General features: G+C 41.7%; 1 protein-coding gene across 2 annotated transcripts; it reads right to left on the minus strand.

Moving 5' to 3' along the window:
• Positions 1-11,834: 11,834 nt before the first annotated feature.
• On the minus strand, positions 11,835-54,431 carry LOC308074869 (retinol dehydrogenase 14-like). Of its 2 annotated transcripts, XR_013932136.1 has the most exons (5): positions 54,060-54,431; positions 49,844-50,029; positions 49,108-49,221; positions 46,295-48,145; positions 11,835-11,894 (listed from the first exon to the last, which is right to left on the minus strand). XR_013932136.1 is itself a non-coding variant. In XM_080414369.1 (4 exons), exons 1-4 carry the CDS (start codon positions 54,351-54,353, stop codon positions 47,828-47,830), a joined length of 912 nt encoding a protein of 303 aa, XP_080270495.1. In that variant the 5' UTR covers positions 54,354-54,431; the 3' UTR covers positions 46,204-47,827. The 2 variants fall into 2 exon arrangements, 1 of the variants encoding a protein (XP_080270495.1); XM_080414369.1 differs by lacking the exon at positions 11,835-11,894 and having other exon boundaries at positions 46,204-48,145.
• Positions 54,432-72,089: the final 17,658 nt, after the last annotated feature.

A 72,089-nucleotide genomic window follows, 5' to 3' on the forward strand; every position in this document is an offset into this window, starting at 1 on the left:
TATAGCCTCACGCATCTATCTTTGCCCCCGTTTCCTTTGAAACAAACGGAAAACGGAGCAACTTTTTGTGTTTTACGACATAGTGTAGAGCGGGGTCCTGGCGATGATAAATTAAGCCCCTGCATAAGACAACCCAAAGCCACCAGGAACTCACTCTGCGGACCACTTCATAATCCAGTTAAGCGCTTCTGACACCGCAGTCGGCATCCAACAGCAACAATGACCTCAAAGTGTGGATGTTTGTCTTGGTGGCCACTCCCGTGTTTTCCCTCGCTCGTCCAGTCGTGGAAAGCTCGACCAAGCGCATCAGAATGCGACATAAATCTGAATTGAAATACGGCTAAAAAGAACCGCAGAAGAAAAATAACAAGAAGTCCAATCAGCTTTGTTTTCTAAGAAGCGTGGCCGCGTTGTGGAGGTGCTGCGTTGTTGGATTCACAAGGTTTTCTGGGATAGTTCAGTTTTCCCTGTTTACATCGGAGAGGGTTCTGACAGATCCATGAAGATTTTCTTTAGTTTTTAGTTTTTTTTTGTTTACATTTCTGGGCAGTGGGTCTGTAGCATTTTGTCTTCATTCAGACAGACGTTATAGAAATCTGCAGTGGTGGAAAAGGTACTCAAATGTTTTACTTAAGTAAAAGCATCAATACTGCAATATAGAAATACAAATAAAAGTCTGGAATTCAAGATTTACTTAAGTAAAAGTACAAAAGTATTGGTATCAAAATGTTCTTAAAGTACCAAAAGTAAAAGTACTCATTATGCACAATATCCCATTTCACATGTTTCAAAATCTATAAAAATCCTTTGAAAATAGCAGATGTGTAAGCTCACAACGTGTCGCAAGGCGACGCGTTGTGAGTTTGTAGATCGGCTATTTTCAAATAGCCATGGCTGAAGTGGTTAATGTGTGTTTCACATAGTAACTAAAGTTTTCAAATAATGATAGTGGAGTAAAAGTACAATATTTGCCTCTCAGGACAAACAACACCATCAGCTTTGGATACATTAGTGCAGGGGTCTTCAACAGGGGGTCCGGGACCCCTAGAGGGTCCTCAGAGTTACTACAGGGGGTCCGTGATATGATATATTTTTTTTACATTAACCACTTGAACCCTAGCATCCCTTTTCTGAGGAGAACTTTAGCCAAACATAGCAGATCTACAAGCTCACAACGCCTCGCAGCGCGAGGCGTTGTGGATCTGCTATTATTGGCAAAAAGGTATATGTGTAGAGGGGGAAAAGAGCAGACCAAGTAAACAAAAAAAGATTAATCTGAAACAAGATGTTATACGATATAGAGGGGGTCCCTGCTTAATCTCTCTCTCAGCTAGGGGGTCCTTGGCCTGAACACGTTGAAGACCCCTGCATTAGTGTTTTTTTTTGCGCGGTCATGTCTTCCCGTGTGGTGAAATGATTGCGATAGACGTGGTAACGGTGATGAGGTAGTGCATGGGACACGATGACAGGGGTTTGGTTTAGGAGCTGGTTTCAATGTCAGTGCCTTCCTGCCAAGGCTGGAGCTAAAACACAGTACTGGTGCACTGCAGTTATTCCTGACCGCTCACACACTGTTTGATACTGCAAATGAATGTGTTGCACTGATGGAAGAAGTACTCTGATTTATTTTTTACTTAAGTAAAAGTAGGAATACCACAATGTAGAGATACCCTGTTGTTAGAAGTAAAAGACCTGCATTAGACAAAAGTATTAGCACAAACATAATACTTGAAAATGGACGATCTCCAAGCTCACTGTGCTTGTAGATTGGCTATTTTTGAATAGCCAAAGTATAAACTACCAGGGCTTGTATAAACTAGGGCTTCTATAAACTAGGGCTTAAGTGGTTTATGTATGATTAATGTAATCTACAAACTAACTTGAGCTGTCAAATATTTGTAGTGGAGTAAAACCTACAATATTTGCCTCTGAGATGTATTGGAGTGGAAGTATAAGGCAGGGGTCTTCAACAGGGGGTCAGGGACCCCTAGGGGGTCCTCAGAGCTACTATAGGAGGTCCGCCAAATCTTTGTGTGACGGGATTTAGTTTTTACATTAGTTTTACATTAACCACTTGAACCCTAGAATTCCTTTTCTGAGGGGAACATTAGCCGAAAATAGCAGATCTACAAGCTCTCAACGCCTCGCAGTGCGAGGCGTTGAGAGCTTGTAGATCGGCTATTTTTGGCAAAGAGGCTATAGGTGTAGAGGAGAAAAAGAGCAGACTAAGTCAAATCTGTAATCTGAAACACAATTTTATACAATATAGAGTAGGGGGTCCCTGCTTCATCTCTTTCTCAGCTAGGGGGTCCTTGGCCTGAAAACGTTGAAGACCCCTGGTATACAGTATTGAAAAAGTCAAGTAAACGTACCTCAAAATTTGTACTTAAGTATAAGTACTGGAGTAAATGTACTTAGTTACCTTCCACCACTGAAGTGTTGGTACAGGAGGAACTGCATTTCAAAATACTCTGAGAGAAACTCCAGTCTCCAGTGACTCACCACTCTGACCTCTGCTCTGAGGTCACTGCTCCACATATCGAGCCACAAATGTCTAAATGAATCTCTCACGTCTCCATCCATGGTTTAGTGGTTAAGACAACCATATCCACTAATATAATAATATGATGTATTTAAATAGTGCCTTTTCTTTCTTTCTTTTTTTACAGAGAAGAGTAAAATATTAGATTAAAAAAAGGGAATCCTGTGGATCTCAGGATCCATTATGGGAACAGTGTTGCTCCAATGTGGATATGTGACTTTATGTGCCCAACCTGTGACATCAGATAATCTATGACAACAGTCATCTATGACAGTGGTACTCAACCTGTGGGTCGGGACAAAATGCAAAACAATACAATACATATCATGTTGGGGGTCCTTGACATGAAACAGTTTGAGAACCACTGCTATAATATAGCATACAGTACGTGTACAACTGGTAGCTCTCTGCCTGGTACTATACTGTACTGGGCCAACACCTTTGTTCCATTACACAATATAAACGTTATTACTTTATAAATCGTAGCTATCAACCAGCCATCAAAATCTCATTCTACTTCTTACAGATTGGCAGCCAAAAGTAAACCATTGTGTTTTTTAGCTGAGGAAACTAAATGACACTGAAAGTCATCAGTGTAGGTCTATTGAGTGAGTCTATTGATTACTTTTTTCGCTTAATTGAATAATAAACAAATTGATTTAGCTACTTAAAGAGGTATTTCACCCAAAAAAATAAAAATCTATGGATTAGTCACCCCATGGAGACTTGAATTCATGGATATTTGTTTGTTTTTGTCGCATTCCTAAGACAATCATTTGATGACCGGTACACAGCGGTTCCGGTAGGAGACACAAACCAGACTCTTTGTGTCTCCTACTGGAACCACTGCCGGTCATCAAATAATTGTCTTAGGAATGCGACAAAAACAAACAAATATCCATGAATTCAAGTCTCCATGGGGTGACTAATCCATAGAAAAAAAGCCATTGTATCCCTTTAAGTGCTATTTTATACTTTGTCACACAACGGTGATCTATATTAAGATCGGCTATTTTCATAATTTATTTATACAATTTTTGGAAACCTTTCTCCTATAATGACATGCCCAAAATAGGGATTGATTATTCATTGATTATTTCATTAAATGATCAAATATAAATATTTGTTTTAGTAATGGATTACATGGATTAGTTTGATGAACCGTTCCACCTCTGTATCTGTGTAATGGCCTGAACACAGTCAGTTAGTTATCTTGTCCTGACTGTTATTTACAGACTAGGTGGGAGATGAGATGGGGAGATGTCTGAAACGTTGACTTTGATATTAAACATGAAGTTCTTTTTGGCAGAAGTGTGCGTGTTCCATAAAATAATTGCAGTCTGTGTAGTGCCAGCTTTTTGGTTAACTTGATATAATTGCATCCGCGAGGTCTGTGTGTGTGAGTGTGTGTGTGTGTGGGTCTGTCTGTCTGTCTGTCTGTCTGTCTGTCTGTCTGTCTGTCTGTCTGTCTGTCTGTCTGTCTGTCTGTCTCTCTCACACACACACACACACACACCCCCCATTTTGGACCCCCAAAATGATATGTATTTGGCCGCGGACCCCCATCTCATCTCCACGATTAAAAAAAAAAACTAGCAGATCTACAAGCTCATAGCGCGGCACTCGGTGCCGCGCTATGAGCTTGTAGATCTGCTAGTTTTTAATTGCCAAAGAAATCTTAAAATGACACGGATGCGTTCCCGGTCTTAATGGATAAACACCAGTCACAACCGTTTATGCTGAGTGGCCAAGCAGGGAGTCATTGGGTCCCATTTGTATACTGTAGTCAGCGTTGCCAGATTATGCGAGAGAAATAAGCAACCAGGTCTATGAAAACAAGCCCAAAAGAAGCCACATGAGCACTCTAACCCTATACACATCTAGTTGAGAGCTTATAGATCTGCTATTTTCAAAGACAAAATATTGAAATCTTGACATGTTGGGATATTTTCAAATCCAAAAAATCTTGTATGGGGGTCTCTGGCACAGAATATTTTCAGAAGGTTGAGGTTGCAGACAAATACATATTAATTTGGGGGGTCGTTGACTTGATAATGGTTGAGAACCACTGGTTTAAACAAGACCAAATAAGTAACTACACTTTAGAAACAAGTCAAAAAAAAAACCCAACCACCAATTTTTACAAGCAACTTTACAGAAAAACAAGCCCAAAGTCGCGTATACTAAGCAGACCTGGCAACACTGACTGTAGTCTTTGGTATGACCCGGGCCCGGGTGAATCGAACCCTGCAACCTTCCCCAATCTCAGGGCGTAGCGGACACTCTCTAACCACAAGGCCACTGAGCCCTATAGTCTTGACAGCAGAGGGAACGTTGGTTCTAAAATGTTGATTATCCTGGTGACAGCAGGCTCCTTAGAGAATAACGTGGCTAAAAACATGTGGTAATAGAGGAGGTAAGCACTTCAAAAAGACACAAAGATCAGCTCTCATCATCCTGTTCTCACAGCATCCTGTACGCTTCTCATCCTGAGCAACATGTTGTCTCCGTCATATGAAAACCTTATATGTCTAAAACCGTTACTGAAAGGCATAGTTCACCCAAAAAACTACTTTTTTTCTATCGATAGTCATACAATAATTTGATGACCGGCGGACCGGTCATCAAATTATTGGCTTAGGAATGTGACCCAAAAAAAAAATCATTAATTCAAAGTGTCCATGGGGTGAAAATATTATTTTTGGGTGAACTATCCCTATAAGAAAGAATGTGTGTTCCCATGGATCCCATCTAGATATTTAGTCACAAGCTCTCGTTAATACTTTTCATTGGTTTTAATATTTATAAAACCCACAGACACACTTAATCACAAAGAAATAGCATCTTGTGAGCTTGTAGATCTGCTATTTTTCGCTAGTTTTGGGGCGACACTGTTGCAAAACAAAGTAGAGATCTAAGTTGAAACATGGAGATACAAGGTCTGGCCCCTGACAGTGATGATGACATGTGAGAGTTACATCATCAGTACAGTAGAGATCCCATCCTGTAGATCATCATCATACTGTCCCTTTGAACACGCCCACAAGCATCAGTCCTCACCGTGGACACGCCCACAAGCATCAGTCCTCACCGTGGACACGCCCACAAGCATCAGTCCTCACCGTGGACACGCCCACAAGCATCAGTCCTCACCGTGGACACGCCCACAAGCATCAGTCCTCACCGCGGACGAGACACTTTCCCTCAACCACGCAGGATGTTTTTCAATGACTCTCGTGTGAATATTTGTGTTTCTCTCACCATAACCCCATTGGCCCTTTCAACAACTAGAGGTTTGGGGCCACTACGCGGCCCTCACACCTATGTCACAACGCCAGTACGACCGATATGTCTGAGTATATGTCATGTATACTGTCATGTGTCATGTGTCAGGAGCTTTGTCAGAGTAAGTCTATACGTCCCATATGACCATATATGTGCATAGCAGTCGGATCTGTGGCTCTGGACAACCGGATCTCCATATTATGCCTTTATATGGGCATATCGTGGTTTCTTTATGGTTATGTCTGAGCCATGGTGACATCCCTATACATGGGCTTTTCAGGTTTGTTTACGGCTATGTTTGAGTCATAGTGACATCCCTATACATACTGTATATGGGCGTTTCGGGTTTGTTTATGGTTATGTCTGAGTCAGAGTGGCGTGGCCGTGGTCCTGCCTCTATATGGGCGTATGAGATTTGTTTATGGTTATGTCTGAGTCAGAGTGACATCCCTATTTAAGGGCGTTTTGGGTTTGTTTATGGTTATGTCTGAGTCAGAGTGATGTCAGAGGTCCGCCTGCATGCCGGCCGGCCGGTCCTCCCAGGAGCCAATAATAATAATAGGACATGGAAAATGGCTTGCTTCCGTCTCCGTCCGTCCGTCCGTCCGTCCGTCCATGCCTGCCTGTCTTTAGCTATTTACCTATCCATCCATCCTTCCTTCCTTCCCTCTCATGTATCTAGGCTGTGTTTTTGAGTCTCTCCCTCTCCCTCTCCCCCTCTCTCTCTCTCTCTCTCTCTCTCACTCTCCCCCCCCCTCTCTCTCTCTCTCTCTCTCACTCTCTCTCTCTCTCTCCTCTCTCTCTCTCTCTCTTCTCCTCTCTTCTCTCTTCTCTCCTCTCTCCCTCTCTCTCTCTCTCTCTCCCCCTCTCTCTCTCTCCTCCCCTCTCTCTCTCTCCCCCTCTCTCTCTCTCTCTCCTCTCTCTCTCTCTCTCTCTCTTCTCTCTCTCTCTCCATCTCTCTCTCTCTCTCTCTCACTCTCTCACTCTCTCCCCCTCTCTCCCCTCTCCCCCTCTCTCTCTCTCCCCCCTCTCTCTCTCTCTCTCCTCTCCCTCTCCCTCTCCCTCTCCCTCTCTCTCTCACTCTCTCACTCTCTCTCCCCCTCTCTCCATCTCCCCCTCTCTCTCTCTCTCCCCCTCTCTCTCTCTGTCTCTGTCGTGTGAATGTTCCTCTTCTCACAGTTTTAAAACCCTGGCCTTTTCAACAACATGATAGAAAGCTGGCTTCTTCTTCTTCCCGGAGCCCTGGCTGTGCCGTATCAAGTTGCCAGATCTCACATGAAAAAAAAGCGAGCTCACAAATCCTTTAGCAGTGATGTAAGGGAGTTCATGAGAGCTCCACCCTTTTCTCAGAGATGTTTCAGTGGTGCAACAAGTACTCACATTTTATTTATTTTCTACTTAAGTAACAGTAGCAATGCCACAAGGTAGAAATAGTTCAGTTACAAGTAAAAGGCCTGTATTAAAAATGCTACTTGAGTAAAACACATTTCTTTTCAAAACATTTTTTCCCCACAAATAGCTCACAAATATAGTAGCTCAGTCACAACGTCTTGTGGTCATGCGACGCATTGTGAGCTTGTAGATCTGCTATTTTCGAATAGCCAAAGTGGCTTGATTGGTTAATGCATGTGTTGTAATAATAATCAAAATCTACAAAAGTAAGTTTGAATACTTGAGTACTTCTAAAAGCACAACTACTACAGCACTTTAACTCAAGTATACAAATGTAACTAAGTAACTTGTCACTTGTAGCACAGTAATCACTTGACCATGAGTAATCTATTGACTCAAGTACTGGGTTTTGAGTACTTGTGTCCACCAGTCAGTGGGCCTGGTATGTCTCACACACATTCCTGGGTGGCGTTTATAGTCGCTAGGAAGACATTCAGCTTTGTTGTGGGATCGTTTTAATGCAGTAATTATCTGTATTCCAGGAGGAGGGAGAAGGTCTTTTAGAAAATGAACATTTTGTCATCACAATCATCTGTGATTCAAGACTGTTTTCACTTTGTGCCTGTTGGCTGACGGGATGCTTCACCAAGGACGTTTCCCAGGGTGGGTGGGTGTGCGTGTGTGCGTGTGTGCGTGTGTGTGTGTGTGTGTGTGTGTGTGTGTGTGTGTGTGTGTGTGTGTGTGTGTGTGTGTGTGTGTGTGCGTTTGTGTGCGTTTGTGTGCGTGTGAGCATAGGGTGTGTGTGTGTGTGCGAGCGTGTGTGTGGGTGGAGTGGGGGGTTTGCATGCATGTGTGTGTGTGTGTGTGTAGGGTGTGGGTACAGACCTTTGGTTCTTGTGCTGAAAGAGAACAGATTTGTACCAGACTGATCCACATTAGCCACTTGAACCATAGTGTTCCTGTTCTGGGGAAAACATTTATTGGAAATAGCCGATCCATGCGATGTGAGAGTGTCGGACTAGTAGCCAACACCCAACTGGGGTCCTCCTGAATCGCGGACCTCCACACCCTCCTGTCCAGCATCAGTGCATCTACAGCAGCGGTGGGGAACTTTGATGATGTAGAGGGCCACTATATTTCCACACTCACTCCAGAGGGCCAACATTGCATATAATGTCTCTCCGTATTTTAACTTTTTTCGCCATTCTGTCACACAAACGTAGCAAAAATAGCCGATCTAGAAGCTGCGACGCGTTTTGAGCTTGTAGATCTGCTATTTTAGCTACTTTTTAATTGGAATCCAGATTTTCTTTTGTTGCAATTTTTTTTATTGAAAAGTAACATTTTTATTTAATCTCAAATACATTTAGTTATAGGCTACTTATGTTAACTTTATGAACTTAAATACAAATACATTTGACTTAAGAAAGACAATAGAATTGTAATAATAGTCATTAAGCTACTAATATAGACTGAAGTAATTAAAGCGGCTCATGTTTGCATGTTTGGAACTGTAACAGATTAAATCAATAATATATCAGTATTCAGAATATTAACCTGCGGGCCGCATTAAGTGAAGGTGGGGGCCGCATGTGGCCCCCGGGCCGCCAGTTGCCCATGTATGATCCACAGTATGTACGGTATGTACATACCGAGGTAGCCTCTTTCCTTTCCTGGCTGTGCCCTGGGTTGGCTCCCACTGTGTCAGTTTGCTTGCCACTAGTTCCGGGTGCCCATGACGCAGTGCCCTGCCAGCCTCATCCTTCTCTCTCTGACCTTGTCTGTGACCCGTGGTAGGTCCACGTTTCTGATGTGGTCCACCCATGTGACACCAAATGCCATTCATTCGTAGCATTCTTGTGTAGACTCTATACAGGGCCCTTTCCTGCTGTGCTGTGAGGGTCCATGTCTCGGCCCCATACAGCAGCACTGACTCCACTGTGAGGGTCCATGTCTCAGCCCCATACAGCAGTACTGACTCCACTGTGAGGGTCCATGTCTCAGCTCCATACAGCAGTACTGTCTCCACTGTGAGGGTCCATGTCTCAGCTCCATACAGCAGTACTGTCTCCACTGTGAGGGTCCATGTCTCGGCTCCATACAGCAGTACTGACTCCACTGTGAGGGTCCATGTCTCAGCTCCATACAGCAGTACTGTCTCCACTGTGAGGGTCCATGTCTCGGCTCCATACAGCAGTACTGACTCCACTGTGAGGGCCCATGTCTCAGCTCCATACAGCAGTACTTACTCCACTGTGAGGGCCCATGTCTCAGCTCCATACAGCAGTACTGACTTCACTGTGAGGGCCCATGTCTCAGCTCCATACAGCAGTACTGACTCCACTGTGAGGGCCCATGTCTCAGCTCCATACAGCAGTACTTACTCCACTGTGAGGGTCCATGTCTCAGCTCCATACAGCAGTACTTACTCCACTGTGAGGGTCCATGTCTCAGCTCCATACAGCAGTACTGACTCTGACTGAGCATTCCAGGCTTAGTGCCCCTCGGACCTTCAGGTCGTGTTCTGTTGAAGCAGTCCAGGCCCCGAGATATTTGAAGTCCTCAACTACCTCGAGCACCGTCCCATCCGCAGTGTGGCAATGTTTTTTTTCCTAGCCGATCTATAAGCTCTACAAACGTGTCGCAACACCTTGAGCTTGAACTTGTAGATCAGCTATCTATCTGATCTGCAAACCAAATAAAACAGATCTTTTTAAATGATTTTTTAAAATCAAATAAATCAGGAGACCACAAGGGGAGGTAAATGTCTTCCATCTCTTTTGCACACATAGTGTTGTATTTTTTATGTAATCTTGTGTTCATTTTTGTTGTTTGCTGATGAATTGAATACGTAGGACCACATTTTTTAACACCTTTTTTGTGTTATCCTTTAAGCCTTAATGTGTTATTGTACCACATGCTGTTTTACATTTCTAACTGATAAAATATTCAAACAATCAATCAATTAATTGCACTGGCTGAATGCAGTACTTTTCCATGTGTACAGCTGTAAGTGTTGAAACGTGCAGCTTGTGGTTATAACTCAATATTTATTAATGACCCCGATCATGTAATAGCAGCTCCACTACTCCACCTCATGCTGCATTCAATAGGGAACATATTTGCTCGACATGAATGAAAAAAAAAAATGCTTATCTGATATGTAAACAAGATAAAAGAGTTTGAATCGTTTTGTTTGCATTGGAAAGTTCCAGATCGCAGGGCTCTTTTCTAAAGGCCTGGTTAATCAGTAACGGGATCAGTGCGAGGTAGCAGTGGTCTGGGGCTTTCTGAATAGGAGACACGTTTTAGAAGCTTTTGTCTCGTTTGTAACAAGTTCAACACTCGAGGTGTTGCTTTTGTTTCACCGCGGGTCAATGATTAGCAACGCGCAGCGCACTGCGCTTGTTTAGCTTAAGTAAATGTAGCAATACTGCAGTGTGGAAATACTCTGTGACAAGTAAAAGTCCCGTATTCCAAAAATATTACTTAAGTCAACGTACAAAAGTGTTAGCATCAAAATATACTTTATAACCTAAAGTAAAAGTTGTCATAATGCAAACATTTGTAACGGTCAAATGTCTCAACAAATTTCTTACTTTTTCTGAAAAAAACTATCATTGCTATATCAGTGGTGCTCAAACCTTTTCTTGTCAAGGACCCCCAAAATTATGTTTTTGGCTGCCGATCCCCATCAAAATATGTTGTTCCAGGGACCCCCAGAAGCAAAGATTTGAGTTAAAAAAATTGTTTAAATTTTTTTTATGTATTCACAGATTTGCAAAAATGTTCACGATTTTTCAAAAATAACAGATCTACAAGCTCGTAGCGCAGCTTGTATATCTGCTATTTTGAATAGCCCAAAGTATAAAATAATGAATAAAATTACACATGCGTTCCCGGTTTGACTGGGTTAACAAATGACCATAACTCGCTGACCATTGCTCTGATCAGCGCAATATAAGACAATATTTGATAGCAATAGAAAAATGGCAATGCTATCAGATAAAGTTAAAGCACTTCAGTACAATACTTGAGTAAATGTACTTAGTTACTTTCCACCACTGATGCGTATCAAATGAACAGGTGACATGAGGCACATTGTGATGGGGTGGGGCGCCCCCTTCAGGAAGCACCATGTACCAGCAGGACAGACAGAACACCTGTGTTGTAGGCCACTGGTTCCCAAACAGTGGGCCTACAACACAGGTTTTACAGTGTTATGGGTCGTGAGTGACTTTTCATTGATCAGCTTGTAGATCAGCTATTTTTGGGGAAGAGGTTTGGTGTAAAGGGAAAAAAAGAGTAGACAGAGTACAGAGTCAAAGGTCAGGAGGGTTTAAGTAGTTGAAGGTCTGAGAATACACATTACATTAAGCCAACATATTCATAGAAAAGATCATGTGTAAACAAACAACGAAAAAACAGTGTTCACACTAAGTGTTGATTTTGACAGTACATTTCTATTCAATTTTAGTCGACTAAATCTACAGTTGATTTAGTCGACTTAATGTATTTTGGCGGTGCCTTGATGACGTCGTAATGGCTGATTTTACACTTGGTTGCATGCTGAAAATAGACTTGTAGATCTGCTATGTTCAGAGCGCAACACCCGAGCGCAACCAAGCATAAAATGACTTGTCATTTAGTTCTACTGCATCTCTTCTCCACTAGTCTCTCCCTAACATTTTAGTCTAGTTTTTATTTGTTGACGAAATTGTGAATATATTTAGTCTTAGTTTTAGTCGTCATAGCTTAGTTTTGATTTAGTTTTTGTTTAGTTTCCGACAGTGAAAAAAGGTAGTCGACGAACATTTTTCGTCATAGTTTTATTCGACGAAATCAACACAACACTGATGATAGTGCTGTCAAACAAGTCTATGAAGCTATCTAAACAATCTAGAAAAAGGTTTTATCTGCAACACAGTTTTATACCTATGCAGTGGGGGAAGTCCCTGCATGCGTCATCTCTCTCTCAGCTAAGGAGTCTTTGGCTTAAAAAAACGTGGAAGACCCCTTGCTTTAGCCAATGAATGACATGGCAATCAAATACAGCCACTACATTGTCCGCATCTCAGCGAAGTGAAAACAGGGCTGTTTTTCGGTCTTCTTAACTTGGTAATCATTGTTTGTTCTCAAGAGGACTTAATAGGTAAACATCCATCCCAATTGAGGGCCCCTAATTACATAAGTAAACACAGATTAAAGTCATTGCAGCTGCTGCAGATTAGACAGTTTATGAGCGCTGAGCGAGTGGGCCGGCTTGTGAAAAATAAACACCAGACGTGAGCTTATCTCTACCTTCACTAGCACCTTCTCCAATGAGCTACTATAGCCCTGCCGTTTCTACAGGCATCCACCTTCACTAGCACCTTCTGCAATGAGCTACAGTACTATAGCCCTGCCGTTTCTACAGGCATCCACCTTCACTAGCACCTTCTGCAATGAGCTACTATAGCCCTGCCGTTTCTACAGGCATCCATCACATCCAGTGGTACTCACATGTTTTACTTAAGTAGAAGTATCAATACCACAATGACAATGTAGAAACTCTGTTACTCTTAAGTGAAAGGCCTGTGTTCAAAATGTTACTCGAGTAAAAGTACAAAAGTATTGGCATCAAAATATACTTACTACCAAAGTAAAAGTACTAAAATGTTTGAAAATAGCAGATCTACAAGCTCACAACGCGTTGCGATGCGACGCGTTGTGAGCTTGTAGATCGGCTATTTTCAAATAGCTATAAAATAAGGCTAAACTGGTTAATGTGTGTTTTATACGGTAAGCATTTATATCTGCAAAGTAACTAGTAACTAAAGTTTTCAAACAATTGTAGTGGAGTAAAAAGTACAAATTAGCCTCTGAGATGTAGTGGAGTAGAAGTGAAAGTACTGACATTTTGAAATACTCCATTAAAGTAAAAAATACCTCAAAATTGTACTTAACTTCAGTACTTGAGTAAATGTACCTAGTTACTTTACACCACTGCTTATCTGTTACCTTCCACTAGCACCTTCTTCTCCAATAAGCTACCAGCCCTGCCGTTTCCACAGGCAGGCATCCATCACATCACATGCTTGTCATTGGTAGTTGCTTTATATTATAGTTGCTAGTCGGGTGGAAACCTTGTATGTCCGTAAACCGTAACATTTTAATAATTTTTTTAAAAACGTTTTAAAATAGTGAAAATAGCGGATCTACAAGCTCACTACGCATCACAATGTGACAGGTTTTGAACTTGTAGATCACTCTTCTTGTGATGAAGTAGTACATTAATTTATCAAAACAAATTATGGAGATACAAGGTTTCTGCACCTGGCTGCAACGATTATGGAAAATAACAAAAGAAGAGAAATGTTTGCGGAAAGTTTTGGGATCTGGCATTGTAGAATTCCATGTTACTGTTACAGATCAAAAAGTAATCACCTGTTTGAAGTTGTTTTAATGCAGGGGTATGTTAAGTGCCCGATAGCAAACAAAAGCTGTCACCAGAAGTCTTTAGAACAGCCTCCATTGCACCATAACACTGGAAAAGCCCTGGGTACACTACTTAGCTCTGTTGACCCAACACATTGGGTCAAAGGTCTCTCTCTCTCTACAAAGACCTCAAACTTTACTTCAGTTACTTAAGTACAAGTAGCAATATCACAATGTAGAAATACTCTGTTACGAGTAAAAAAATATATATATTGGCATTCAAATATATTTAAAGTACCACAAGTACTACTCACTGTGCAGTACGTCCCATTCCACAAGAAGTCTCTGAAATGTGTCAAACTCTTTTGAAAATTGACAAGTTCACATGGCGCTGTGATGCAATGCGTTGTGAGCTTGTAGATCGGCTATGAAAAAGTATAATAGGGCTTAATTGGTTAATCTATGTTTTGTAATAATAACATCTACAAAGTGGCGGCAGTGGCTCAGGGGTAGAGTGGCCGGGTGGAGTTGAACTGGAAACCGCTAGGTTCCCGGTTCGATCCCGGGCTCCCCCCAGACTTAGTGTCGAAGTGTCCTTGAGCAAAGACGCCGAAACCATAATTGCTCCCGATGAGCAGGTTGGTGCCTTGCATGGTTTTCCGCCTCCATCGGTGTGTGAATGTGTGTGTGTGTGAGTGGGTTAATGTAATGCACAATCTATGTAAAGCGCTTTGCATAAAAGCGCTATATAAATGCACCATTTACCATTTATTTGACCACTAAAGGTGTCAGATAATTGTAGCGGAGTAAAAAAGTACAAATTATTTGCAGAACAGAAGTATATAAAGTATTGAAAAACAGACATACTCAAGTAAACCTCAAAATTGTACTTGGGTGTATAAGTACTTCATGGTTAATTTCCACCACTTCAGCAAGTGCCCACATGTTTCCATGGGCCCGCTGACAGGGACAAGCTAACGGCTATAGCAACATCAATCACTCACACAGTAAAGGGACACTTGCCGAAAAACAAATATGAAGTGTGTTTTAATCTCTTTGGAGTGATAAGAGAGGTGAAGTCTGTTATTACTGAATGACTCAATGAGGGCAAACAATACGAGCTGGCTGAGAGGACAGAGACTGGGCTGATGTGTCCAAAGCTGATGCTTTTATGCGTGACGCTGTAGAGCGATCGCATAGGACAGGGGATTCCCCACACCGTGGTGTGCGAGCGCCCTCTAGGGGGCGCGTGACACGGAAAAGGCTAATGGTGGTGCTATGGTGTTATTTTAAATATATGAACATTATATGCCGATATGGCAAGTATATGCAGAATATATGCTGCATATATGTGCCATATTCAGGTTCATACTGTATGTGTGCATATATGTGGATATATAGGAAATATATGTCTCATATACAGTATAGCTTATATATGTCCACATATATTCCACATATAGGGCTATATATGTACATATATGTAGAGACATACGTATATACAGGCAGACAATTTTTAATAATATGTCACATATATGATCAACATATATTTGCATATATAACAAATATACGTTCATATATTTCCTTTCTGTGTGGGGGGGTGTGTCAGCTTGGTCGGGATGTAACGGGGTGCAGGGCCAAACATTTTGGGAACCGCTGACGTAGGACATTAATTTACGCAAAATATGTTGTAGCTGTCGGAGGGAAACCATGTACCATTCCTTTTTTTAACAACGCGTTGTGAGTGTTTCGATCGGCTATTGTCACTGCGTGTGCGTGACGCTATTGCATAATGAAGTGGGGGGGGGGGGGGGGGGGTCATTTAAAAGCTAATATGGAGATACAAGGTTTCAGAGATATGTGGTTGTTTACAGTGACTTCTCTTAAGACAGGAACCTGGATAAACATGAGTCATGGGACACCTTGTGAAGATAAAGTTAATGGACGAGGAGGGGTTAAACTCCCCAAGGGGTCACTTTGTGGGGAGGGGGGGGACATTTCCTTAAAGGAAAATGTTTTTGTCTCATTCCTAAGCCAATAATTTGATGACCAGCGGACCGGTATACGCAGCGGTTCCGGTAGGAGACTCTTTGTGTCTCCTACCGGTACCGCTTCCGGTCATCAAATTAATTGGCTTAGGAATGTGACATAAAACTAAAAAATATCAATGAATTCAAGTCTCCATGCGGTGAGTAATCCATAGAAAAAAAGTCAATTTGGGGGCAGGGGTCGCGCTAGGATTTTAATCTGCCGGTCCCAATGTCCGGAAGGATTCAAATTTATCGGACATCTGACAAAAATAACGGTCATAATTATTTTTATGCATTAATGACAAGCAGGTGCGTAAATACAGCCTAACACTTAGGCCTACAGCATTATATTTTGGATTGAGCTATTTGAATAATATACACATTTTATATAGCAGGGTCATCTTACACAAATACATTAATTACCTACATTACCATTTGCGCATGCTGCGTCACTGCGTGCGTAATGGTTGGTTTCTCAATAATCAATTGCGTTTGAACACATTTTCTGCCACATTATGCCGTCCGTGCGTCTAGTTGGGACAGCCGTGGGAAAGTTGATGAGTTGTGAGAATCTTGTCGTCTCCTCATAGAGCTATTCAGTTCAAAGTGGTAACGTTTTAACGCGTCCCCCTCATATAGAGTTAAAAATAGGTCCACGATTATGATTAACGTCGTGTTTCACCTGGATGCAGTAGCCTATAGCTGTTGTGGAGAGTATTTACAGTGTTGGATATTTCATATTCACCCTGCACTGTTGTTAAACTGTAGGGCAACTTGCCAACTTTACTCACAAGTGCCCTTGTAGTAGCCTAGTGTCTGTGACATATTCTAACTCATAATGATACAACTTGTGTGTGACTGACTGTTAAATACACAACTTTATGTAATGTAACTTGTAACCGGACCGCGCCGCGGTCTCTGTCTGACTGCCGAGACTCTACGCAGCAGCAGCAACAACTACGGCTACGCAGCACCAATAACAACTCTCTTCTTCCTGTTGTACCTTCACAATAAAGTGTCTCCCATTTACCGCCCTATGCAGCACATTTTACACTGGTTATTATTAACAGGAAATAGGTGTAAATTAACAGCGTGTGACGCACTCTTTCTGTCTACCTCTCTCTCTCCCAGAAACACACGCACGCTGTTAAGAGAGAGAGAGAGAAAGAAAGAGCGAGCGAGCGAGAGAGAGAGAGAGCTTGCAAAGAGGATTTGAAATGTGCCTGATTTGCGGTGATAATTAATGAACTGCCGTGTCATTATCAACCGGTCAGGATGTCCGAAGAGATTTATTTTTTCCGGTCTTTGTCATAAAAAATCGGTCAAAACCGTCAATTATCGGACTAACGCGACCCTTTAACTACAGCTGTCAAATAATTGTAATGGAGTAAAACAGTACAACATTTCCCTCTGAGGAGTATAGTGGAGGTATAGGAAAATGGAAATAATCAAGTAAAGTAAAACATACCTAAAAAGAAAAACAAAATGTAAGTGAGTAAATATACTTAATTACTTTCCCCCAGTGCCTTGTGTGTCATTGTGAGCTGCTACTTGGGGCAACTGGGGACTGGATGGGGAGGGGCGGGGTTGGGGGGGTCCTCTTGGGAGCACTCAGCACTCAGGACTTGAGGGGTGCAGACAGGCAGCGATGATCGCTCACATCTGGGACATTTATTTCAGATTGCACATATTGCTAATCAGCTTCTCCTATGTAATGGTCCAGAAATGCCAAAAATTCAGGGGGAGCGTAATTCGTCGCCGTCGGGCTTAGAAACCTCGTATCTCCGTTAACGTCAACATTTTATGTTTTTTCATCGTCGCATAAATATCGCCCTGCTTCGTCGTATGCGATTGTGTCCAGCAGGAGTGCTGTAAGTGGAAAATAGCATATATATATAAGCTGTGAGCTTGTAGATCGGCTATTTTCACTGTTTTGGGAACATTGAGTGAAATGGACATACAAGGTTTCCCCCTGCTAGGGCCATCAAATGGGGCAAATTGGTTTACCCTCGTCTTGGTTGCACTGTTTGGTTGCACATGTGAGGTCGGGGCAGACATGCCAAATGAATGTTTTCTTTACAATTTCTACACTTAACCACGTCTCAGGCTCTGCTGCCCCCGCGTACCCCAGTACGCACACGCGTGCGTGCGTTCGTGCGTGCATGCATGCTTGCACACGTGCGTGTGTGCCATACACACACACATACACACATACGGAAGAGAGACAGAGAGAGAGAGCGACAGATGGAGAGAAATATAGACAGAGAGAGAGAGAGAGGGGGGTCTACCCTATCAATTATTAGCTGCTATTTTCAAAAAAAGTTTTTAACAAATTTGGAAAACTAATACTTTTGTACTTTTACTCGAGCAAAATTTGGAATATAGGCTACACAATGTTTACTTGTAGTAACAGAGTATATTTCTACATTGTGGCATTGATTCCACCACTGCTATTCGCCATGTCGATCAGCGTATTTATGTATTTATTTATGTATTTATTTATGTATTTATTTATGTATTTATTTATGTATTTATTTATGTATTTATTTATGTATTTATTTATGTATTTATTTATGTATTTATTTATGTATTTATTTATGTATTTATTTATGCATAGCTGTGTGTCTCAGCCTATGAGCGATGAAGGCCTCGCCTCGCCCTCCAAGAAAAAGCTGAAAGCGCACATACACACACACACACACACACACACACACACACACACACACACACACACACACACACACACACACACACACACACACACACACACACACACACACACACACAATCATGTGGGAAATGCAACAGATAAAAAGAGATGAAAGAAAAAAAAGCAAAGCTCTCCTCCGTCTATAGGTTTGTCTGCGTTCCATTAAAGCGTCCGTTCGTTCCAAGTAGCAGAAGCAAATGTTTTGAGTCTAAAGAAAACCTCCTAAATTACCAGCATCAGTCAAAGTGTCATTTACCCTCCGTTAACCCCTTAAGACCGGGAACGCATCCGTGTGACCACTTTAACCATTATTTTAATACTTTGGGCTATTCAAAAATAGCAGATATACAAGCTCGTAGATCTGCTATTTTTTTTTACTCGTGAAAATGTGTGCAAATCTTTGAATATATATATTTTTTTTTAAAGGGAACATTTTTTACTCAAATCTTTACTCCTGGGGGGTAAGTTATACAAATCTTTGAATATAATATATATATATGTTTTAAAGCGATTTTCTGTGCTTCTGGGGGTCCCTGGAACAAAACATATTTTGAGATGGGGGTCCGCGGCCAAATACACATAATTTTGGGGGTCCTTGACATGAAAAAGTTTTGTTCCAGGGACCCCCAGAAGCAATTATTTGACTTAAAAAAATGAGTTTAAAAAATTTATATTCAAAGATTTGCAAACATTTTCACGATAACCAAAAAAAATAACAGATCTACAACCTCATAGCGCGGCACTCGGTGCTGCGCTATGAGCTTGTGTATCTGCTATTTTTTAATAGCCTAAGGATAAAATAATGGTTTTATAGGCTGTAGCTAAAAAATCTAAAATGACACAGATGCGTTCCCGGGTTGAAGGGGTTAATGTTGGGTAATGACAGGAGCTGCAGCGCTACAGAAAAAGGCTTCCCTTGTTCCGACTGCCGCGGCTCAAACCCCTGTGCTGAGTAATGGCATGTTTAGCAAAGAGGATCCAGGCCCTCGCATTCAGCATGTTAATGCAACGAGCGCAGTGAGCTCAACTGCTGCTAAGAACCAAATGCCTGACAATTAGGGTTCAGTTGATTGCGGCCGCGGAAGGCTGCCAAGCGGCAATTTCCATTGTTAATCCATTCAATCCGGGAAAGCGTCCGGGTCATTTTAAGATGTATTTGGCTATGCAAAAATAGCAGATATACAAGCTCATAGCGCGGCACCGAGTGCCGCGCTACGAGCTTGTAGATCTGCTATTTTTGGGAAAATCGTGAAAATGTGTGCAAATCATTGAATATATATATATATATATTTTTTTTTAAGCGAATATTTTTAACTCGAATCTTTGCTTCTGGGGGGATCCCTGGAACAATATATTTTGAGATGGGGGTCCAAATACATATCATTTTGGGGGTCCTTGACATGAAAAAGTTTGAGAACCACGGATTTTAGCAACATACGTTTAAAAAAAAAAAATGTTAGGATTTAGAAGACATTTGTAGAATCCCCAGAAGCAAAGATTTGAGTTAAACTAAATCGCTTTAAAAAACATATATATATTAATAGATTTGCACATATTTTCAAGATTTTTCAAAAGAAATAGCAGATCTACAAGCTTGTAGCGCGGCACTCGGTGCCGCGCTACAAGCTTGTAGATCTGCTATTTTTAAATAGCCAAAGTATAAAATTATGGTTTAAGTGGCTACAGAGATGCGTTCCCGGTCTTAATGGGTTAATAACCAAAAGAAAACATTTATGTCTGATGCTGGAAATTGTTTTGCTTTCGGGGGCCGCGGTGGCCCCTGGCCATGCGTGGCATTTTATTGTAATTAGCTGGAAAAACATTGCAGCCGGAGAGTTACCAAAGTGGAACTTTTGTTGTATTGGGGGAAGTATGTGAGATATTATATTCAATTAGATGACCCGCGCGCGACCCTTATAGCTCTGGTAGAACCCTGAATAAATAAACGACGGGAGTGTTATGTACAAACAGCCGAAGCAACGCAAAAGCTCCAAAAGATTACGATCACATTATTATAATTTTTTTCGTAGTGAGTGCCTCAGAAATTCCAGAAATCATAATTCCAGCATAGTTTGGATGTAACCGCAGAAAACAGGTGCAAGCGATTACATCTCCTGGTCCACGCTATCGGTCTTAATCTCTCTTGTTGACATGACAAACATGACAAACTCTCTCCCAGCGCCAGAAACCACAGATTACTTACTGTACTGTACGGGTACTTTGAATTGATTTGCCTTTAACTGCGGTCTGCTGGCTGGCTCTGAACTGAACATGGTGGTGTTATCGACAGTGCAACTATCTGGGCTAATAGGCTACAGTCCATGGAATGCTAGGGCAGGGGTCTTCAACGTTTTCAGGCCAAGGACCCCCCTAGCTGAGAGAGAGATGAAGCAGGGACCCCCTCTATATTGTATAAAATTGTGTTTCAGATAAACTTTTGCTGCTCTTTTTTCCCTCTACACCTATAACTCTTTGCCAAAAATAGCCGATCTACAAGCTCACAACGCCTCGCAGACCGAGGTCTGTGAGACTGGTGAAGTCAAAGGAAGACAACAACCCAAGAAGACCGGTTCCTCACTCACCCTTGCTTCACTGAGGAACCATAGGTTTTCTTCCAGTGATTTACAGGCAACATTTGCACAACGGTACCAAGGACAGATGTCAAAGTGGCAGGGCCCATGCTCAGGTGCCAGTCACACACCTGTCTGCAAATGGTACCGGGGCTGACACCAAATAATGCTGCCACTCTGCGTAACGGAACAGCAGCTTCACTTGCCCTATTCTCTCTCTACGTCGTCCTCAGACGAGCCCTCCATCGGAGTCTCCAGTCATCTGGGTTCTCCATACATCTGTCCAGCTCCTTTGTGCTTTCTGCACCAGCAGCTTTCCTTAGGACGTCCTCTTGATCGATGCCCGTGTGTTGGTTCCCACAGTACGAGCTTTTTGACCGGGAATTCTCGGTGCCGGTGGCAGTGGCCGGCTAGTCTCATCCTCCTGACTGCTATCTTTTCTGATACACTTGGTAGTGCCCCGTACAGACGCTTGTTGGTAATGTGCTCGTCCTGGTTGATGTTCAATACCACACGTAACATTCTGGTGTAGCACCCGTCCAGGGACTTCTGTAGGGCTTGCTTTAGTGTCCAGCATTCACAGCCGTAGAGGAGAACGGACTCCACGGTCGCAGAGAAGAAACTGATCTTGACGCGTAGGGGGAGGTTGGATTTCCACACACTGGTCATGCCATTAAGAGCTCGCCAGGCAAGTGCTTTCCTCCTATTGCACAGGCCTTATCCTGAAGGGACAAACGTGGCATCTTTCCATGGGGGCTGTGTTGCTGTTTAGAGCATCAACACAAACTCAACAAAGTTGCAGAACCCATGCTCAGGTACCGGTCACACACACACACACACACACCTCTCACACACCTCGCAGGACGCTGAAAACAAGAGTGATTACCAACGGAAGCATATTGGGGGATTTTGGCATTTTTTTGGAGGTGCTACCCACACGCAGTGGTGGAAAGTAACTAAGTACATTTACTTATACTGTCCTTAAGTACAATTTTGAGGTATTTGTACTTTACTTGAGTATTTCCAATTTCCAATACTTTTAATTCTACTCCACTACATCTCAGAGGGAAATATTGCACTTTTACTCCACTACAATTATTTGAAAACTTTAGTTACTTTGCAGATATAAATGACATTATGTAACATACATTAACCAATTTAGCCCTATTTTATACCTAGGCTATTTGAAAATAGCCGATCTACAAGCTCACAACGCGTCGCAGCGCGACGCGTTGTGAGCTTGTAGATCTGCTATTTTCAAATATTTTAGTACTTTTAATTTTGGTACTTTAAGTACATTTTGATGTCAATACATTTGTACTTTTACTCAAGTAAATTGTGAATTCCGGGCTTTTACTTGTAACGGAGTACTTCTACATTGCAGTATTGATACTTGTACTTAAGTAAAACATTTGAGTACTTTTTCCATCACTGCCACACCTCTCAGCATGTGCGTCCTGGCAGGTCGCTCAAAACAAGAGCGACATTACCAACAGAAGCATATTGGGGGATTTTGGCCATTTTTTGGAGGCGCTACCCACACGTTTAGCTGTGTTGCTCATTCCACGAATGCCCGATCCTTACAAGCTGTACCTCGTTGTAAAGGTGACTAATCAACGATAAAAATGATATAAAACACAATACCAATTGGTATTATTAAAGGGGAGAAATAATCGACCGAAGTTACGTTTCCGAACTTTTTGTGGGCAGTTTATATCTCCTTTTGAATAGCCAAAGACATCTAAAATGACACAGATGCGTTGCATTGAATGGGTTAACCACTTAACCCTTTAAGACCTGGAACGCATATGTGTCATTTTAGTTGTCTTTGGCTATTCAAAAATAGCAGATATACAAGCTCATAGCGCGGCACCGAGTGCCGCGCTACGAGCTTGTAGATCTGCTATTTTCAAAAAATCTTGAAAATGTGTGCAAATCTTTGAATATAATTATATATATATTTTTTAAAGCGATTTTTTTTTTTATACTAAAATCTTTGCTTCTGGGGGGTCCCTGGAACAACATATTTTGAGATGGAGGTCCGCGGCAAAATACATCATTTTTGGGGGTCCTTGACATGAAAAAAGTTTGAGAACCACTGATATTATAGCAACATAAGTTTTTTCAAAAAACTGTTTTAGAAGACATTTGTAGAATCCCCCAGAAGCAAAGATTTGAGTTAAAATGTTCGCTTTAAAAAACATATATTCAAAGATTTGCACAAATGTTCACGATTTTTCAAATATAGCAGATCTACAAGCTCATAGGGTGCCGCCCTATGAGCTTGTAGATCTGCTATTTTTGATTAGCCAAATAAATTAAAAAAATGACACAGATGCGTCCCCAGGTCTTAATGGGTTAACCCTATGTACTTCATTGACTGGGGGTCCCCAGGGGTCCATACATACATACATGGTGTGACATTGTACCGGGGGCCATTTACATAAGCTGTTTGTGTGTCCCTGAGCATAACTCGGGCGTTGTCTGACCAGTTGACCTCTTAACGTGCCGTGTGTGTCCCAGACGACCCAGAGGGGTGTGTAGTGTGTAGTGTGTAGTGTGTAGTGTGTAGTGTTGTAGTGGCAGGCCGGTCAGACCAACGGTTTCCCAGAAACGAAAAAAACAACAACAACAAAAAACATGTGAACTGTCCGCACACCCTCCTCTGAGACACAGAGTGAGGAGACAGAAGAATACTTCTAACACTACTGCTGTTCAGTGTCATGCAGTGGTGGAACAAGTACTCACATCTTTTACTGAAGTAAAAGTATAAATACTGCAACATAGACAAGTAAAAGTCCGGAATTTTTAAATTTACTTGAGTACAAAAGTATTGACATAAAAATGTACTGTACCCAAAAGTAGAAAGTAGTCATTATGCAGAATGTCCCATTTCAAGTTTGCAAATGCATGAAAATCTTTTGAAAAAAGCAGATCTACAAGCTCACAATGCGTCGCATCGCGACGCATTGTGAGCTTGTAGATCTGCTTTTTTCAAATGGCCGAAATGTGTATAGGGCTGAACTGGTTAATGTATGTTTTGCAATAATAATCAAAATCTACAAAGTAACTAGTAACTAACGTTTTCAAATAATTGTAGTGGAGTAAAATGACACTATTTGCCTCTGAGATGTAGTGGAGTAGAAGTAAAAGTACTGAAAACTTGAAATACTCCAGTAGAGTAAAGAATACCTCAAAATGGTACTTAAGTACAGTACTTGAGTACATGTACTTAGTTACTTTACACCACTGGCTAATGGAACATTAAACTACAAAACAAATGTATAATAGAGAATGATGATTATCTCATCATTTATATAGAGATGATGTTGAATTAATTCTCACACAAGTCAGACGTGCTGGCTTCTATCAGAGTCACATTCTGAGAGCTTTTAAGTAAACTGTGAAGAGTAATACATATTCCCAAAGCTTTGCATGGATACTGACTCTCAATTACTGATTACATACTGTCTGGAACTGTGAGAGACATTATTATTAGTAATGGTTTTATTAAGTGGTGGTTGTGTTGGACTGTGAGCTCTGTCTAGGGAGCTCTCTTCTTCCAATTGCTATTTTTACTTGAGTAAAAAAAGCCTGGGGAGTATGTTACTCTGATGTTATCTCAGATCTGCTAGGGTTTAAGTGATTACACTTGTTTTTATTTGGCACTCGTAAACAAAAAATAAACATTTACAGAGTGATGAGCGAGCGATAACATAATGTCATCGAGGCTATTTTGTGCATGAATGAGTCGGATATGAACTATTCCAGCTATTTGAACAATTTAAAAATAGTAAAAAAAAAATGCCTAAAAAGTTTAGGCATAAGGCAAGATATGGCGCTAAATCTAATACCCATGATTAGCGCTTCGAATAAAGACGCTATATTAATGCACAATTTGTCGTTTTACCGTTTAAAAAACACTTTGTTCAACAGTTACTTTGAGTTCATCACGATGACTCATCCAGTCAGACGGTAACAGTGTTGTCATGACTACCGCCTCTAGTCCAGTCCATCATAACGACCAGATGACCGACGAATCACACACACGGCCCGTAATACCATGTTTACCCCCCTGACCTTTTATTCCCATGGCAACGCGGCCGCCGGAGGTCAGGGCCTGTTCTCAGACCAGCCATCTGTAGTCAGAGGATATCCTACTGTTAAACCATTACCTCCAATGGCCGTTGACACCGGCCTCCACTTGACAAATCACTGCAGATATCGTTGCTGTTGTCGGGCGGAAAAACCTTGTATGTCCAAATAAACCGTTCTTTTTTTATTATTATTTTTTTTTAAACGTTTTAAAACAGGGAAATTAGCAGATCTACAAGGTCACGACGCGTCGCCATGAGCCGCGTTGTGACCTTGTAGATCTGCTGTTTTCACGACTTTTGCGCCACGCTCTTGTGTGATGAAGTAGGAGGACGTTAAAGTTACGAAAACAGACGTAATAAAAAAAAACAAGTTTAAACGTGGAGATACGAGGTTTACGCCCGACGCCAATGACATGCGGAGATAATGGCAGGAATAATAAGCGTAATGTAGATGAATGAGTGCCCAGCAAAATGTGAGCACAATAGCTTCTCTATTTTTTTTAATAACCCGTTCAATCCGGGAAGGCATCTGTGTGTCATTTTTAAGATTTATTTGGGCTATTCAAAAATAGCAGATCTACAAGCTCATAGCGCAGCACCGAGTGCCGCGCTATGAGCTTGTAGATCTGCTATTTTATGGAAAAATCGTGAAAATTTGTGCAAATCTTTGAATATATATTCTACAAATGTCATCTAAATCGTAACTTTTTTCACGTCAAGTTCACCCCCCAATATGATTGGCCCCCCACCGCGGACCCCCATCTCAAAATATGTTGTTCCAGGGACCCGCAGAAGCACAGATTTAAGTTAAAAATTATCGCTTTAAAAATATATATAAATATTCAAAGATTTGCACAACATTTTCACGATTTTTCAAAAAATAGCAGATCTACAAGCTCATAGCGCGGATATTTATAGCTTGTATATCTGCTGTTTTTCAATAGCCCAAAGTATAAAATATACTAACATCAGTGGTTACACAGATGAGTTCCCGGTCTTAACGGGCTAAACCCTCTAAACTAATTTTCACCGTGTGGTTCCAGAGTGTGTTGGAGATCGTTCTGCAGATCTCTGGAGCAATTTATTGAGCAATCAAATAGTCCTCACATGGTGTCAGAGCCAAGAAGAGAGAGTCCTGCTGCTGCAGTTTGGAGGGAATCACGGCTTTGTGTGTGTGTTTTAATCTGCACTTAACCGGCTCCAGACGTCACCTCTGTCACCCATGCGCTTTAAACTGCCCTGTATCCTCTCACACAATGCTGGGACACACACACACCCGAGAAAAAAAAAACTATAATTCTCAGTCCTCTTGACTCTGGGAGTGTACAAAATGAGCTTGAGCTGGTTGGGAACCACTATAACATATAACAGGGGTCTTCAACAGGGGGTCCGGGGACCCCTACGGGGTCCTCAGAGTTACTACAGGGGGTGTGCCAAATCTTTGTGTGATATGATTTATTTGTTTTATCTTAACCTTTTTGGCTAAAGGAGAACTTTAGCCAAACATAGCAGATCTACAAGCTCACAACGAAGAAGTATACAAGAAGTATAGGTGTAGAGGGGAAAAAAGAGCAGACCAAGTCAACCAAAAAAGTTTAATCTGAGACAATATAGAGGGGGTCCCTGCTTCGTCTCTCGCTCAGCTAGGGGGTCCTTGGCCTGAAAACGCTGAAGACCCCTGACATATAATGTACCTTGTCTTGTAGAGAGAGAGAGAGAGAGAGAGAGAGAGAGAGAGAGAGAGAGAGAGAGAGAGAGAGAGAGAGATATGGGGGGGTTCCTTTTTAAGAACCATTTGAGTTTTTTTTTTTACAGTTATTGTCAGATACTCCCTAGGAAGTTGACAGTGAATGCAGGTTTTGGTAGACACTCCCTAATTTCTAATTTCACCCCCCCCCCTCCACACCTGCTGTAAACAGACAGACAGACACAAGCTCCATTATGTTTGGAAGTAAAAGAGTGGAATAAACAATGTGTAATGTAACACCTCATGGAGGTTGAGTAGAGAGTTGTCAGTGTTGTCAGGGAGTGAAGAATGCTGATAAAAGACACCCGTGACAGCTGAAAGAGACGTTTAATTTCTTTCAAACAGAGTGAAATCTCCTGGTGAGTTAGTTAGCTTTAGCTGCTTGATGATGTGAATATGTTGCGTTGAGCTGTGTTTGATTGTAATGCTGACACAACATAAAGGTCATGTGTCATGTGTGTGTATTTCAGTAGTGGATACATCTGTACACAATGTTGTCTTATATCAGCTCAGATACAATGTTTTGACTGAATGTTTACACCCAGCATAGAGACGCTGAGGTTCATGTTGTTAAAGGGAAACAATGTAATATATTTCACAGTGCTTGGTGTCGGTGTTTCAGTAAATTAAACCATCACTGTGAAGGTTTAATTGAAAGTGATATTGGAGCAAGTTTTACAACCTGATTCGCACACCTAGATTACAATTTAATATCTCAATGTATTCAGGCATACACTAGTCACCATTAGGTGTAGCTCTTTTATAATGTGTGCATGTTTAAAAATATATCTCTTCTTTTTTTCTTTCTGACACTCAAGTCATTTTAAGATTTTAGCGTTGGTTTGTAGATCTGCTATTTTTATCTGGAAATAAATCTGAATATATTTTTTTTTATTCTATATATTTTGTAAAAATATCTCTCTTCTTTTTTTCTTTCTTTCTGACACTCAAGGCTTATGTTGTTCCTCCCAAGCTACTCCAGACCACAGGAGCCATGTGCACGGGTACCAGAGCCAAGGTGATGATGACCCCAGCCATATGTATGGAGGATGGAGATGACTGGAGACGCCGCTGGAGGGCCTCTATCCAAAGTTTGACCCTGGCCATCACTTACACAACTGAAGAAGTAGAAGAAGTCTCAAGGTAGGAACCTTTTTGTTGTTGTTGCTGTTGCTGCTTGTGTTGTATGCTGTGTGGACACTAATGTGATACAAGCTGGTGTACTTGATAACTTTATTTTTCTCTAGTAAATACCGGTCCATATCTATCTGTCAGTATATGAATTAAATACATCAACAAACGGAGGAAACCTCTTATTAAAATTATTTTTTGGGTTTATTTCCAGAGAAGAGATCTTATAAGCGTTGGCAATGCTCAGAGCGAGGTTCCATATATATTCTTCTGAAGTTCTAAACAGAGATATATAGTCGTATACACATAACGTGAGTTTACGCCTTGCATCATCACGTCAGCTGTCGTCCTGCTTTGTTTCCTTGGCAACTAGTTTCACGGCAACCTCAACCTACTGTAAACCAGTGTTTTTTCAACCGATTTCATGTCAAGGTCCATATTATTTATTGGGCATTTGAGCCACGGAACCACCATTTGATGAGATTTAGAATCTCAGACCCCAAAACGTAGAATGTTTTGTTATCGTTGGATAAGATTTTGTCCACAATTCCATCCATGCTGTATTGATGTGGTACTATAGGAGAGATAACAGGCAAACATTGATCAAAAATAACAATTATTTAATTAAGTAATGCAGATGTTTAACAATAATTTAACTCTTGAGAGAGTAAAATGAAACCAAATGGACCCGTGAGGGTCCATTTGGTTTCATTTTACGCTCTCAATAGTTAAAGATCTAATAAGGGTTCATTTGGTTACCAACTCTCCATCGTTTAGCTGGCTGGTTGAGAACCACTGCTGTAAACATTCCGAGATTAACCTACTATCTTAATATTGTTGACTTATACTAGGAGCCATCCAACAAGTAAGCTAAGTTGCAGGCACTGCCTGAGGGACCCAGGAAGTTCAACCGAACTGACACAGAAGAGGCACGCTTGGCTAGCAAATATGATCAAGCACATACAAATGAAATTTATGAGACTGATAAATACATATTTATAGATCTATCTGTACTATATGTCATGTTTGATACCCAATTGACTGGGTGGCAATGAAACATGTTCAGTGACTGACTGTTACTCTGGAATTGAATGCAGATGTGAATCAGAGTGTGTCTGTTGTGTTGTGTTGTGTCTGTCGTTGAAGGCAGTGAGTCGCAACAGGGAACAGTATATGTGTGTGTATGCAATCTGGGAAGCCATTTTGTTTAAACTATGGACTATATAAACTAATATGTTTACGCCCAGGGCCTCGTCCAGTAGTGCTACTTTCAGACACGTTTACGTTCAACAGCTTTTCCTCCTGGATTCATTCCATGATCGCTGGATTGGTGCTTAAAGGCCTCAGCAGCTCAGCTCTGCTGTTTCATGTAGTGTTGTTGGTGTTCTGTTCTGCTTTTTAGAGGCACAGGGGACCTTCATTCCTCTCTCTCTCTCTCTCTCTCTCTCTCTCTCTCTCTCTCTCTCTCTCTCTCTCTCTCTCTCTGCCTCGCCGCCGGTTCCTGGACTCGCTCTTTCTCTCTCTTTGGTCTCAATTGCAAGCAGCTGCTGCCTACCTCCTCCCCTCCTCCCCGCCTGTTCCAGAGCACCAGGCCGCTACGCCTGCCTGTGCTCTGCTGCCTATCTATCTCCCCCGGGGATCTAACATGCAGCGGCCGCATTTATTCCTATGAAATCATTCCAACAGGGTAGCTTTTAAAAGATGTCACTTCCCATTTTGTCCGGCGTGCCGTGGGGGGGGGGGGGGGGAATAGAGAGAATAGAGAGAATAGAGAGAATAGAGAGAAGCCTATATTAATGCGTGATGATGCATCATCATGGACCCTGACACGTTTGTTCTCTCCCAGGGAGACCAGGGAGAGGTGTTCTACTTTTTGAGAACATGTCTGGATTTTTTGACGTGGAGGAAGTGGAAAAATAGAAAAAGGAGTTGTTTTTTTTGGTTTTAGTTTGCAGAAAGTAAGATTACACATACTGTACAGTAGGAACCACAATGGAGACAAGTCCCCAGGACTTTTTTGTGTTATCCTTTTAGCCTTAAAGGAATAGTTCACCCAAAACAAAAACTTTTAAACGATTAGTCACCCGGTTCAGGTAGGAGACACAAAGAAGACCCTTGGTGTCTCCTACCGAAACCGCTGCCAGTCATCAAATGATTGGCTTAGCAATGAGTTGTGAATTGAAGCCAGAAGGATGGAATTTTTATTACAATATCTTGACTGAATATTGATTACAGAGGGCAAATCGGCATCATTACAGCAGTCAGATATAGATCTCGTTACAATAGTTTAAAACTAAAATGGTTAAATGTCTCAGAGAGCGGTGGTACGTACACATTAAAGCAGGTTTGATTGCCTGCTTACGTACATAATAAAGAATAAAGAGGTGGACATTCCTAAAGCTCCACTGATGACATACTGATGAAGAGGATAACCATGATGAGTGCAGCCGTTTTATTTCAACTTCACCACACCCACAGACACACACACACACACCCACACACACGCACACACACACACGCACGCACACGCACACACGCACACACACGAATGCATGCAAGCGCTTGTAATTAAGGCCCAGTAAATGAAGCCAGGCTCAGCGGTTCACTGCAGTGTCACCCAGTAGGTGACATGAAACAGTGTCACCCAGTGGTGACATGAAGCAGTGTCACCCTTTGGGTGACATGAAGCAGGGTTTCAGGAAGGTGACAAGGTGACACGCGGTCGGGGAGTGAGGAAAGGAAAGAGCGTGCTTGGCTGAGGGCGGCGTGATCACAGGTGTCACATCAGCAGGAGGAGGACATACCAGGAGGACATACCAGAAGGACATACCAGGAGGAAAGATTTCATTTAGACTTTTAACCCATTCAATCCAGGAAAAGCATCTGTGTCATTTTAAGATTTCTTTGGCTATTCCAAAATAGCAGATCTACAAGCTCATAGCGCTGCACCAAGTGCCACATTATTGCTTCACATCGCGTTTGTACCGCTTGGCCAATGTATTGCAAGTCCCTGATTGGCCAACCACCGACCCTTCGGCTTATCCGATCTTCGCTTAACGTTTGTGCCACATAGCCGATGCAATGGAAAAGAGAGGACGGCCAAAGCCATAATATGGAAAAATGTGATGGCAGTTATGTTGAAATATACTGCTCAAAGAAATGTAGGGAACACTTTGAGCCCTTAATTATTTTCATGAACTGTGTACATACTGCTAACAAAAACTGCTCAAAAGAATTAAGGGATCAAAGTGTTCCCTCAATTATTTTGAGCAGTTTAGATAGAATGAATCTTTGATAAATTCAAAGGAAGTGAGTGAGAACAGAAGGTACGGTATGAGTATGTAGGAGAGAGGAGGTCATCATAACAACATCATGTATGATGACCATGTGTCCTTGCATCGTTCACCACATGCCCTAAGTCTCTGTGTCTGTCTGTCTGTCTGTCTGTCTGTCTGTCTGTCTGTCTGTCTGTCTGTCTGTCTGTCTGTCTGTCTGTCTGTCTGTCTGTCTGTGTCCCTTTTATCATCCTCCGTGCATCCCCCCCTTCCCCGAAGTGCAGATTTGCTCATAACTGACAGACATGATTACAAAAAGTTCTTATTCATTAATTCATTAATTCATTCAGTATAGCTACTGTACAGTAACATACAGTAATAGTCGCTTAGGGCCACAACCACTAGGGGGGCCACAAAAAAAAAACATATTGTAATTATGTCATGTATCTCCTATCCAACAACTAGCGTTATTATTTTAGTATGCAATACAAAATGACATAATGATTTTATAATGGGGGGTGTTTGGGGGGGGGGGGGGGGCACCAAAAAAATTCTTGCTTAGGGCTACGAAAATCCTAAGGTCGGCCCTAACTTCCGTTAATTTGACGTTCATCGTACTAAGGTGTGTGGTGGGTGGCTATGTTTGTTATAGCTATGATGAACAAGCTTATATCCAAATACAAAGCCCTCCACCACATGGCTAACAAAAATAAGCTATATTTATATTTATATTTATTTATAAATCTTTATTTATGAGGCTTTCCTTTCATTTAGTCTGTTAGCTGTATTGTGACATTGTGGTTTCCATGCCACTGTGGTGTATGTAGTGTAAAGATCACCTTGCCACGACCCTAGCTGTTAGAGAGCTGGCATGCAGTCTGGACAGTCTCTGCTTTCGGCCCCTGCTGCCCCGAGCGGCTCCACATGACCCCTGGAACAGTCATTATGAGGCCCCTAGGGGCCACCGAGCTCTGCCCTGCCCCTGGTTGGTGCTCTGCTCTGGCACACACATTTAACCTGCGTTAGCGTCATGCTATTCATCTGACAGTTATAGTTATTAGTACGAGTGGTGTTCGTTGGGTTTGTTGGGACGCTGATCCTCTCAACGTTGGGTCTGGGGGCCACACCCAGGGGTCCAAATTAGACCCTTACTGTCAGTAACTCTTAAGCGCTTAACTGGCTTCAGGTGCCACATTGTGTCACCTACCCTTTAAAGTGTAGTATCCTCAAGGTTCAAGATTTGTACTTTATTGTTACATCTTGTGTACATAAGAGGAAAACTTATTTTGGTTTGGCTTCTTTCAGACAATGCAGCAGCATAGGTAATGACAACAATAGAATAACTAGACGCGTCGCGCCGGTCGCGGGTCGTGGCCGCCGGGACTCGAGGAATACGCCTGGAGGAATACCGTCGGAGGCCGCGCGACGTGCCATTCGAATTCGGTGCCGATCGGATCCCGCGTTAGCCCCTCCCACAAGTGTAACGGCACAATTATATAGTCACGTCACTCCTGAGATCACTTGTGTTTCATTTTGAAAGGATTGATCCCCCCCAAAATAATGTTCTTGCGTCAAACGGTTACGTTTTGTGCATTTGTGGTGCCCCCTATGGATCAAAGTGGAAACGCTTTTAGGGATTCGTTGAGTAAACCACCTTTGACATGTGATTAAAATTTGGGATTGACCGGACGTTTCCTTTGAGATTTTTTACCTTTTTTGTAAAACAGGCCCCTCCCGCTAACTTTGAAAGCCATTTACGGACGAACGGTATGGACTATCAAAATTCCACTTGGAGATGTTTATTGCATGGGTCCAGAGATCATGTGTACCGATTTTTGTGAAATTTTGACAAAATATGTGGGAGGAGGAGATAAAAGTGTGTTTTGAAGAAAATTCAAAATGGCGGAAAATCTATCCTGACACAAATGGGCGTGGTCTATATGGGGAGTTGCGTCATGACCCAATGAATCCAGGGAAAAATATTTTAATTCTACGACCTACGGTTCAAGAGTTATAGGCCTAAACGTAAAGTGGGCTGTTATAGCGCCATCATGAGGCCGACTGGTGTAATTTTTTTTTTTAATAATTTCGCAGTAAATTATGAACCTCCCCTCCAAGTCTTGTAACTCTAGCCCTTACGGTTTCTGAGAAAAAAATATACTTGAAATCGAGTTTTTTCATTTTCCCATTAAAGTGGATGGGGAAATTTAATACACTAATAAATCAATATCAATTAAACTATGTAACCAATCTCTTAGCAAAATACAAGCGCACGATTCCCGGTGAAGCCGGTCATTTTGACATATGGCACTAAATTGGGGGATAAAAACTGTGGGAGGAGTAGCGGTCTGAAATAAAGTTTATCTATAAATAAAGTGGGAAGAGTACTATAGTCTGGTTGCCCTGATAGGGCAACCACACTGATTATAGAAAACGTAAAAAGATTTAAAGAAAAGAGAGTGCAAAAAGAGACTAAAAAGAGCATCATCAAATCAAATGTACATGTGCATAAAAAGAAAAAACTTGGTATATTATATACACCACCAGCATTTTTACTTAAGTAGCTGCCACCTAACTTTGTGTAAACAACTTCACAGTATATTCTATATACAGCAGATTAGGTAGGTACAGTTCAGGCATAATGGTGCAATAAAAGGACGGATGGTTGGGGGGGGGGGGCATCTTAGCATTTCCCTTTGCCCTGGTTCGTTCTGGTTCTTGTCAGATCGTTCATGTACCTGATTATACGTGGAAAGAAGCTTTTTTGCAGTCTATTGCTAGTATAGCTTTGAGGCTGCGTAGAAGTTTTCCATGCGGCAGCATCTCAAACAGTCTGTGGTCGGGATGGTTTGGATCTTTGATGATTCCTCGTGCTTTGCTGACACAGCGTTCGTCGTGCAGGGCTTGGATGGGGGGGGGGATCACATCCGCTGATGCGTTCGGCTGTCCGCACGACCCTCTGCGTTGCCTTGCGGTTGAGCTCGGTGCAGCTGAGCTCACACATTATGCTGGGGTAGACAGACACCCCAAAAACATACATTTTCAGTCGTCTTAATTGTTCTATTTGTACACTCTCAGAGTTAGATTAACCAGTAGTGCGAAGTAGCTAAGTACATTTACTCAAGTACTGTACAATTTTGAGTTGTAAGTTTTTACTTTACTGGAGTATTTCCAATTTTCAGTATTTTTACTTCTACTCCACTACATCTCAGATCAAAATATTGTAATTTTACTACAATTATTTGAAAACTTAAGTTACCAGTTACTTTGTAGATTTTGATTGTTATTACAAAACATACATCAGCCCTACATAAATTTCGGCCATTTGAAAATAGCCGATCTACAAGCTCGCAATGCGTCGCATCGCGACGCATTGCGAGCTTGTAGATCGGCTATTTTCTAAAGATTTGTATTCATTCCATACATTAAAAAAACTTGTGAAATGGGACATTTCTACTTTGCAGTTTTGTTACTTTTACTTAAGTGGGATTTTTTTTTTTACTTTTTCCGCCACTGAAATGAACAAAAAGAAAATTAGTACTTTTTCCACCACTGAAATGAACACTGAGGATTTTACAGTGTAGATTGGGGTCCCATGCAGAGATTAAAAAAAAAAAGGTATATGTTCTGTCTTTTTGACTACAGAACATACCTCTGTCTGCCATACATTCCCCCTGCAGACCTCCATTGGAATCTGTGCAGAGTTTGGGATAAATTAAGACAATAATCTCTGTAGTAAACAACACCGCACTGAGGGGTCGTTTCAGGAAAACGTACCATGTGGAAACTTGATTGTTTTATCGCATTAGTGTCAACAAATTGCCTCGATATGGTCCTTCAATATGTTAATGTAAGCCCTTTGCAAAGGCTACTGCTATATCCAACCCAGCTAATGGAAAATAATGTTATATACGATACTGGTTTTCTATTTCCATTAGAATTACAACAACAAAAAAAGACTTTATTTAATTAAGACCGGGAACGCATCTGTGTCATTTTGAGATTTCTTTGGCAGATAATATACACATTTCAAATAATTGTAGTGGAGTAGTGAAGTGAGTAGAAATATGAAGTATTGAAACATGACGATATCCTTGTGAAGTGAAAGTACAGTAGCTCAAAGTTATGCTAGTACTTGAGTAAATGTACTCGGTTACCTTACTTCCACCACTTTGGCTTGGTTTCCTCCTCAACAGACTGTGAGGAGAGAGTGCATGGGGGGGGGAACTGGAGTGTGTTTGAAAACTTCTCATCCCCAATTGAGCATTAATCTTCCATACAAACCCACTGACTGGAAAATGATCCCCCTCTGGATCCATTCAACGCTAGTTACACATCACATTAGAACTCCTCCACTGGACACTTCACTGTGTGAGGAGAGGAGAGGAGAGGAGAGGAGAGGAGAGGAGAGGAGAGGAGAGGAGAACAGGGGACAGGAGAGGAGAGGAGAGGAGATAGAGGAGAGGAGAGGATAGGGTGGGAGGGGAGAGGAGGAGAGGGAGAGAAAGAGAAGAGTGGAGAGGGAGAAGAGGAGAGGGAGAGGGAGAGAAAGAGAGGAGTGGAGAGGGAGAAGAGGAGAGGAGAGGAGTGGAGAGAGAGGAGAGGGAGAGGAGAGAAAAAACGAGGTGAGGAGGGAAAAAAGTAGAAGAGAAGAGAAGACATGGACATCATGGTGTAAACATGCTACAGACGTCTATTTGTGGACGAGACAATGAGCAGAATGTTGGGTCGTCGGGCGGTCAGTCTCATTGGTCATTCTTCTGACACGCTGTATATTTGAGGAACTTTTTACACACTCACTGTTCAGTGCAATCAGAAGCAGAGTTACAGAGACGCTGGCCAAGAGAAACAACACTCACATTTATACTGCCCTGACCGCTCTGATGTCTGATATCCACCCATGGGGGTCAGGGAGTCTGATGTCCACCCATGGGGGTCAGGGGGTGGTTGTAGAGTGAGTGCTCTGTTAATGTAAAGGTCACAACAACTCACAACAACTTATAGGTCTGGTTGGAGTGTGTTTTAGAACCCACCGAAAGCCCTACAGCCCACTGTGGCTCTCAAACCTTTATTAAAGGAGAATTCCGGACATTTTAAGTGTTATCTTTGATGTGTCGTTACTCACCTACCGACGTAAAAAGTGGCATTGTTTTTTTCCAGAGATTCCCCTGTCGTCATTTTTTCAACCCCCTGCGTTGTCATAATGGGAGCGCGTGGCTTAGGGAAATTCGTCTATTATAACCGATGCAAAGTTATTTTTTTCTCTACTACTGCTCATTGTAGAGTCTCATGATAGTCAAACATGCGCTGAAAGTTCCTGAGAGGCTACCGGTAACGCCGAACGATTTAACACTGGTTGCTTGTTTCTCTACCTGGCAACACCAAGTTGCCAGGTTCTGGAAAGAAACAAGCAACCAGTGTTAAATCGTTCGGCGTTAAAGGATTCTCCTTTAAAGGACTTGTGTCTCAGCAGGATCTAGAAAAATCACACCCAGTGTGAAGTGAGTGGTGCCTTTGATGAGTTAATTTCATTAAGCTATAGGAACTAGAGGAACCATGTTAAATCCCTGTCCATTAATTTCAAGGCCGCTCAACTGGAACACAGAGGGGGCGGGGCGTAAGCAATTACAGCCTGTCCCTATAGAGCGTGCCAACGCGTCGTCACCACTGGGGGGCGTGGCATAGTAGCGCAGACATGTTTGTTTTGGGCAATGTTAAGTCAACCTGGTTTATACCCCTCAAAGATGTCCGCTGCTACCAAAAGACACTTGTTGACGCCCCCTTCAGGATTTTTGGCACGCTCTATTGGCCATCTAAGAGCACCAAGCAAGTTTAGGAAGTTTAGCATGCTAGGCTAAACCCAGTGGTCCCTGGTGTGGCTATTGTGATGGCAGACCTCTGACCAGTGTTGGTGGCAAGTTTGGTGTGGATCGGAGCAACGGTGCGCCTCGCAGGTCTGCATGTTACGTGTGTGTGTGTGTGCGCGCGCACGAGTGCAGTGCTGGCTCGCACGTGTGCATTGCTGGCTTATGTGTGTGTGTGCACGCGCCTCGCGTCCGTGTGTGTGTGTTTTTAATGTTATTCTTTTACATTAACCACTTCTGAGGAGAACATTGGCCGAAAAATAGCAGATCTACAAGCGTGCGTGAGGCATTGTGAGCTTGTAGATCGGCTATTTTCGACAAAGAGGTAGAGGGGAAAAAAGAGCAGACCAATTACAACACATGTTTTCTAAGTATTGAGGATTTACACATTAACATGAAGCTACACAATGATAGTGCTGTCAAACAAGTCTATGAAAAAGTTTAATCTGCAACACAATGTTATACAATACAGTATGTAGTGAGGGGTCCCTGCTTCAACTCTAGCTGGTTCAGCTAATAAGGGGTCCTTGACCTGAAAAACATTGAAGACTCCTGCCCTACCCTATAGCCCCCCCCCCCCCCCATCCGTGATGTCACGGCTGGGGAGGGGGGCCATTGGAGCCCCTATCTCCTCCCTGAGCTGTTTGAAGTCTCTCCTGATACGTTCGTCAGTGTTTTCAACAGCAGTGACACTCTCCATTCCCCCTCGTCTGGCTCTGTGTCGGCGTGGAGTGTGGACTCTGTCACAGCAGAGCAGCACTACACCACCCTGACACCATGGTGGAACAAGTACTCAAGTAAAAGTGTTAATACTGCAATGTAGAAATACTCTGTTACAAGTAAAAGTTTGGATTATTATTTTTTTTACTTGAGTAAAAGTACAAAAGTATTGATATCAAAAGATACTTAAAGGACGAAAGTAAAGGTACTCATCATGCAGAATGTCCCATTTCACAAGTTTCAAGTCTTTTGAAAATAGCAGATCTACAAGCTCACAATGCGTCGCGACGCATTGTGAGCTTGTAGATCGGCTATTTCCAAATGGCCGAAATGTATATAGGGGCTGAAGTGGGAATAATAATCACAATCCACAAAGTAACTAGTAACTCACATTTTAAAATCATTGTGGTGGAGTAAAAGTATAATATTGGCCTCTGAGATGTAATGGAGTAGAAGTAAAAGTACTGAAAATTGGAAATACTCCAGTAAAGTAAAAAAACGACCTCAACATTGTACTTAAGTACAGCACTTGAGTAAATGTACTTAGTTACTTTACACCACTGGTGTGGAGGAGTGTGGACTCTTGTCACAGCCGAGCAGCACTACACCGCCCTGCCCCCTGACACTGGTCAAAACTGTGTGAAACGCTGCCCCCAGCTGTTGGAATGCCAGCGCACTGACACAGTGCAATGTGGAGAATTCATTTATCTCTGAGTGGCGTCTGAGAATGTCTGAGAATGGACCTGGACCTCTTACATGTTTGTTTGTTTTTCTTTGTACTTTGTCATACTTACTGTAAATTAACACTGAAATATGCTGTATAGTGACAGACAGTATTTCTTGCAAACTGTGCAGAAGTTGAACCACTTCAACCCTCTTGAGTGAACTGGACCTGATTTTGGGTTCTGTACTTGGACGGCTCCCCCGTCCCCGTCCCCGTCCGTCCACTGTTTACACCATATCTTTTCGCTGAAAATAGCCGATCTACAAGCTTCTGATGATCGCTACAGTGAAGTGTGTGTGTGTGTGTGTGTGTGTGTGTGTGTGTGTGTGTGTGTGTGTGTGTGTGTGTGTGTGTGTGTGTGTGTGTGTGTGTGTGTGTGTGTGTGTGTGTGTGTGTGTGTGTGTGTGCGTGCGTGCGTGCGTGCGTGCGTGCGTGCGTGCGTGCGTGCGTGCGTGCGTGCGTGCGCGCCGATCAAAGCCATGTTTAGTGTGCACAATGCCAGAAGGCCACAGCAGTGCCTCCACACATTTTCTGTGTGATACTTAGAAATATATATTTTATAATGGACGTCAAAGGGGCTCTGAATAGGCTGAAAACTTGCCCAAGTTGGGAATGGATTTATTTTGTATTCTTTATTATTATTCAGGCATAAGGATTCAATGGGATGTAACCTTTCCGTTTAAATAAACACAGAGACGTTGATGAAAGACGTACTTTATTCAAGCATCTGAACTGTGAGCTGAAGGAAGTTGCAGCCGTCCGTCTGGGCTGTTCCTCTTGTCAAACAATACGTTATGTCACTCACCAGAGAAGTCCTAACACGAAGCGAGGAACCTATCCTCAGGTCAACCTGCTCTTCCACACCGTAAACATCTGGAGGGTCCATTTCTCTCTGAAAGTGTGGGGGTCATTTTTTTTAACACGTTCAGAGTTCTCTGTGTAGAAGTATAGTGGCTCAGAGAGGCGTCATCCCAAAGCCTATACCGCTTGTGCAAGGACCAGATTTGCCAGATCTGCTTATTATAATTTCCCCGCAAGATTTTATTTGAAAATAGCCGATCTACAAGCTCACAACGCGTCGCATCGCGACCCGTTGTGAGCTTGTAGATCTGCTATTTTCAAATAGCTGATGTATATGTTAAAGTGCTCATGTGGCCCATAGTCGCTTCTTTTGGGCTGGTTTTCCTAGACCTGGTTGCTTGTTTCTCTCACAGAATCTGGCAACACTGGCAAGGACGCGCTGTGATTGGCCAGTTGGGGGCAAACGCTCAACCCCAAAACATGATTTTACGATTCTGTGCCTCTCGGTACGTGACTTGAACGGCGCTGAGTCGGCTCAAGCAAACTTCACAACGTTCGGCGCGGCGACTCGCTTGCTTTAGCTCGCTCGATGGTGCCTCACGTACGCGTCTCAAGTTCACTTGAGACGGAGCGCCTCTGTCGCGGTCCAAAACATTATTGGCCTAAAAGAGTTGTTGTAGGCGAAAGAGGCAGTTCCGCGTTAGTCACAGAAGCGGTGCGTGGATGTAGCACAAGCAGTGTAGGCCAGGGGTCTTCAAAAGGGGGTCCGGGACCCCCCTAGTATCCCTTTTCTGAGGAGAACTTTAGCCGAAAATAGCAGATCTACAAGCTCAGTGAGCTTGTACATCTGCTATTTTTGGCAAAGAGGTATAGGTGTAGAGGGAAAAAAGAGCAGACCACGTAAACAAAATAAAGTTGAATCTGAAACACAATTTTATACAATATAGAGGAGGGGGTCCCTGCTTCATCTCTCTCTCAGCTGAAAACGTTGAAGACCCCTGGTCTACCTGACAGTGTTGATTTTTACAGCAATTTTTTATTTAGTTTTAGTCATAGTCTTTGGAATAAAATTCCATTTAGTTTCATATTTTAGTCATCTGAAATGTTTTAGTCTAGTTTTAGTCGACTAGATATCATAAGATTATAGTCTACTAAATCTACAGTTGATTTAGTCGACTCAAATTAATTAGGCGGTGCCTTGATGGCGTCGTAATGGCTGATTTTACACTTGGTTGCATGCTGAAAATAGCCGATCTACAAGCTCACAACGCATCGCAGCGCAACGCGTTGTGAGCTTGTAGATCTGCTTTTTTTCAGAGCGTAACCACACATAAAATGACTTGTCTTTTAGTTCTACTGGATCTCTTCTCCACTAGATCCCTCACTAACATTTTAGTCTAGTTTTTATTTGTTGTCAAAATTGTCAATATATTTAGTCTTAGTTTTAGTCATCATAGCTTAGTTTTTATTTAGTATTTATTTGGTATTCGTCAGTGAAAAAAGGTCGTCGACGAACATTTTTCGTCATAGTTTTAGTCGCCAAATCAACACTGCTACCTGATGACCAAAAGCCTAATAATATCTCCCCCGGCCAAAGGGGGGAATTCCCTTTATGCTACTATAGGCTAGTGTTGGCTTTCCAACGCGGTAGACCCCGGGTTCGATTCCCGGGCGTTACCGTTACAATGGTCACCGAATGATATGAATATTATGGTTGAAAATGGGTGAAGTGCTCCTTTAAAAGGTTTGCGTTGAACATTATGTATGCGGTTCCAACAGGAACCTGATCGTCCTGAAGTGAAGCCACGCCCCCTGCTGCTGCTGCTGCTGCAGTCCCTACCGCAAGCTAAACGCATTACAACTACCGCAATTACACTCATTTTTGTCATTTGCTAAATAAATAAACTCTAAACTGCCATAAAGATGCCCGCAGCGGAGCCCAGCGCTGCTTTAGCAGGGAGATGGATTAGATAATCCTGGCCTCCCCCCCCCCCCCCCCACCCCCACCGCCTGAATTTCTACCTTGTTTCAGAGCTGCCTATTAAATGATCCAGAAAATCTGCGTAATGATGATGCAGGTGGGAAAGACATTATGGACGTGAGTGGCTTTTTCTGCTACCATTTCAGAGAGAGAGAGAGAGAGAGAGAGAGAGAGAGAGAGAGAGAGAGAGAGAGAGAGAGAGAGAGAGAGAGAGAGAGAGAGAGAGAGAGAGAGAGAGAGAGAGAGAGAGAGAGAGTTATAGCGTTGCATGCATTCCCGGCTAATGACCACATTCTGCTTGAGCAACAAGCAACGCTTGACTTAGACCTAACTAACGTGGAAGGAAAGAAATCGTGGCAGTTATTATGGGAGGAAACCTTGTATGTCTTTGTTTTCAGAAAATAAAAACGTTCTTAGTTCAGTCACAAGCTCGTTGCTAATTTGCTCTTTTATTTGGTTTGGTATTTATGAAACCCACAGACACACTTAAAGCGACACTACAGTATGTAACAATAAAACGTAATGTTGTCCAATATGTATGGTTAATGCAATATAACTTATACAATTTGTCTCCCTGCTCTTCTGTTGAGACATTTAGATGGTGTCAAAGGTCATGTCTCACCTATACACACAGGATCTGACACGAATTTTGACCTGATGGACAAGATTTAATTTATCCCCTGAGCAAGCAGGCAGCAGGCTCTATTAGCTCGATGGTAAAAATGTCAACAGACGCGCAGGAAACCGGGTTCAAATCCAGGATAGTAGAGGAAACCACTCAACAGTATCACATCTACAGGCCCGCTAAGCTTGTGAGCCTGTAGATCGGCTACTTTTGTGTAGCCTGCAACATATTTCATATGTTTTTTAACAGTTTAAATATGGAGATACGAGGTTACTGCCCCATAGCCACGAAATTCCGATTTTAACCCTTTAAGACCGGGAACACATCTGTGTCATTTTAAGATTTCTATTCAAAATTAGCAGATATACAAGCTCATAGCACGGCACTCGAGCTTGCAGATCTGCATTTTTTTTTTTTAATCGTGAAAATGTGTGCAAATCTTTAGTTTGAATATATACTTTTTTAAAGCGAAAGTTTTTAACTCAAATCTTTGCTTCTGGGGATTTTACAAATGTTACAAACAGTTTTTTTTTTCCTATTTTATTTTTATTTTTTACTTATGTTGCTATATTATCAATGTTTTTCGAACTTTTTTCACGTCAAGGACCCCCAAAATAATATGTATTTGTCCACGGACCCCCTCCCATCTAAAAATATTTTGTTCCAGGGACCCCCAGAAGCAAAGATTTGAGTAAAAAATGTATATAAAAGATTTGCACAAATTTTCACGATTTTCCTAAAAAATAGCAGATCTACAAGCTCATAGCGCGGCACTCGGTGCCGCGCTATGAGCTTGTATATCTGCTATTTTTTGAATAGCCCAAATAAATCGGAAAATGACACACATGCGTTCCCTTCCCGGGCCTTAAAGAGTTAAGCACCCCACCCACCCACCCACCCAGCCACCCACAAACTCCTCAGTACACATAAAGCACACTGTGTGCAAATGAAGCAGTCTGCTAATGAAGCAAACCAAAGACCATTTATTCTATTATGTACAGCTCATTATAGAGAGACTTCATAGCAAACATAATCAACATAATCAACGCCGCCGCGGTTTGCATGTTTTTGGATGGATTTCTGCGGTTCAGTTGAGAATTAAGGAACCGGTAGATTAAATATCAACGTAACGCACTAAAAATAATGAGCCAATATCTTACGGTAAATGACACAACACGACTCTCAGGTTATTTGAGGCAAAAATAATCAAACGGTATGATGATGATGATGATGATGATTGTGTATGTGGTTCACAGAAGGTCAAATCATTTATTCAAGTTCCACAGTTATAAGGCCACTGATTTAAATGTTACAATGTTTAAAATGAAAGTATGTTTTACCCTGTAAACCCTGTATTGTCAGCGACTCTTTCCCCCAGAATATGGATGCTAGGGTTCAAGTGATTATTAACCCATTAAGACCGGGAACGCATCTGTGTGTCATTTTCAGATTTCTTTGGCTATTCAAAAATAGCAGATCTACAAGCTCATAGTGCGGCAATGAGCTTGTAGATCTTTGACACATGTGCAAATCTTTTAATATATATATTTTTAAGTGAACATTTGTAACTCAAAATCTTTGCTTCTGGGGATTCCACAAATGTCTTCTAAATCCCAACAGTTTTTTTTTTAAACTTATGTTGCTATAATATCAGTGGTTCTCAAACCTTTTCATGTCAAGGGCCCCCAAAATGATATGTATTTGGCCGTGGACCCCCATCTCAAAATACGTTGTTCCAGGGACCCCCCCCATGAAGCAAAGATTTGAGTTACAAATGTTCGCTTTAAAAATATATATATATTCAAAGATTAGCACACATTTTCAAGATTTTTTCAAAAATAGTAGATCTACAATCCAACGATGAGCTTGTATATCTGCTATTTTTGAATAGCCAAAAAATAGCCAAAGAATAGCCAAAGAAATCTAAACTGACACAGATGCGTTCCTAGATTAAATGGGTTAACGGCAACAAAATCAAGTTTATTATCCCCATGGTTCAAATGTGTCCATTCAGCTGTTCTTATAGGGTTCAGAGATCATACAGTATCACAGTGTGTCTTCAGTCTTCACATCGCTCCACCTCCACACAGGGAACACATCTTCTATAGCAGTGGTTCTCAAACCTTCTTCATGTCAAGGGCCACACTTTTAGAACCTCTGTTCAACTGAATAATGTCTTTTCATCGCGGGCCGCGGTCACACGGCCATGCGGCAAAGTAAGAGTTACACTTTAGCCTTTTTAACATTGTTCTCATGGCCTGTCGATGTTCTTGTACCGACACCCTTACTGTATCTAATCTGATAGGATTAAAGCAATAATAGTATAAGACTACTGTCTGGACCTGACCCTTGTCCTCCCTACCAGAGGAGGACAAAGTACTTCACCTGTGTCAAAGTATAGATACTCCCGGTCAAATATTACTCGACTTACAGTAGCCCTGTCAAATAAAGTAGCCTACCTGAGTTAAAGGGTTAAGCTCCTTACACACCGGGTGCGATTTTTTCATGCGAATAATACGTTTTTTTTTTAAAAACCTTATAAAGTCAATGCAAGCTTCCACGGAGCGAAAAAGCGATGCGAAAAAGCGTATTTTAATTATTCGGAACGAGCCCGAATTGTGCGTATATTCGCATAATCGCCAGTGTGTAATGACCTTTAGAGTGAAAATAGCCGAGCTACAAGCTCACAAGGTGTCGCAATGCACCGCTCTGTGGCTATTTTCACTATTTGAATTAGGGCTTAAGTGGTTAATTCATAATGTCCTTTTTTTCCCCTTCCTGGAAAAGTAGTGGAGTCAATAGTACAATATTTGTCCTTTGAAATGGAGTGGCACTCCACTACAAAGTCATAAGTATCCAAAAATACAAATACAAAATACAGATACTTAAAAGAAAGTGTTCTTAAAGCAGCACTATATATTCTTTTTTTCAATTAAAGGGTCTACACCATGAATTTCATTTGTTTTTTAGTATTTTTTGGGCTCCCCAGTGTCTCTTGTACCCCAAAAAATATTTTTTTTTAACATTCAGTCATTCATTCTCATTTCAGAGATTTTCAGAATGGGCGTGTCTGAACAGGCCATTTCAGAATGGCAATGCAAGTGACATCACTTGCATTGCCATTGCATTGATGCTGGCCAGACAGAATTGCTCAGTAGCCCCCCCCTGCCCAAGAGGACGTTTTGGTATTGCAGCTGAAAGTGCTGTATAAGCCAGAGACAATTGACTTGGGATGAGTATATCTGAGTGATGATTTAGGCTCAAACCTTTTGAAAAAGGTTTGAGGGACATACACCATATGATATTAAATATCAAATATATTTTTTAAATTCATGGTGTAGATCCTTTAATAAAATGTAATTCTGTCCAATGTGTTGGGTAGAGTATGTTAATACAATATAACTTATCTAATTGAGGTGGTTGTATTTTGTCTCCCTGCTCTTCTATTGAGACATTTAGATGGTGTAAAAGGTCATGTCTCACCTAGACACATGGGATCTGACACGAATTTTGTGTATTAGCTCATTACTTATAATATTAGTATTATTATAATTATTATATAATATATTATGGATCATGAAGCACAGAGAAAATAAAATAAAGATAACAAATAGAAAATCAAATCCAAAAATATTTTAAATCATGTATAACAATACATGTGATCATGCATTGTTAATATATAAATATATTATGGATTATGAAGCAAAATCCTTAGTTTCTGTTTTACTGTATTATTTGTCATTCTCCTGTTTTTTTTAAACTTTTTTTGAGACTTAAAATAGTTTTCCTTATTTGTCATGCATGTACTTTATGTTGAAAGGGTAGGCAGAATATTAGCTGTTTAGCTTCAGCCTATATACCATTGTAGTTGTTTTATGCGAATGGAGTATATTGTTTGCATAGTGAACTGATGACCAACATATAAACTTGCAAAGTGAAGTGAAAGTACAAATGTCAGCACTTGCGGAGGAAACCCGTGTTCAAATCTGGGGTAGAAGAGGAAAGTTACATATAGTGCAGCTTTAAGTACAGTTCTCAAGTGTGCATTGTTACCGTCCAGTGTTGATTTTGACAGCAAATTTTGATTTAGTTTGAGTCTTTTGAATACAATTCCATATAGTTTTAGTCGACTAAATCTACAGTTGATTTAGTCGACTATAATGATAATGTATTTTGGCGGTGCCTTGATGGCGTCGTAATGGCTGATTTCACACTTGGTTGCATGCTGAAAATAGCCGATCTACAAGCTCACAACGCGTCGCAGCGCGACGCGTTGTGAGCTTGTAGATCTGCTATTTTCAGAGCGCAACACCCGAGCGCAACCAAACATAAAGTGACTTGTCTTTCAGTTCTACTGGATCTCTTCTCCTCTAGTCCCTCACTAACATTTTAGTCTAGTTTGTATTTGTTGACAAAATTGTCAATATATTTAGTCTTAGTTTTAGTCATCATAGCTTAGTTTTTATTGAGTTTTTATTGAGTTTTCGTCAGTGAAAAAAAGGTAGTCGACGACGAACATTTTTCGTCATAGTTTTAGTCGACGAAATCAACACTGTTACCGTCCACAGTTGCTGGTTCCAACGTTACATAATAAAGACATAATACAATGTCAGCGTACGGTCATGTTTCTCCATGTAGCCTGGGGGCTTACAAAGTACATTTTTTTCCCGCGGAAACACGTGATGTCGTATTCATCAGACGGGAAAGAAAGCGTTCTGCTCTGGCTAACGGAAAATCAAACCCGCGCTCCGCCTCGTTGACTCCCCTGACCCTCTGACATCGCTCATTTATATCTCTAATTTATTACTGTCACTTTACTGGTGTAGAAAATTAACTGATTTTATTTTTTTGTGCCAATTGGCACCTATTGCATGCATGTCCTGCTCTGGAAGGGTTCCCCCCTGTTCTCTGATCCTTCTCAGACTTTCTTCCTTGTCTTTTCCTTGTTCTTTACAGTTTGTTTGCATTAATGTGTTAACTCTTTAACTGCCCGAATTAAATCATCGTCTATAGCTGCCCTTGCCAGCGTTTTTCTAACCTTTGAAAATTCATAGAATATTATCCCTCACAACGATCCACCCGGTGATCGCCTCAAAAGGCGTAGGGGGGTCTCAGAGAATCAGGAAAAAAAAGGCTCTGCCACCACGATAATCCGTTCCATAGTTATGGGCAGTTGAATATGTAGCTTGTTTTTCCCAAAAAGCAACAGAAAGCAGAGACATTTTCACTTTTATAAATTATATAATACTACACGAAACCAGCTTCGTTATGTTGTGATCACGTGATTTCTATGTGTAGTTTTCATCATCATCATAATCATTCACAGGCTGCGGAAGAGCGTCCTCTATCGTAAACCCCTGAAAACACCACATGACCAGAATCTCGTCATTGGCGGCCTGAGCCTTGGAGTGAATTCTCGTCATTGGCAGACAATGAGTTACTGTAATGACAGAGGGTGTTGTTTGTTCCCTTTCGTCTCTGTCAGGTGGTAACCATATGTCCAAAACCGTTACGTTTAAGGATTCAAATTCAAAAGATATAAAAGTAGCAGTTCCACGTTTCAAGCTTGTATATTGTGTGGCACACACACTGAGTGCCGCACAATGATCTTGTAGATCTGCTATTTTTTGAATAGCCAAAATGACACAGAGGCACAGAGGCTTAATCCTTATCAACAGTTGATCACTTATCAACTGAGCAAATGCGGTGGACAGACAATAAAGCTAAAGAGAACAGAATCATATCAAGGAGATCAAACAGATGTGCATCAGTTCAATCAGTTCAATCAAATTCAAGCCAATCATCAACAGCTGGAACATCATGGCGTTCCCTTTGATCAGCAGTCAGAGCTACTTCTCGTAGCGATGGCAGACAGTATTGTTGTGTCCTCATCATGTGGTCACGCCCACCATGACCTCATCATGTGGTCACGCCCACCATGACCTCACTGATGTCCCACAGTTTGCGCGCCACCCGCTGGTCGGTGGCCTTGGGCAGGAGGACCTGCGGCCGACAGTCGGCGAAGCACTTCCCGTGGACCCCCTCCACGTCCGCGCTGCAGGCCAGGTGGACGGAGGTGCGCGCCCCCTCCTCCGGGCTCTTGAACACGGCGTGGGACAGCAGGCTGAACAGGGGCTTGGCCAGGAGGGGCACGTGGACGTGTCGGCCCAGGTTGGTCCGCACGATGCCCGGGGTGAGGCCGTTCACCGTCACGACGCTGCCCTCCAGGCGCTGGGCCTGGTTAGTTAGGGATGGGACCGTGTGAACAGTTATATGTCAAAAATGCAATGGTGGTACATTAACTAAGTACTTAAGTACAATTTTGAGGTATTTGTACTTTACTGGAGTATTTCCAATTTTCAGTACTTTTACTTCTACTCCACTACATCTCAGAGGCAAATATTATACTTTTACTCCACTACAATTATTTGAAAACTTCAGTTACTAGATACTTTGTAGATTTTGATTATTATTACAAAACATACATTAACCACTTCAGCCCTATATATTTTTCGGCAAATTTGATAATAGCAGATCTACAAGCTCACAATGTGTCGCGAAGTGACGCATTGTGAGCTTGTAGATCGGCTATTTTCAAAAGATTTTAATACATTTTATCAATTTGAAAACTTGTGAAATGGAACATTCTGCATAATGACTACTTTCTACTTTTGGTACTTTAAGTACATTTTGATACCAATGCTTTTGTACTTTTACTTGAGTAAATTTCTACATTGCAGTATTGATACTTTTACTTAAGTAAAATAAGTGAGTACTTTTTCCACCACTGCAAAAATGTTTGTGGCCCAAAATAAGTGTCATTAACAATATTATCCCGATAATCCAAATATGCTTAAAACTCTTAAAATGCCTCTTTGGTTAACCACTTGCACCCTAGCATCCATATTCTGGGGGGGATACGTACAAAAATAGCAGATCTACAAGCTAACAATGCACCCGGCCTCCATATTCTAATCTAGGAGGAAACATTAGCCAAAAAGCAGCAGATCTAGAAGCTCACAACCCGTCGCAACGTATGTTTTTGGGCAAAGACATTTGGCGTGGGTGGAAGGAATGCGGTCCAGAGCCAGAGTACAGAGCCAACTCGGGTCCAGTGTGTGATGGATTTCACAATAAATTAAAATCTCTGTGATATGATAATTGTGAGTGATGAACGGTAATAAGGATAATAGTCGTACCAGCTCAGAGACGAACAGCAGGTTAGCCAGCTTGCTGCGGCCGTACGCGAAGGCCTTGTCGTAGGTCTGCTCACTGCCCAGGTCCTCAAAGTTGATGTCCCCGTTCTTGTAGAGCTGTGAGGAGACAAAGACCCCGTATTACAACTTAAAAAGCCAAACAAAACTAACACTGACAATAATAAAAACTCAAACTAAGCCTATTCACAAAATAAAAACTAAACTAAACCAGCAAACCCACCTTTAACCCATTAAGACCTGAGGCCGATTCTACAAAATGTCTGTTTTTAGAATGTCTGTTTTTTTTTTTAAACTTATGTTACTATGTCAGTGGTTCTCAAACCTTTTCATGTCAAGGACCCCAACATGTATATATATTTGGCCAAGGACCCCCATCTCAAAATATGTTGTTCCAGGGACCCCCAGAGGCAAAGATTTGAGTTACAAATGTTTGCTTGAAAAATATATATTCAAAGATTTGCACACATTTTTACGATTTTCTCAAAAATAGCAGATCTACAAGCTCATAGCGCGGCACTCGGTGCCGCGCTATGAGCTTGTAGATCTGCTATTTTTGAATAGCCAAAGTGCAAAATAATGCCTTTTAGCTCAAATAAAAAAATGGCTTAAAAACTAATTAAAACCAATCTGAAAGTGAAAACGAAATAAGAATTAAAACTAATGAAAAACTATAAACTACACTAACCTTGGAGGAGAGACCACCAGAGTGTTCACTAACCTTAGAGGAGACCACCACGATGCGGCTGGGTGCAGAGCGTTTCAGCAGGTCCAGTAACAGGTGTGTCAGTAGAAAGTGTCCCAGGTGGTTGACCCCAAACTGCATCTCAAAGCCGTCCTCTGTCTGGCTGTAAGGACACTGGTAGATGCCGGCGTTGTTGATCAGCACGTCGATGCGAGCTTCCTCCTGGACAAAAAATAAAAAAGAATTGTCCTGTTTCATGCTTTGTCGTAGGACAGTGTAGCAAAAATAACTGATCAGTAATCCTATATTAAACTTGGCTAATGGGAGGACCGGTGGACCACGCTCATGTCACTATTTTGTTTTGTTAGTTAGTTTGTTTATTTTGATCATCTTCAACAGTATCCATAACATTACATACAGTAACGTAATGAAACTGTAACATAGTTAAGGTAATCCAATCGGCTGATAAGCTAAAAGCTTATATATATATGCCTATCCTTCGTACATGTCATTGTGTTTGACAAAAAGCATGGCACACACTTAGCCATAATGACTCAGCCATAATCATAGACTAGAGCATGGGTTCCCAAACATTTCAGCCCGCGACCCCAAAATAATGTGGCCATTGACTCGCGACCCCACCTAACCGTGGAGGTAATTTATGCACATAAACTTGCACGTTCGGTGCGCATTTGTAATGTACTTTAGTATGACTTTTGACTGTATTCAATTTGAATACAATTTGAATTCAATCAATCACATTTACAGTACCTAATGAGATGGGTGAAATGTACTATTTGTAATCATTCTTAGATTGAAAATTTTAGATTATTATTATTTTTTTACCCCAAATAATTTCGCGACCCCACCGTCAGTGACCCCAACTTTGGGAACCCCTGGACTAGAGTATAAGGTGTTCCCAATGCAGCTACGCCCTAATATGGAGTGTGTTGTCTAACCTAAATGTGCCGTCATGGCATCAGGTGCAAACAAATCAGTCAGCTCCATATATGGGTCGCAAAAGAGGGCATGCCAAGGATATATATATATATATATATATATATATATATATATATATATATATATATATATATATATATATATATATACTTGGGCATATCGGTCTGATTGCCCGAACCTCTTTTTTTTTAATGCTTGGTTGAAAGTGGTTAAGCGTGTCCATGGGTTTAATAAATATTGAACCAATGAAAAGTATTAACAAATAGCTTGTGACTAAATAATAACTATTGGATCTATTGACACACAGGTTCTTTTGTCCTCCCATTGCCTGAAAAGTAACGGTCACTCACTGTCACTGTCAGTGACAATACTATACAAACAGTAATAATGACATTACAAGGCCTACTGTACAATACAGTCCAAAGCAGCAGCTTTGAATATGTAATGTTTTTTCTATCGTTCTACTGTTGGTCTAGAAAGCCCCAAAGAGCCTGGCCACCGGCCTGACAAAAGTGGGTTCTTCCATTTGAATTTCAACACACTTCTTTTTTTTTATACTGTACTGCATTTTATTATTCTACTGTGGATAATCTGACTTTTATTTGTGTGGGAATTCAAATATATTTTTATTTGCGTCTTAAAAGGACTTGACAGACTCACATCTGTGCAACATGTGTTAGCCAGTAATGTTTGATTCTCCCTTTTATTGACCAACTGCATGTAAATGGAGCAAAGCTTCAAATGTAAACTCCAGTTAAGTGTGTGCCATGTGTGTGTTTGTATTACTATACTTGTGAGGTCCAAATGTACCCACACAAGTATAGTAGAATTTGATAAAACAAAATGTTTCCTCTCAAGAGAAAGAGTTGTTTTATGGTTGAATTTTTTTTTAGATTTAGGCTTGATTCATACTTCTGTTTTGCCGTGCGCTGCTGTGGCATACCCCCCCCCCCCCCCCAAAAAGCCGATCTACAAGCTCACAACGTGTTGCGAGCTTAGATAGGCTATTTCAGGTGCACCACCGGCACACAATGAACTCAGGCTTTAGGGTTATAGGGTTGAAAATTATAAAAATGGAAATTACAAAAATTACCGTCCTAAAATGTTGATGTCATCACATGCAGGGTTGAGCTGAAGGGGGTGCTACGGGGGGTCGTCGACCCCTTAGTTCCCAGGCTGGGGGCTCGCGCGTGCTCCACATGCACGAGCTCCACATGCACGCGCAAGCACTCACCGTCAGCCGCCCGCGAGCCGTCAATCATTAACACAACAACGCACCGTCAGGGGCGAGCTATATTATACCTCTATGGGGGCGAGCCGTCTTTAACACCTTTAACAATGGCCTCAACCTGGCTGCTTTGCATAACATTAAAGACATGGAGTGTGAAAGGGTTAATCGCTTAGCAGAGGACAAGAGCTAGTAGCCTGCCAGACACTCACAAACTTATCCCTGTCTAGCTCTGGTCCATAGCGTTAGAAGGAGTTCTCCTTAACGTTATGGTACTTTCGATTCTTTCCCCTCGCACCGCTGTAGCGCAGCCTCTCGTCTGTAGTAAAAATAAAAAATACACTTTTGGTACTCACCAAAAACAAAGACGGTTTTATGGAGTTGAAAGCCTATTCTACTAAGTGGGAACACTGTGAGCCCCCACCTCACGTCTAAAATACACTTTTTGGCCAGAAAATAAAATATTTCACCGGAAGGAAGAATCTGGTCAATAGGAAAATTCCATTGACCAGATCTGTAGAGGGCACTGTGGAGTAACGAAAAACAGGTTTTAATTCCGGTGAAATATTTCCTTTTCTGGCCAAAAAGTGTATTTTAGACGTGAGGTGGGGACTCACAGTGTTCCCATTTAGTAAAGTAGGCTTTCAACTCCATAAAACCGTCTTTGTTTTGGTGAGTAGCAAAAGGGTATTTTTTTTATTTTTTACTTGTTTTAAAAAACACTGTTTTAAAAGCAATGTAAGTCTTAAAAAAAAAGTTATTCAAGTAAAGACAAGTTGATTGATTATTTTAAGTACTTATGTGCGGGTGAATATATGTAAAGGGCTTTTATATAAAAAAAAGGAAAATAATGTTGCTATGTTGGATATGCAGGCATGTTGCTATGTGCACATGCCTGCGCGCGCATGTGCGCGTGCACGTGCGCGCGCACGTGACGTCATAAAATATAGCCCCCTTAGTTAAAAAATCCACAGCTCACCACTGATCACATGTATATAGTAATACAAACGTGTGTGTGTGTGTGTGGGGCGCAATAATAAAACATCAAGATGGGCAATAAAAAAGTGAAGGGACATGAAAACAATAAAAGGCCTAGGCTATTTATTATATTGCATTCTGTTATCACATCATCTAGTCATAATATAACACTATTCACTAAACTGGATATGGTTGCCAAGGGCGACGACGACTGACGGCTGTCCTGGCACTGTGATTGGCTGATCCAGGTTGCCAACTTGGCAACCCAACCAGCTAACCAGCCAATCACAGCGCGACCGTCCACTCTGGGCTATGGGATCTATAGGTCTCATGACTCTGAGTCTGTACCAAAACAAAACAAAGTGTTGTTCCAGGACCGTTAGGGTCCATTGAGGGCTTGCAACTCTGAGAGTGTACAAATGGAACCAAACGGACCCTTTACGGGTCCGTTTGGTTCCATTTGTACACTCTTAGTTATTAAAAACGTTTTAAATCAAGAAGTTAGACGGGTAACTATTATAACGCAACGTTACCTCTAGCCCTGAATCATGACTGTCATATCATGACCGTCATGGATGAACTTCAACCTGGTCTTTGCACTTTCTCCATTTACAGTCCGTACATCTGCATAAACGTTCAAATTTCAAATATAAAGTGCTTACCTCATGGTCACGAATGTAACAATACTGTACGGGCCATCAGAAGTACCCGTAGCCTCCGTATTATTCAATAAAAAGCATTTTAATCCGATCGGTGGCCATTTTCTTCGTATTTACGCCACATTCTTTCAACTACGCGACCCTATCGGTTGGGAGGTGTATAGCACTCTGATTACATTATAACTATGAGGAAAATGGCCACCGATCGGATTAAAATGCTTTTCATTGAACAATTAAGAGGATACGGGTACTTCTAAGGGCCCGTACATAATTGTAACATCCGTGGCCACGAGGTAAGCACTTTATATTTGAAATCTGAACGTTTGTGTAGATGTACAGAGATGTATGGAGAAAGTGCAAAAACCAGGTTGAGGTTCATCCATGACTGTCATGTAATCAGGGCTATATAGTCAGACAGCCACAATACCTCCAGTATGCTGCTGCAGAACGCGCGCACGGAGCGCAGCGAGGCCAGGTCCAGATGTCTGAGCACCAGATGTGCGCTGATGGCGGCGGGGGTCTGCGTGATGACCTCCTGACCCCTCTCCATGTCCCTGCACGCCATGATCACGCGCCCCCCGCGCCGGGCCACCTCCACCGCGGTGGCCCGGCCGATGCCGCTGTTCGCCCCGGTCACGATCACCGTCTTACCGAGCATGCTGGTGTCACCAGCAGCATCCCCCGGAGCCCCGGTGGTCTCACCGCCACCGCCGCCGCTCATAGTGTCTCTGATGCGGGGACGTGTCTTGTTGTTGTACCCCCCCCGGTCCCCCGAGACACGGTTCACTCAACAACTGCCCGTCGCTCTCTGTCAGCGTTGCCAGGTTTTGTGAGAGAAACAAGTATTGATTGAGTACTTTATTGGAAGTTTGCATAAAAAGCACATGAAAGTACAGTTGGTCAGATAATAGGAATTAAGAAAAAACAAAAAGCGATTGGCTTGTTTCCATTGGGGTCCTATGTATTCAATTCATAGAAACATTTAGAGACAAACAATAATACAATACTATTAACATCATATAAACAAGTAGTAATACAAAATTAAGGTAAGGGGGGGGGGGGTTCTGGTGATAGGCTTGAAATACATCGGTTGTTTGAAAATAGCAGATCTACAAGCTCACAACGTTGTAGATCTGCTATTTTAAGAATTGAAACTAAATGTGGAATATTTGGAATATTTTTGAAACCTTCTAACAACACAAATCTGGTAGGGGGCTCCCTGGCATAGGCCTAATAATTATTTGGACAAAAAAATTAACAAGCCCAAATAAAAAAATGCACTTTAGAAACAAGCCCAAAAAACCTGCAACAAGCCAATATTTACAAGTAACTTCACAAAAAAGAAGCCCAAAGTCGCTTATAATAAGCCGACATGGCAACACTGCTGTCTGCGTACACTGCAGCCACTTTGGTCTTACACTGACTGACCATGAAGGAAGGATTGATAAGGAAGGATTGATAAGGTGATCAAAGGGGATAAAAAATAGCTATGTCTCTACCGTAGAACCTGTGTTCCGATGGACCCAATGTTGTTATTATTTAGTCATAAGCTCTTGTTAAAACTTTTCATTGGTTCAATATTAAAAAAGATGTAGGACACACACATCCCATACCAGCTGGGCTGGGTGCTGGATCATCAAAACTTTGTAGAAACAATACATTCATTCATTAATAACAATAATAATAATAATACTAACATGGGAGCATAATACTGGCGTGCAGATTTTATAATTTTCTCAATATTTGTGAAACCCACAGACAGACTTATTTAACCAGGTTGACTTAAAATAAAAATTCAAAAATAGCACAAAAAAAAACGATCTATGAACTCAGCACGTCGTGAAGCGTGGTGCGTTGAGAGCTTGTAGATCTGCTATTTTCCTACTTTTAAGTGACACTGTTATTATGACAAAGTTGGGCAATTAATTTCCTAAAACAACCTGTAATAAAAAGTTTAAATATGGAGATAAAAGGTTTCTGCCTGACTGCAACAATATTGAATAGCTATATGTCTATAGCACCCTTCAACAGCAAGCAAGCATAGCAACAAACTGCAAACCATGCACAATATATATATATATGAGGACATTTGCATACAATTACAAATAGCCTAGAGTTAAAGAGAATAATAATAAGAATATGAGCTCAAATCTAACATAAAATAAGAGAATATAGTTTTAATGAAGCAGTGATCAATAAAAGGCAGTCTACATCAGTGGTTGTTAAAGTGGGGTAGGGGGGGCACGGTGGCGCAGTCGGTAGCGCTGTCGCCTCACAGCTAGAAGGTCCTGGGTTCGATTCCCGCCGGGGACGCTGTGGGCGTGTCTTCTCCTCCACGTCATCAGCGCCCATACCCTAGGTGCAGGTTGGTGAAAGGGCCTTTCTGTGTGGAGTTTGCATGTTCTCCCCGTGTCTCCTAGGGTAGTTAATACCCTCACAAAAACATGTAGTAATCCTGGTCACTATACTGCCTCCCCCTGGTCAGCCGGGGCGCCTGATGGAGGGGAAGGGAACTGATTGGAATAACGTGTTCCTTCCACGCGCTACGTCCTACCAGGGAAACTCTCCCCTGTCAGGTGACAAGAAGGTCAGTTGGCTCTCATGCATTGAAGGAGGCATGAGCTCGGCCCTGGCCTCCCTAGGTTGGTGGGGGGAGTGTAGTGCCCAGGATCACTTAGCAAATTGGCACCGGGTGAAAAAAAGGGTTACAAAAATCGAGGGATAAAATAAAAAAAAAGTGGGGTCGGACGGTCCTTGGGGGTGTTCCAGGGGGTCCCCGCAGTTAAATCTGTTAATACATTACTTTTAATACTTTATTCATATTTTATACTTTGGCTATTTAAAAAAAAGCAGATATACAAGTTCACTGAGCACTTGTAGATCGGCTATTTTTGAACATTTAAAAACAAATCTTGAAAGTATTGAAATTGTTTTAATAACATGGAATACCTTTTTAAAACACAAATCTTCTCTTCTATATCATAATTTTGGGGGTCCTGGGCATGATAAGGTTTGAGAACTGACTGGTCTACATTATTATTGCCTCTTTAAAAGCCCTGCACTGTACTTGTCTTTCCCATTATTTGAACCTCCTGCGCCTCCTGATCCGTCGACCCCTAGGTGATTGATTAACAGACGTTCAAAAGGATGCTAAATGGTTCATGGAGGCTTTTTTGTTCTGTTTTTCTCCAAACATTTGTGGTGACATACAGTGGTGGAAAAAGTATCAATACTGCAAAAAAATAAATACTCTTTTACAAGTAAAAGTCCGGAATTCAAAATGTACTTGAGTAAAAGTACAAAAGTATTGGCATCAAAATGTACCAAAAAGTACTCATTGTGCAGAATGTCCCATTTAAAATTTTCAAATCTTTAGAAGAATCTTTGAATCTTTTGAAAATAGCAGATCTACAAGCTCACAATGCGTCGCATCGCAACGCATTGTGAGCTTGTAGATCGGCTATTTTCAAATGGCCGAAATGTACAGTATTTAGGGCTGACGTGGTTAATGTATGTTACATTACAAAGTAACTAGTAACCAAATTAAATAAATAATTGTAGTGGAGTAAAAGTACAATATTTGGATCCAAGATGTAGTGGAGTAGAAGTAAAAGTATTGGAAATGGGAAATACTCCAGTAAAGTAAAAAATCCTCAAAAGTGTACTTAAGTACAGTACTTGAGTAAATGTACTTAGTTACTTTCCACCACTGGTGACATATGTGTAGATTTGTTCACACGTAAGGCTTTCACTTTCACTATTATTTAAACACAGACACACAGGGCACAATAAGTGTTTTTATTCCATATTTGTTCGGGCAGGTCGTTCAAGTTTAGGGGCCCGGCGGCCATCTTTGTTCTGGCCGCCGGTTGATTGATTGAATACTTTTATTAGTCAGAAATGTAAACAGCACGAGGTACAGTCAGAAAGGATAACTCAAAAAAGTCCTGGGGACTTTGTTTCCAATGTGGTCCTAAGTATTCAATTCAAAAAATAAAACAATAATACATACTAACAAAACACTATTATGTACAAAGGAGAAAAATTTAAAACCGGCTGCAGTGAATGACTCCTCCTTTCGATGGGCTCAGGAACTGGATTGTAGGAAGATGAGTGGTTCTTAAAGTAGGGTCGGGGGACCCCAGGGGTCCTTGGCGGTGTTCCAGGGGGTCCCCGCAGAAAAATGTGTTAATATGGCATCACTCATTTTAACCACTTAATCCATATTTTATACGTTGGCTATTAAGAAATAGCAGATATACAAGCTCACAGCGTGGCACTGGTGGGTGCTGCTGGCACAAAATATTTTCTAACGGGGATTTCGCCGCTAAATATGTCTCAATTCGGTGGTCCCAGACCAAGGGGCTAGCATCAGGCTTGTAAATTGAGGCTATATAGGAAGTGTGAGAGTTCATATGAATGGCCTGTTAGTCTCGCTGTTTCACCCCTGCTGGTGTCAGAAGCAATTAGGCTCTATTTATGGGAACTTTACACTTGATTTTATTACCTTAACCCTTTAAGACCTGAGGCGATTATTTAAAAACAATCTAAATCCTAACAGTTATTTGAAAAAAATAAAAAAAAAAATGTTCAAGATTTTTCAATAAAGCAGATCTACAAGCTGAGCTTGTATATCTGCTATTTTTGAATAGCCAAAGAAATCTAAAGTGACACAGATGCGTTCCAAACAAACATTGTCATAAATACTATGCTTCCAGTCGCATGATATGCGTTTTGGTAAATAATGGTCCCATTTATTTAAAAAAAATTGTTAAAGTAGGGTATGTTTCTAGGCTTTCTACTGGTTCTACCAAGCGAAGACACGCCCTCGCTGCGGTTTCGGCCAATAGCATTAATTCCCAGCCGCATTTCGGACCGGATATCAGCCGGATATAGAAAGACGGCGGATTTGAAATTGCTGCAAAATAGGCTTCATCTACGGTCTGTATAGCAACCAATGGCGTGATCATGTCCATATTTTTTTTACGGTCGTCTAAGTCCTAGACATGACACTGTTTGAAACCCACATCTCTACGACCCTGACGACCGTCTTCAACGGTCTTATAGCGGTGGCTGAAGCACACATCTACCGTCTCTTTTCTCCCGTCACCAATTTGTTGAATAAATACATAAAAGGCCTTTAGAGCCCCCCCCAACCCCCCCTCTCCCCCCCCCCCCGTGGCCCCCAGCCAACAGAAACATATCACTCTCCATACACTCACACTGTTGCCTTTTTTTTTTTGCACTGTGGGTACTGAGGTTGGGGGCCATTGTGGTTACATTCACAGTTGGGTCTCAACCAGTAGCAATAATGTGGTAATAACATCTGTAACATCTGGAAAACATTGAAATAAAAAACCCCAATTTGTAACAAGCAAATAGCCCTGTGGTCAGCGCTGCACACCACTTACATCTAGAGCTGTCAGGCAGAGCTGGAGGTGATGCTGTGAAAGAGCCGCTCTCTGCCATGAGAGAGAGAGAGAGAGAGAGAGCGCTGCTACGAGCTGTTCTTCACTTCTGGATCTTTACAAAGTCCTGTTTATTCTTATATGTGAACGTTATATACAATATATCTTTGCTGTCTGGCAGATACCGACTATCTCCATATTTTTTACCCATTAAGACCGGGAACGCATCTGTGTGTCATTCTAAGATTTCTTTGGCTATTAGAAAATAGCAGATCTACAAGCTCATAGCGCGGCACCGAGCTTGTAGATCTGCTATTTTTTTTTTAAATCGTGAACATGTGTGCAAATCTTTGAATATTTCTTTCTACAAACGGTTATTTGAAAAAACGCTTACGTTGCTATAATATCAGTGGTGCTTCAACTTTTTCATGTCAAGGACCCCCAAAATGATATGTATTTGGCCACGGACCCCCATCTCAAAATATGTTGTTCCAGGGACCCCCCCCCAGAAGCACAGATCGGAGTTAAGAATGTTCCCTTTAAAACGTATATATATATATATATATATATATATATATATATATATATATATATATATTCAAAGACTTTAAAAAAAATAGCAGATCTACAAGCTCATAGTGCCGCACTATGAGCTTGTAGATCTGCTATTTTTTGTATAGCCAAAGAAATGTAAAAATGACCGCAAGCTTGAAATCTGGCGCGAAGCGACACATTTTGAGCTTGTACTGTAGATCTGCTTCTTTTGCCGTTTTTAAATTTGAATCCTGAAAAGTAACAATTTTGGACACGGTTTCCACCCGACAGTCGTGAAGGTGGCAAGTGAGGAACACAATTTACAATTCGGGCATTTACGTTAGCAGACACTCTTTATCCAGAGCGACGGTACAGTAAGCAAAACATCAATAGCAGAGAGACAGTGTAGTGTCTCAGTAAACTATAGGATCATAGGTCAACAAAGAACCTTGGGTCACCTATGGATCAGTCTAAATAAATGATAATCTGTACTTACAGACTATAAAAACGGATGCCACGTAAAACAAATGAACCCAGTGTAGTGCCCCAGACAAGACCCGGCCACAACAACAACAACTCTGCCAGTCGGGCTCAGCTCTATATTGGCACAGTAGGTTGTGCGTTGGTTTGTCGAGTGGTAGACTGAGGTTTGATGCCAGCTCGACGCAAATCACTACACCAGCATCTGTCTATAGCAGGGGTCTTCAACAGGGGGTCCGGGACCCCTAGGGGGTCCTCAGAGTTACTACAGGGGGTCCGCCAAATCTTTGTGTGATATCATTTATTTTTTTACCTTAACCACTTGAACTCTAGCATCCCTTTTTCTGAGGAGCACTTTAGCCAAAAATAGCCGATCTACATGCTCACAACGCCTCGCGCTGCGAGGCGTTGTGAGCTTGTAGATCGGCTATTTTTGGCAAAGAGGTATAGGTGTAGAGGGAAAAAAGAGCAGACCAAGTTAACCAAAAAAAAAAGTTTAATTCTGAAATACAATTTTATACAATATAGAGGAGGGGGTCCCTGCTTCATCTTTGTCTCAGCTAGGGGGTCCTTGGCCTGAAAAGGTTGAAGACCCCCTGTCCTATACGTCTCATACTTTACCTTCTGTTCTCAGCCACTTTTCTTTTCTTTTAATTTAATAGAGTCCTTCCTTCTCCTCCTCTATCCCAACCTTACTGCTATTCTTCTATCACATTCTTCCATTATTATGGCTTTTGCCTGTTTCTGTTCCATTGCATTGGCTGAAGTACATGAGTGCTTTGAAGGGTCTTAAACACTAGAAAGGGGCATATATAAATGCAGTCCATTTAACATTTACCTACTACTACTACTGCTTATAGTGAGGTGACGGTGAGCAGGCAGTGCGTGGGTTAATCGGATCAAGCAAGGGTCAGAGGTCAACGGTCCACAGCTCTGGGTGTTTAGGGTGAAAATGTAACCCGATATGAGCCCAACACACACCCTGTACTGTGGGCTCTCACACACACACACACACACGCACACGCACGCACACGCACACGCACACGCACACGCACACGCACACGCTCACGCACACACCAGTGGTGGAAAAAGTACTCAAATGTTTTACTTAAGTAAAAGTATCAATACTGCAATGTAGAAGTACTCTGGTACTTTTACTTTACTCCAGTAAAGTAAAAGTACCTCAAAAGTACTTTACACCACTCGCACGCACGCACGCACGCACGCACACACACACACACACACACACACACACACACACACACACACACACACACACACACACACACACACACACACACACACACACACACACACACACCTGGAAGTGTTGATATGTGGTATTGGTCATGGGTGTGGGATGTGGGGGGAGACCATTTGTCTTGGGAGCCTGTCAGCAGCGATGGAAAGTAACTCAGTACATTTACTCAAGTATACTGTATATAAGTGCAATTTTGAGGTAATTTTACTTTAGTTGAGTAGGCACAGAACATCAAGCAAAGAAAGGAAACACAATTATACAATGACATTGGGATGCATAAAACTAAATAAGTAAAAATTTACAGATTACAGTGCAGAAGAGAAAAAAGAAAAGTAACAAAATCAAAGGCAGCGGAAAACGGAAAGGTCTTTAGTTGTGTTTTAAAATAAATAAGAGTTGCCTATTTACATTTATATGTAATACTTTATACTGATCCTCCACTACGTCTCAGAGGCAAATATTGTAGTTTTAGTTACAAGTTAATAGATTTAGATTACTATTAAAACCACTTTATGCCATTTGAAAATAGCAGATCTACAAGGTCACAACGCATCACATCACGGCGTGTTGTGGGCTTGTAGATCTGCTATTTTTCAAGTCAGACATTACTTTTACCTTTGGTACTTTAAGGTGTATTGTGATCCCAATACTTTTACTCGAATAGAATTTTGAACTCCGGATTTTTGCTTGTAACAGAGTATTTCTACATTGTGGTATTTGCTACTTTTACTCAAGTAAAACGTTGGGGTACGTCTGAGGTGTTGAAACGTCCTATTGGTCCAGGGCGTTGGCGGTGGTGGACAACGCGCCGCGTGAGCTTGTAGATCAGCTATTTTCACTATATCTGATATAGGGATTAATTGGTTAAAGGGATATTTCACTTTCAAACAAAAATAAATACATTAAAAAATGAATGGAAAAATCACGGCCCCCTCGGGCATTAGAATGTCCTTCTAATGCATGAGAGGGCTGTGATTTTTCCATAACTTTCATTTTTTTAAATATATTTTTGTAATGTTTATTTTATTTGAAAGTGAAATATCTCTTTAATTCATAATGTATTTTGGGTCCCAAGAGTTCCTTCGTAGACAAAAGACAAAAGTGTAATATTTCTAATAATTTGTGAGCTTGCAAAAAAAGAAACAGGGGAAAAAAAAAATGTACTTAAGTACAGTACTCAAGTAAATATACTTAGTTACCAGTGGTGGAAAAAAGTACTCAAATGTTTTACTCAAGTAAAAGTATCAATACAGCAATGTAATACTCTGTTATAAGTAAAAGTCTGGTATCAAAATGTACTCATTTTTCAGAATGTCCCATTTCACAAGTTTCAAATATATAAAATGTATAAAAATCTTTTGAAATTAGCAGGTCTACAAGCTCACAATGCGTCGCATCGCGACGCATTGTGAGCTTGTAGATCGGCTGTTTTCAAATGGCAGAAATGTATATAGGGCTTAAGTGGCTAATGTATGTTATGTAATAATAATCTAAAATCTACAAAGTAACTAGTAACTAAAGTTTTCAAATAAATGTAGTGGTGTAAAAGTACAATATTTGTCTCTGAGATGTAGTGGAGTAGAAGTAAAAGTGCTGAAAATTGGAAATACTCCAGTAAAGTACCAAATACCTCAAAATTGTACTTATAAGTACAGTACTCGAGTAAATGTACTTAAGTTACTTTCCACCACCGCTGTGTCCACCACGGGGCGTTGAAGGGGTGGAGAGAGAGGATTTGTCTTGGGAGCTGGTCAGCGGCGTATAGTGTTGAGGTCCAGGAGTTGAGACAGCCCTGTAGCTCTTTTTCCTCAGTGTGGACGCGGTAGTGTTGGGCCTCCATTAATCAAAGTGGAGCCTTGGCCAGCGCACAGTGACACCCAGGGACTGGGCCTGTCAACTAGGCCATACATTATGTCAGTTAAAAGCTGTTTTTTATTAGCTGGATGACAGATAGCCTTTTAATTGTTTTGTTATTTTTTTTCTCCCTCCATGTGGGAAAACACGGCTTTGGAACGTGGGAATGGATGTAACTAGCGAGGTGCAACGCCAAGCTGGGATTGGACGAGCCCGGGGATCGCAGCCTTTAGACGTGTTTGGATAGAAGGAGGAGGAGGAGAGAGAGAGAGAGAGAGAGAGAGAGAGAGAGAGAGAGAGAGAGAGAGAAAAGAAAAAGGGAAAATATTACAGTAGGATCTTTTTTTTTGTGGGCAGAAGGATGAGATCACGGTCGGGAGGAGAAACCAGACTTCTGTCTCTGACAGGAACAGAGTGGAGGCCAGGTGACCATCTGACCCCGAGGCCTTACACTGAATAAACACAACAATTATAGTTTTAGCCGCAATATGACAAGACTGTATATATATATACAGTATACGTGTGGGGGACGTTTGGCCCTCACTAAGCATACCCACGCACACACACACGTACACACGTACACGTACACGTACACGTACACGTACACGTACACGTACACGTACACGTACACGTACACGTACACGTACACGTACACGTGTACACGCAGGCACGCACACGTACACGTACACGTACACGTGTACACACACGCACACACACACACACACAGGGCAAAGAGGCCTGGTTGTGATGGGGACGTGATTTATGGGATGAGGTACTGATTATTAGTAAAAATCATTCTGTCAATGCAGCTTCATGCTGTAGTTCCCTGGTTGATATACTTCACAGAGCTTCACATGTCTTCACAGTTCTCCACGGTTCTTCACAGAGCTCCACAGTTCTCCACAGAGCTTCACAGTTCTCTACAGGGCTTCACAGTTCTTCACAGAGCTCCACAGTTCTCCACAGAGCTTCACAGTTCTCCACAGGGCTTCACAGTTCTTCACAGAGCTTCACAGTTCTTCACAGAGCTTCACAGTTCTCTACAGAGCTTCACAGTTCTCCACAGAGCTTCACAGTTCTCCACAGAGCTTCACAGTTCTTCACCAGAGCTCCACAGTTCTCCACAGAGCTCCACAGTTCTCCACAGAGCTTCACAGTTCTCCACAGTTCTCCACAGAGCTTCACAGTTCTCCACAGAGCTTCACAGTTCTCCACAGAGCTTCACAGTTCTTCACCAGAGCTCCACAGTTCTCCACAGAGCTCCACAGTTCTCCACAGAGCTCCACAGTTCTCCACAGAGCTTCACAGTTCTCCACAGTTCTCCACAGAGCTTCACAGTTCTCCACGGAGCTTCACAGTTTTCCACAGAGCTTCACAGTTCTTCACAGAGATCCACAGTTCTCCACAGAGCTCCACAGTTCTCCACAGAGCTTCACAGTTCTCCACAGAGCTTCACAGTTCTCCACAGAGCTTCACAGTTCTTCACAGAGCTTCACAGTTCTTCACAGAGCTTCACAGTTCTCCACAGGGCTTCACAGTTCTCTACAGTTCTCTACAGTTCTCTACAGAGCTCCACAGTTCCTCACAGTTCTCCACAGAGCTTCACAGTTCTCTACAGAGCTTCAAAGTTCTCTACAGAGCTCCACAGAGCATTAGTCTACACAGTGTAGACTCTGCAGTATCTTGTGTTGTAATAATAAATCACATAATGTCACATGATGACATGAAGGAACACTGTGTGATCCTGTTTGAGTCACGGTGGACTAACACCCATACAGGCCCTGGCCATTGAGTAATAGGAAGTGACAGTTCATATGAATGAATGGCCACTAGTTTCGCTGGTGTCAGAAGAAATAACTCTCAATGCAAGTGGGTGGGTTTTTGCCGAACTTTAGACTTGATTTTATTACCTTAATAAACATTGTCATAAATACTATATGCTTCCAGTCGCTAGTTTAAAGTCTTCTTTCAATCATCATGATATGCGTTTTGGTAAATCATGGTCCCATTTATTTTAAAATTGATGATAAAGTAGGTTATGCTCTAGGAGGGGCGGGATGATTTGATTGACAAACCACACAACCAATAGTATTCATTCCCTGCCCCCGCTCTTGATGGACAAAGCTACCCAACCAATATCATTCATTTCCGGTTGCATAGGATATGACGCAATATAGAAAGATGGCGGATACGAAATTGCTGGAAAAATAGGCTTCATTTACGGTCTGTAGAGTCTATGGGCGTAACTTTGTCCATTTCTTTTTACAGTCTATGATCATGGCTGGCGAGCCAGAGGGATCAGAATCCAACCTGCAAAGCTTGAGCTTCTGTAGGCTCTTTTAAAACCCTAAAAACTTCTTTTATGAGGATGATTGTGTCCATTAATTCTGTTCCTTTTTCTGTCTTTTTTAATATACATTTTGCTTCCTTTTTTTGCTCAGTCTATGTCTTTATCATTCCTCCTGTTGATTTTTATTGCCACTGTCACTGTTATTTATCGGAACATTTATCAGGACACTTAAACGGTAACGTGACAATGCACAGGGTCTGCAGTAGATCTGCGTTGGTCGACGATGGGAACTCAGGTGATATCACGCTCCCCGATGTCAAGGGGTAACTTTAGTCCCCTGTAGCCCAGGCCTGGATAGTGTGTGACAACAGAGAGCCAGGAGAAAGAGACATATATTAATCATTCGAGAGAGAGAGAGAGAGAGAGAGAGAGAGAGAGAGAGAGAGAGAGAGAGAGAGAGAGAGAGAGAGAGAGAGAGAGAGAGAGAGAGAGAGAGAGAGAGAGAGAGAGAGAGAGAGAGAGAGAGAGAGAGACTGTTCTCAGTATATCACCCTCTTCTTTAACTGATACGTTTTTTGTTATCTTGCCTTAGTGTTTTTATTTTGCGTGTGTGTGTGTGTGTGTGTGCGCGCGCGCATGCATACGTGAGGGCCAAACGAAACATCCCCCACACATATACTGTATATGTATATACAGTCTTGTCATATTCCGGCTAAAATTATAATTGTTGTTTATTCAGTGTAAGGCCTCGGGGTCAGATGGTCACCTTGTGTGTGTGTGTGTGTGTGTGTGTGTGTGTGTGTGTGTGTGTGTGTGTGTGCGCGATGCGATGCGTTATGAGCTTGTAGATCTGCTATTTTCAAATAGCCTAGGTATAAAACTGGGCTAAAGTGGTTAATGTATGTTTTATAATAATATAATAACGTATATCTGCAAAGTAACTAGTGACTAAAGTTTTCAAATAATTGTAGTGGAGTAAAAGTACAACATTTGTCTCTGAGATGTAGTGGAGTAGAAGTAAAAGTATAGACGATTGGAAATACTCCACTAAAGTAAAAGTACCTCAAAATTGTACCTAAGTACATTACTTGAGTAAATGTACTTAGTTACTATACACCACTGGGGCTATTAATACATTTACCATGCTAACTATTAGGAGCAGTGGGTGCTATTACCACAACGCCCGCCCAGGGAGCAGTGAAGGGGTTAAGTGTCTCTGGGTAAGCTGGGGGTCAAGCCGGTGACCTTGTGATTCCCAGATGACCTCTATACTCACTGAGCCATGTGACTAACCATCCACCACAGGAAGGTCAAAGTTCAACATGTCAGGTAAACTTCAGTCAGTGATGGACATGATGTACTTGAGTACTGTGCTTAAAGGTAGGGTAAGTGATAATTTTTTGGTTATAACAAAACGTTTTGTATTAAGAGGTTAAAGCACTATTCAGATAGTAATCATTGCTATAGAGTGAACAGGGGTCTCTCCGTCTCTCCAGCTCTTTAATAAACAGAAAATACATTTTCATGTAGGTGACAAAATGTCAGCCAATCAGGAGAGAGTACGCATTCATCAGCTTTATTTTTATAGCGTTCCAGTTCCAATCTTGTTCTGCTCATTTCTTTGTGTCATCACTTCCAATTTCACTTGTTTGATCTGTATCCTGACTGAGTTCTCTATCCTGATTGGATAAAATTGGTATACCGACCTGAAAATGCATTTTCTGTTTATTGAAGAGCTGGAGAGACATGGAGACTCCTGTTACTGAACAAACACTCTATATAGCGATGATTACGACCAAAGAAAATCACTTACCCTACCTTTAAATATTGTTTCTTACAATACAGCTCATGACTTTCACTCCGCTACTGCACATTTCAAATACTTTACTTTTGACTCCACTGCGTTTGTAGGGGACTCCTGGAACCAAAACGTATAAAATATATAACAAATTAACCACTTAAGGCCTATTTCAAATATAGTGAGAATAGCCCATCTAAGCTCACAACGAGCCGTGTTGTGATGATATACTATTTTACTTTAATTTATATATATTTTTAGAAATGTTCTATATTTCAATACAGCGGTGCAGTGACATTAAAAAGAAAATGTACTTTGTCATTTGTACTTCTGAATACTTGAGTATTTACTCCGGCTTAAAAAGGAAAACGTACTTTGTTAATTTGTACTTCTGAGTATACTTGAGTATTTACTCCGCCCTTAAACGTACTGGTATTCACTTGAACGGCTTCCTGTTTCGTGTCTTTCTGGTGAGCGTTCAGTCGCTACTCTGTTGCGTTTAGAATAGTTTGGATGTTTTTGGGGGGCTTTTCGCCGCTCCTCCTGGGAATGCCGCTCTTGACAGCTCTGACCTTGGCTGACCTCGGGCCGTGATTCCCGTCTGGGTGTGGGACTCAGTGGGGAGTGAAGTTGTTGTTGTGTGGAGGGATGCTGAGGAGATCCTTATCCCATAAAGACCGGGGAACGCATCTTGTCTGTCATTTTTAGATGTCTTTGGGCTATTCAAAAATAGCAGATCTACAAGCTCATAGCGCGGCACCGAGTGCCGCGCTATGAGCTTGTTGATCTGCTATTTATTTGAAAAACCATGAAAATGTGTGCAAATCTTTGAATATATATATATTTTTAAAGCGAACATTTGTAACTCAGATCTTTGCTTCAGGGGGTTCCTATAAATGTATTTTTTTTAAACTTATGTTGCTATAATATCAGTGGTTCTCAAACTCTTTCATGTCAAGGACAACCAAAATGATGTGTATTTGGCCGCGGACCCCCATCTCAAAATATCTTGTTCCAGGGGACCCCCCAGGGACCCCCCCAAAAATGTTTGCTTTAAAAAATATTTATATTCAAAGATTTGCACCCATTTTTTTCAAAAATAGCAGATCTACAAGCTCATAGCGCGGCACTCGGTGCCGCGCTATGAGCTTGTAGATCTGCTATTTTTGAATAGCCCAAAATATAAAATAATGGTTAAAGTGGTTACACAGATGCGTTTCCCGGTCTTAAAGGGTTAAGATGTGTGCTTTTCTGGAGGTGTCCCGTTCAATTAGGACGGTTCCTCTCAAAACGTGAGAGTCCCACTGTTGTTTCTCAACCGACGGTCCGGGGACCCGCTAGTGGTCCATGGCATAATCACAGATGGTCCCTGGGAAAATGTTTTAACCCAATAAAACCGGGAACGCATCTGTGTAACCACACGACCGTTATTGTATACTTTGGCTATTCAAAAATAGCAGCTGTACAGTACAAGCTCATAGCGCGGCACTCTATAGCAGATGTAGTGGAGTAGAAGTAAAAGCATTAACATTTTAAATACTCCAGTTGTGTAAAAAAATACCTCAAAATTGTACTTAAGTACAGTACTTGAGTAAATGTACTTAGTTACTTTCCACCACCACACGTCCAAGTTTACTTCCTGTCAGCGACTGACATTCACACAGTGACCTTTGACCCCTCTAGAATGTTTATATTGTAGGTGTGAAAAGGTCTATGGTGTTAGCTCTACTATCAAGAGCTGAGTCAATCACCTGGAGAGAAAGAAATGCATGTTGTCATCACATCATCTGTGACAATTTAACAAGCTAAAGCAAAATACATGACTTGATTACACACGTAATGATTTTTATAAAAATGAAAAGTCAAGGTTGCGTTGATCGAGTGTACTCATCAGGTTGAGGCAGTGAACCTGAATGGAGCAGTGGCGCAGCCAGAACGCTAGTATAGGCTGGTCACGCATGCACGCGCGCGCGCGCAGCACAGATTTTCGGTTATTTTGCCTGATTTTACTGATTTTTTATCAAAAAAGTAATTATAAAAAAAGCTTGTAGATCTGCTATCTTTGGCAAAGAGGTATAGGTGTAGAGGAAAAAAAAGAGCAGACCAAGTAAACGAAAAAAGGTTTAAGCTGAAACTCAATTTTCTACACTATATAGGGGGTCCCTGCTTCATCTCTCTCTCAACTAGGGGGTCCTTGGGCTGAAAAAACGTTGAAGACCCCTGGTACATAAGGCACAGAGCGAAACAACAATTACACAGTTTGTAATTTGCCAAGCGGCCTAATCCATCATAGGGGGGGGGACTCTGTGTCGGCCTGGCCTGCGTCAGGGGGTCCACACACACCCCACCCCACAACCACCACCCCACATCTCTCCTTCTCTCTCCTCATCGATTTGCACTTATTACCCACTCCACTCCAGAGTCACTGTGCAGCAATGTCAACACACAGGAGGACAACAGGGCCTGCTGCCTGGGCCTGCTGTGCTTCTAAAGGAAGGAATGACTGATTGCAGCCTGCACTCATTTTCTCTCAGTGCAGAGGGTTAAATGGCCTGCTGCTCTGCTCGCACAAAAACCATAACCCATAAATCCCTAGTGATGGAAGAACAATTACTCAGATTATTAGTATTTATTTTTACTTATTTTTTTTACTTAAGTAAAAGTAGCAATACCAAAATGTTAGAAATACTCTTGATACTAGTAAAAAAAAAAGGGCTGTTGTTGGCATCAAAACAATACTTACTGTACAGGACCAAAGTGAAAGTATTAATTATGAACGGCCCATTTCACAAAGGTAAAAAAAAAATCTCGATCTACAAGCGAGTGAGCTTGTAGATCGTCTATTTTCGAATAGCCTAAGCACAAAATAATAAGTGATAAATGTATTTATTTCACAGTAAAACAGCATAATGTATCTAAACCAGCAAAGTAACTCAAGATTTCAAATAATGGTAGGTATATAGTGCAGTAAAAAGTGCCTCAAAATTGCACGTAAGAACAGTATACAGTACAGCCCTTGAGTAAATATACTTAATTACTTTCCACCACGGTAAATCCCCCCCCCCCCCCCCCCCCAGACACACACACACACACACACACACACACACACACACACACACACACACACACACACACACACACACACACCAGCCCCTCGCTCCCAGTCCGGCCCTGCAGTGCATGAGGAAGTGGGGGGGTTTGGGGGGAACCATGCAGAAAAAGTGTGGTAGCCATTTTCCGCATTAACCCTTTAAGACCGGGGGACGCATCTGTGTAACCACTTTATCCATATTTTATACTTTTGGCTATTCAAAAATAGCAGATATACAAGCTCATAGCGCGGCACCAAGTGCCGCGCTATGAGCTTGTAGATCTGCTATTTTTTTTTTAATTGTGTTTTTTTTTTGCAAATCTTTGAATATATATCTATAAAGCAATAGTTTTTTACTCAAATCTTTGCTTCTGGGGGTCCCTGGATAATTTTTTTTTAGATGGGGGTCCGCAGCCAAATACATATCGTTGTGGGGCTCCTTGACACTGACATTAATATTATAGCAACATAAGTGTTTCAGAAAACTGTTTTAAACTGATTTAGAAGACATTTGTAGAATCCCCAGAAGCAATAACATTTTAGCTAGAAATGCTCGCTTTAAATATATATATATTCAAAGATTTGCACAACATTTTTCACGATTTTTCAAAAATAGCAGATCTACAAGCTCATAGCGCGGCACTCGGTGCCGCGCTATGAGCTTGTATATCTGCTATTTTTGAATAGCCCAACGAAATCTAAAAATGACACACAGATGCGTTCTCAGGTCTTAAAGAGTTAACACTCTGACCCGCGCTGCGTTGCTCTACTGTCGGGGCTGTGATGTTAATCAGCTTTATAGGCCATGGAGACAAATGGAGGGGAAACAGTCACTACATGAGACTACACACTGCATTAGCAGGCGGTCCTCCTCCGCCGCCGCGGTGGTCCCCCTGTGCAGCGCACACAGTAACTTACCCACGGCCCAGCGGGATGATTCATGGCCGCTACGTGGCTCAACACAAACGCCATGGGGATATATGGTTAACCCTTTGAGACCGGGGAACGCGTCTGTCTGTGTGTGTCATCTTTAAGATTTATTTTGCTATTCAAAAAATAGCAGTTCTTCAAGCTATGAGGTTGTAGATCTGCTATTTTTGAAAAATTGTGCAAATCATTGAATATATATATATTTTTTTATCATTGAAAATATATATATTTTTTTTTAACCAAAAATGTTTAACTCAAATCTTTGCTTCTGGGGGGTCCCTGGAACAAAACATTTTGGGATGGGGGGTCGGCGGTCAAATACATATAATTTTGGTGGTCCTTGACATGAAAAAGTTTGAGAACCACTGATTATAGCAACATACGTTGTTTCCTAAAACTTAGTTAGGATTCAAAAGACATTTGTCGAATCCCCCAGTAGCAAAGATTTGAGTTATAAATGTTCACTTAAAAATATATATATATATATATATTCAAAGATTTGCAAAAAAATTCACGATTTTTCAAAAAAAATAGCAGATCTACAAGCTCATAGCGCGGCACTCGGTGCCGCGCTATGAGCTTGTATATCTGCAATTTTTTTGAATAGCCAAAAGAAAAATCACACCCAGTGTGAAGAGAGTGGTGCCTTCGATGAGTTAATTAGTGTAACTGGTTGCATCTTTGTGTTGCAATCAGCTGCAGCTGTTGAGGCCGTGCTCATACGGACGGACGGACGGACGGACAGACACACACACACAAAGTCAGTCCTTGGAGTGGCTAGCACCACTCAAAAACGACACACAGATGCGTT

The sequence above is a fragment of the Gymnoscopelus braueri genome (assembly GCF_963280865.1).
Source record: "Gymnoscopelus braueri genome assembly, chromosome: 19".
Classification (NCBI taxonomy): domain Eukaryota; kingdom Metazoa; phylum Chordata; class Actinopteri; order Myctophiformes; family Myctophidae; genus Gymnoscopelus; species Gymnoscopelus braueri.

Excerpts from the sequence above, each read along its gene's own strand:
- LOC308074869 (XM_080414369.1), bottom strand. The coding sequence starts at position 54,353 with ATGAGCGGCGGCGGTGGCGGTGAGACCACCGGGGCTCCGGGGGATGCT. Across the intron at positions 50,030-54,059 it reads TCTGCAGCAGCATACTGGAG|GAGGAAGCTCGCATCGACGT; the intron begins GTATTGTGGCTG and ends TTTTTTGTCCAG. Across the intron at positions 48,146-49,107 it reads TGCTGTTCGTCTCTGAGCTG|GCCCAGCGCCTGGAGGGCAG; the intron begins GTACGACTATTA and ends CTAACTAACCAG.